Genomic DNA, 62,758 nt, shown 5'->3' on the forward strand with positions numbered 1-62,758 from the left:
TGTATAACAAGGCCTCGGAACGATTCTTACGTTAACAATGTGTGTGTGTTTGTGTGAGTGTGTGTGTGGGGGGAGGGGGGATGATTAGGATTGGTGATATACCTTCGAGAAATTAGGATTGGTGATATACCTTCGAAAAAGATTTACACTCAGTTTTTAACTGATTTACAGCAGTTAACATTGGAAGTACGAGATCAACAGAGTAATTTCGCTTTCTCCCCAAAAGTAACCAAAGATATTTTTCTCCGACCCAGAGTCACAACTCTGATCCCAAAGCTTAGGGAATTTCAGTTTAAACTTCTCCATGGTGCACTTTATACAAAAGTTAATCTGTTGAGATTTGGGTTTGTTTCTGATGATCTATGTTCTTTCTGCAAAAAAAAAAAAAAAAAAAAAAAAAAAAGCACTGAGACATATTCACATTTATTTTGGGAGTGTATTGAAGTGCAGGAATTGTGGCAAATTATTATTCAGAAATTGAATTTAGAAGAATTAGAAAATATAAACTGGTAAGTTGTTTATACAGGTATATCCGGAAACTAGTTAAAAGTTAAAGGATGGAATACAATTATATTTATATTTAGCGAGATCAGAAGGGAAGGTACCGAAGTTTAATGATTAATTTTTATGAAGTATTTTAATATGTGTAAAGAAGAAGAAAATAAGATAGCGAGTAAAAGAGGAACAGTTGGAATGCATCTGTACCGTATATGATGTATACCGAGGATGATACGTGATTTTTTTTTTAAAATCTTGATTTTGCCGTATCCGCGAGTTATTATCACATCGTTGTCGGTTTTTTTCTCTCTATTGCTTCTACCTTTCCGCATCATCTCCATATTATGATTAGGATGTATTTCATTGTATGACAAATAAAATGGCAACTTACACGGCATAGTTATTCAAGTGTATAGATATAAACCTGAAGGCTGAAGGCACGGGGAGGGTGGGGGAGGGGGGGGGGGAGGGCATGTTGGTGTTATGTGGGCGTGTCTGTGTGCATGTGGGTATGTTTTCTCGCAAATGGTCTCTTTCTCTCTCTCTCTCTCTCTCTCTTTCCGAGAAGCAATGAAATATTCTCGTTTGTTTTTTTTAAAAAGCAAATTATCTATTATGTTCCTGTTTTGCGGGATTTTGCGAGAATATGTTTGTTTTTGTTTGTTTGATAGATACTTTATTTTCTGCAAATCAATATATACATAAATTACATAATAATGAACATGGGAAATATACAAAGTATATTTGAAACAGAGTCGTGTGACTTGCATAAACAACGATATAAAAGGAAATTAATGATATGATATTACAGTATGCATGTCTATGCAGCGGGGATTACAATAACGATATTACATTTAAGAAGCGATAATGCAGAGGGCCGCCATTGTAAGCATTGATTATGTGTGAAAAAAAAAGCGGATTTCGTTGTTTTGTTTTGTTTTTATTTTTTTGGTAAAAGAGTTACAATGTAAGTTTGACATTAGTTTGCACAATGTTGGTATTACTGCATTTTGCCCATATCGATGGTGTAAGTTGATGTTATTTTGTATTATGTTTGTGTATAATGCAGTCTGTTTTCGTATGATGTCTTGTTTTTGATTGTGATTCTTGTGATATGAAATTGAACGAAGTTCGAATAAAGAATTATCCCCCCCCCAAAAAAAAAAACAAAAAAAAAACGATATGACTGTCCAAGTCAAGCCCTGGGACACCCCTTCCCCGTCCGCACCGTTCCGAAGAATACGATTGTATGCCCCCTTTCCTCCTCCCCCCCCCCCCCCATCCTTCGTACAATGGTAGAGATTAAATTTCGGGAAGTGTCCTCTTTTTTTAGCTATTCTTATATGGTCATGCTCAACAAAATATCGATATCTCTGTTATGGTCTTAATCTCTCTTTAGCGGTAATGACTTACCATGAAATTGTTAATGAAGAACTTGTTTTCAAACAGTCCAGATAAAACTGCAGATGTCTGTATGGCATCTATAATTGACAAAGCGATGAAGAGATGACGTCATAACCAATGAAGACAGTCATAATGAATAATATTGAATATCATGCCTACAAATAATATACAGTTCATTTGATTAAAAATACCATTGTGTATTATTTTTGTGATACTTTACAAAGGACAAGTTCACCTCATAGGCCTATGCATGTGAAATGAGAGAATGCAGAAATTGTCACTAGAACACATTAGTGAAAGTGTGAAGGAAATCGGACAATCGGTTCAAAACTTATGGAGTTTTGAAGTTCAGTGCCGTCATTGATAGATGAAAAGACAGTCATACTAAAACATGTCATATCATGTGTAGAATAACGATATAGAGAAAATATAAAGGAAATGCAACATATCAGTTTTTCCGCATGATAAAAGAGCACATGACTTGCCTCTTTCAGAAGGCATGGAATAATGTTATCCTTAACAGATTTATGTCAGTGCAAATCAAGGGAACTTGTACTTTTGTCAAAAATGTTTTTTTTTTTTTTTTTTGGGGGGGGGGAATTCTCTTAACATTTTCCTTATGTCGTTTTACGCATGTGACATCATAAACTGTAGTCTTCTCATCCAGCAGTGACTTCACAAAACATAAAAAATCTTAACGTTTGAATAGATAGTCTGATTGTCCTCAAACTTTCACTGATGTGTTCTAAACTATCACTCAATCCACATGTATATGAAGGTGAACTTGTCCTTTAAGTCCGTGGTGTAACGTCATCTGAATAATTCTTCTTCTTCGTAATACGTGAAATGTCACTGACCGTATTTCTTTTTATCGAAAGAAATGTGCAATTGATATGAGTGGGCTCACGATTTGACGTATCTTGAGTTCTTGCATAATATCCCTAAGGCATGAGGACACCAATTCCTTCAAACGCCACCTCTCTCGATACTTGATGGAGTTATCCCTTTAAGCAGTGCTCTTTGGAGGTATTGATGTAGTCCGATGCTTTATCCAAGGAGTATAACAATGCTCCCCGTGAGATATAATACTCGTTCAATCACCATTATATATCACTATGTATTCACGAACGTGACAGAAACGTGTTATTTTTTCCTCTATAGTATAAATAAATTACGCCAATGTCACACGATCAATAATGCTATGGATGCGTCTTAGTCGATGATTATTTTATCGCAATGAATGATAAAGGAGAAGATCTAAATCAAACTGACAAAGAATGTTGGTGAGCTCTAGTGTCTTCCCCTTGGCTCTTCTTCATCAGGTGGCAACTAATTCGTAATTGTGTCAATTTTAGCTATTTTCCGACTTTATGTCCAATAGAGACACAAAGCTCGAAAATGTTTATTTGTCTGACAACACAATGTAAAAGTTTTAAATCAAATATATTGTAATCAGCTGACAAGTTAAAGATAGATATGCCACAGATGGAGGACCATTTAATACCAAGCAATGCGTGTAGGATGTGGATCCTTCAAAGGAAATCTTATTGCTATTATGAAATGGAAAAAATAAATTTTAGCTCTTCTAGGACCCTCTGTAAAGGGTACATTTTGTTTTCATCAAATCTAAATTTATATTCATTCAAATGTATTGCCTCCAGCCACTAAAATAAACATGCAAATACAGTATACACGCTACACCTAAAACAATACCTTGTTATCATTACATAAACGATGTGATGTTCCTATTTTAGGCATGTTTTTCTTTGGGGCTGATGCAGTCACCGACGGAAGTATATTGCGAAAATGAAAATATCTCTGGAATACTTCGTAATTAATTTTATGTTTATTTGTCATGGAGATGTTGATTAATTGGAAGAGAATGATCTGTCTGGTCAGGTACAGCTGCACGCATATAGCAAGCTGTGACTATATCTTGCTGTGCAATAAATAAGTATATCTTATAGAGTAACCTTTGAGCATTCTAGGGACAAAAGGTCGTTCGAACTATACGTGCTGACGAATAATATTTTACAATTTGTAGCATTAAATTGCGACGGGAAAGTCTCGACCACTATGAAATACCATCGGTGATTCTTGATTGTATCCATTCTTGTATGGTGAAGTGTATTATTCGGTATTCGTGTACAGCTCTGCAAAATGCTGTCCGCGGCCTACATTATATAATTCAGCATCGAGTATTTGAATTTCTTTTCATTTTCGTACAAAATGCGCACCTGATAACATGATTGCGAATCATCGAAGCGTGAATATATTGGGAATAATATGTTTTCTCAATATCGATACAACGAAGAGAGCACGACATAGTAAGGGAAACGATGAATGTCCATACTGTTTAAATCTTTTGAAATCTCGTCTTACGTTTCAAGTATCATCTCGTGGTATATGTTGAATGGGAATAAAATAATGATAATTGAATTGCATTGAAATTTTACCGCCGTAATTGCTCAATGTAACAAAACATTAAGATGTAACATGTGCATCACTGTTCACCTTTATCAGATATCAGACACTAATTTTGTCAGAGAGTGATATTTACAGACCTTATTATAATAATATCTTGCAAAAAAAAAATAATAATGTACGAACAGAGACTTTCCGTGCTTGTAACTCGCCTAGTACCTCATTGATAATACAAATTATTACATAAATTTATATTAGGCATAAGCCATTGAAAGGTGGGGGGGGGGGGTGGGGGAGAACTGAATGAATTATCTTTAGGCAAATAATGTGCATGATGACTTGAAGAAAAAAAAAAATCGTCAGGTTTTACCACCTAAGTGTAAACAGCGTCCGGTCTTGCCGATGGACTATACCATGACATGTCTTCCGTCTGTGCAGTAACAGAGATGACGCATTCACGTAACCATAGCAACCGTGCAAGTTCCATCTACTATAATAAGTACATGTATACCAGTTTTGCCTGCAGTGTGAACCACGGCAAAAGAATGGAGTCATCTTAAATTCACGTCTGCATGCGCTCGGTGACTAAAAGCTAGTTGCTTTGTTTGGCGAGAAATTGGCACAATGGGAGCACTGCACATCGCGCATTGTTTCATTTCGCTGCGGTGCTGCATGCGTAATATGATGTCCATTAAGAATTATTATAACCTTGGAAAGAGAAAGACGGAAGCAGCGCTTGCATACTAGGTTGGGCTTACTTCAGACTAATACCTTGAAGTGTCATCAATTACCTATATTCTGTCAGTGAATGGGTGACAGGCCTGTAATTTGTAGCTATGCCATTATAAGCAGAGACTGCTCCGAGTTTTCTATGCAGTATACATTGGGAGATAAAAAAGTAAGAATTTCTTTGGAACACTCTGAAGGCCTTCTGCATCACGTACACGATAGTCACCAAATATCATGATAAACGCCCACGCACATAAGTGTAGACTCGGCAAGTCACACTGAACTATACTTTTCAAGGAAAAAAATCATCATCCATTTGTAACAATAAAATGCTTTAGTACCTCATTATGTTGTACTTCTTTGGTAGGAACATATTTTCAACCCAAACAAAACCGAACACAGTCAAAATAAAAGAGAGTAGGCTTACTCTCCAAACGGATACTAGTACTCCGAATGCTACTAAAAAGAAGTAATTAAATTAACGATCTGCAATGTAGAGGGGTACTTTCATAACATAGCGTAGTTGAATCAAAGTAGTCAACCTGTCTATATGGAGAACGCGAAATAGAATAGACTCTCGTTCATTCATTTATTTTTATTTTCATTTCCAAGCATCTTATAAGACGAGGATAAAGGTACTCGATGTAATAGATATCATATAGAAATACATCTTGTTTCATAGAAGACTGGAAATGAAAATGAAGGAGGTGCTAAGAAGCGAACTACATGCAGCCATCTATACCAGTCGACCTGCTTTACTACGAAATAAACTTACAAAACTAACCAGTGCGAAAAAACACACTTATCAATTATATTACTGATAAAATGAAACACACAAACATACACAGACATATCTCTTCCTAGGCCTCTACATTGCTTTAAAAAAAAAAACCCCGTTATTTGCCTTCTTATTTTGTTTTGAATGTTTTTGCCCTATCATTAAATCATCAACTTTGTGTTTTCATCTTTGGTCTTGGAAATGAGGAATCAGGATGCCTTCTAACTGGATCATAGATGAGGCGCATCCCATAATTACGACGCATTGTCCGCAAGATTATTTTAACTCCAGTCCATGTGCTCTAGTTACTTGATGTATAAGATAATGGTCCAGTTTGGAAAATAACAACAACACTAACAATGCTCTATACTAACTCGTGTTGGTGCGGTCGAGACTTATTAATTATTCATCGCGTTCTATTCTCATTCAGTAATTCCCCAATCGTATCGTACGTACTAGTATAGTGCACTTATCTAAAACTACCTTGCATACTCAAACGTTAGAATATTGATTTTTTTTTTCTCCCAGCGGCCATTCAAACTAGGCTTGCTGTCCTGCCGTCGTCTTTCTATCTTTTACCGTTTCCTTCTTTTGGTTAACAACAACAACAACAACCGAGAGCAACAAATAATGATGACAACGTCCCCATCTGGGCAGATATATCAAAATACAGTAGAGGCGATAATTTCACGACTAGGATCCTATATATACGATCAAGCACAACACCATGTGATTGGGAAATGAGTTGTATCGATCCTAAACAGTTCGCCTGTCAACTGTAAATACGTAGCACCTTGACCGTGGCACGCGGTCATCGGCTGCCCACAGCTAACAGCATCATCTCGTGGATGCAACCTATAGCTGATCCATGTTCCAAAGCCATCCTTCGGGTTCTTCTTTCTTTTTCTCCTCATTGCGAGCGACTCGTGGGGACTGGGGGTCTCCATTCTCCATCTTCATCATCGTACACGGAGCCTGATGTGAACGAAGGAGCAAACGGGCGCCACTGGCTCGCACTCTGTAGATGTGCAAAGAATACACACTCGTGTGTGAGTGAGAAAGGAAGAGAAAGTGCGTGTGTATTGTGTGTTTGCATCCTCTGCCTCGTACACACAAGACTCAACGCACGCGCTCTGCTGCAGCCCTCCATTCATACAATACACGCACTGTGCAACGACGAGGATTGGAAGCTAGGTTAGAAAGCTAGCTTGAGTACGGATGCTAGATACAGCCCCTCGACCGTCCTCTTAAACAGGTCTTTCGCGTGCTCAACCGTGTCGTCGAACTGAACGAACACGGAATACACGACATCGTCAAGGTTATCGATGATATTCAACACCACGACTGGCATTTCTATACATTCCAATTGACGTCTGCCCAGTGAAGCAGCTCTTGCAGGGAAATATCTTTGTCTTATCTGTGGCGTTAATAAGCCGGGATGGATGCCTACGGCTTCTCCTACAAGGCGCCACAGTGGACGGCTAAACTGAAATCATCTTGCAAAGGAGCATTTGACTTATACTCAGCAGTGCAGGATTTCATCGTTCCAAAATACTACTATGACAGATCTAACAGGTTAGTTGTTCTCATTTAGTAGACCCCATGTCTGTCCACCTATTGTAAGTCTCTGACCAGATCGTAGTCTTTGTTTGTTGTGAATGGCCGACAATCGGTTTTTCCTTGAGTTAATGATTACGGGATGTTATCGCATTGACCGCTGTTTGATCAGTGCGCAATTCATGTTATACGTGGTTTCAGCGTTATAGTTCCTTTAACCTCCACCGGCTGACAAACTCGGTCACCAATGTGATTTCAATTCTGCCATGGCCGTTATACGGCAAAACCGAATTCTGCTCGTGATTAACGGGCTTTTGACTGTCGCGAGAAATGTATCCCCCCCCCCCCCCTCTCCTGAACGTCCGAAATTATTGATATTTTGAGTGCCGGTAATTTGTGGCAGACTATACCCGTTAAATGATATTAGCATTACAATGTAGTATTTTTTCTTGTTATACTTACTACGTCGTTTCGTCTTAAAGGGTAACAATATAGAAGATGAAAAAAAAAAAGACCCTACTCCTTAATAATCTAACAATTCATAGCCCTTGTAATGAATATGCAGAATTAGCAAAATGTAATGCAAACGCGTTCTTATCCTTGGTATACCTTTGATCGTTGTCAAGGCATCCTTTTGCAGTGCGAGAAAAAGGCTGCTACGCAGTCCAGTCGTATCAGACCCAGCGGCGAAAATAAGACTCTGTTACACGCAGACACATACTTACATACACACGCACGCACACTCACACACACACACACACACACATACACACACATAGATTACTGCATACACCACATGTAATTACTTAGATTAATGTTCATAATTATAGATGTTTATGATATATACACGTTTAACATACATGAACATACTCTATATAAGCAAGAAAGTTGCAATCAATTGCAACTTGCAACTGATTGTCACTTGCCAATCAAAATCATTGTTGCATGCATGTCTTCTTAATAGGGCAGACACTGAGCCAATCAGAATGGTTGTTTCAAAATTAGCAATTATTTGCAATTGATTGCAACTTTCTTGCAACACCCCACTATGGGGTGTTGCAAGAAAGTTGATATCGCAGTGATTTTCATTCCCACAAAGTTGAAGGATGAATGGTGACACTGCGTTGCTGTAATAATCTCCTGACAGCTTTTCCCATTATGGTAATGTACTATATACGTATATATATATATATATATATATATATATATAAAACATGTATATATATACATGTATATGTATATAATACATGTATATATATATATATATATATATATATATATATATATATATATATATATATAACACATTATAATACATCTACGTTATATAAGAACAAGAATATAAAGATATATAGATTATACATATATAAATAGAGAGAGAGAGAGAATTAGATTTTGAGTGTATGCATCATAATTATAACTGTATTGTGTTTGTTTTATGGTTTGCTAAATATATGCATAATGTACGTGCCATGAAATTAGATGGACGATAAAACATGGAGATATAATATTTATTATCTCTGTAGTACATGACAATATGAGTCGCTGAAATAAACTAACAAAACATTTCATTTCATTTCATTTATGAAATGAAACAAAAACTAACAAAACATTACAAACATAAACAGACAATTACTAATACATTGTAAATTATGCTGAGTAAATCTCATGACTATTGCAATAAGAAAGAGTCTCGATCTATCATGACAACAGATTCAATTCAATTCAAAGCACATTCTATTGCCTATGGCCACATTTTCCCAATGTATAAGAGAGATGTAATACAAATTCATATAAACATATATGAAACCATTCAAAGTCATTGTTGGAAAAGAGAGGCCCACGTAAAAGATGCCTTACTTGGATTATTTAGAAGTGATGACGTCTGCGTACAATTCTGTCAGAAAAAAAAAAAAACCACCAACAAAACGAAACCCGGCAGTCACAATTCATTATGAAGGAGTTGATGAGGAATATAGAGCAGATCACCATGAGTTACTATTTTGTTGATAACACTGATGGAACACGATGTATTATCCATTTCCATTTCACCCCCTCGTACAGAAATGGTAAAACAGGTTGTAAATGCATAATATTTAGACTGCGCACGAGATGATTAACACGTATCGCACATGACATTTTCCTTAAAAAGAATTTTATTATCATCAGTGGGAAATCCTCCCACGGGCAAACGCTCTCACCTGAATGAAAAATTCATCAAACTCCTTGCGCGCGCGAACTCTAACATTTCCAAATCCAAATCTTATCATATCTTATTCTCTCTCTCCCGCTCTCTCCCTCCCCTCCCCCCCCCCCCCCTCTCTCCCTCTCTTTCTCAATGCATGATTATATGGGACATTAAACACAAGCAGCACTAATATTACACCATTTCACCCACTCGCTCATAAAGGTATAGTAAATTGTACACACGGAGATATATTTTTCTGTTTTTATCGTATATTGCGGTATATTTTATACGTAACATAATTATTATACATGTACATCTAGGGCCTATATCCAAATGATATTGTGCACATGCACACAGACCCTTAACGAACACATACACGCATGTTTATCTATTGGGAGGGATAGAGAAGAGAGTCATGTGTAGTAATTGCCCACTTGTCAATAGATCAAAAAAATAAAAAGGTCTATAAACAGATCTTGTCAAGGAGATATTTCTCTGAGGCAAATCTTTAATACCTGTTCTTGTCGGAGTAAAAGTGTAGCATTATCTATAGATTATCGATATATCAAGACAAAAGCAAAAACAAAAACAACTTTTTCCGTTAATCACAATTAGTTAACAGAGCTTATGCTGTCACATGGTTTTAATGGATTTTAGCCCAACGAGACGGGTCTGCCCTGTAATGGAAATTTTTGATTAGAGAGCGATTTCACACCAACCCAAATGAAAATGTTGTCAGAAAAGGAATCTTCTGCACAAAACTTCGAAGTAAATGGGAACCGATCTCATTTTTTTCTTCTTAAACAGATGGAAACCTACACAAATTCAGAATGTATGAAAAGATTCTAGGACGACAGTTTGAGAGAGGGGGGGGGGAGGGAGAGTGAAAACTATATAATAGTCAGAATCTTTCAAGACAACGATCCGATAATCTCTTTCAAGATTTGATACTTACACGCCTGCAGGAATGATCCCTTCTTGATCCGTCTAAATGCGTCCGCGTCATTCAAGTATAGTTCCCATAGACCAAAATCCATCGGTTTCCTCATGGGATGACCCGTGACGTCATCATCTCTGTCATTATACTCACCTGAGATGTCTCAATGACAGGTATCTTTGAGATGATATATGATGCTGGAAATAACCTTTAACGCGATGGAGTAGAAACTATAGAGAGAATATCACAAATCAAGATCTGGCAATCACTTAAAAACATAACCACAGTAATGTCGTTGTTCCCCATTCACCGTCAGGTATAGTGTGCCAAAAACCATTCATCAAAACTCATTTAAGGTTAACTGGATTTCATTTATAACGGAACTCAACGATCGCCGTCGATTATTTTGACGGTTTCACTCTTCGAAAGCGCGATTGTTACTCAAAAAGATGTGTCATAATAAATGGAACATGACGTTGTTTCCATGGTTACTGAAGAGACGTACAATATTCAATCTCTACAATCCAGTAGTGAGGAAACTGTATTGTTGTGATATGGAAGACGTGCGGCATCCAATCACGTCTGATATTTATGGCCACTGATTTAGAGCCATACCATTTGCAGATGAAACAAAATCCAGCTTTAGTGCATCAAAATAGTTCTAAAATGTTAGTTAGGGAGAGAAACACCCGATGTAAATTTGCTAATCAGTATGTCATTATTAAATATACAAGAAGTGAACAATAGTTATAATGAAATTGTTTGTAAACTAAACCGTCTACAGTTATGGTTTAATGAGAAAATAGTGATATCTCCTTTTATTTTAGGTTTCATTGCAATTCTTTATATGGTAGGATGTTTTGTGATACAACTGACCTCCACAAATGCTTCAAATGTGATAACTCGAACATTTTTAAATCACTGCTCCCAATGGTAAACAATATCTTTTAAGTTCAGGAGTAACGGATGAAATTTAATGCACAGGTGGCTTGATTCAGTTCAATTCAATTCAATTCAATTCTATTCGATTCAATTCAATTCAATTCAATTATTTGTTTTATTATTAAAATAGTTTGTTTATTTCCACCGTCAAAAAAGAAAAAAGAAAACATGATTCAAAGTGGTACAAGTTGTCGATTCGTCTTTCATTCATCTGATAAGAACAGTTTGTTTTTTCGAGTACAATATAAAGTATATGCACGAATGATGTCATTAAAAAAAATGAAACAATGCACACTTTATCACGGTAACAAAGTGTAACAAAGGGATCTCGGAACTCAAATCTGGACTTCTGTGAAGACAAGTAACTGTTGTATCTGTGGTAGGAGGAAGTTGAAAAAGGTTGTATCTTCTCATCTTTCTCTCTTTGAAACTCAGTATTTTATCATGATATGTGTTTGCTGACGTGTCATTTTGTGCCTTTTGAAAACATGAATGCAACTAAACAATCGTAAGTGCGGCACGTACTTTATAACACTAAAGATAGAGACAAGAATGCATATGTTTTACAAAGCAGGAATCCCAGGTTACCATAGCACTTTCTGTTATTGATCAAAATGGTGAGTGCCCAGTGTTTCTTTCGTCAACCACATTACCGCTTTACAAGATGGCTGTTTTCTTTATTTTTTCCCTTTCTTTCATAATATCATCACAGTATAATGTACGTGCCAAACGATGGGTTCAAACTTCCCGTGGCATTCTAGCTAGCTAACGTCACCTGAATAATCAATGAATCCTATATTTAACCCCATCCTATTCTTATATAGGCTGAATTTGTTCTCAGCGGCCTAAAAACCAAGTCCGCTAATTTTCGGAAGTCGTTTTCGAGCAGATCAAAGATTGAACGAGAATAAATTTATTCAAGGGCCAATACATACATGGATGATGCAATACAATAACGAGCCAGGACCAACTTCCATTATTACAAAATACAGGGCATATGAATAATACAAATGCGCTTTAATCATTATTCTTAACCTGTCAACAATTTCATACAAATTAGTATTTATTTTGTCTAAATACTACCTACAATTTCATAATTTCATAATTTCATACACCATCACCTCGGATTCTCTGCATGGGAAAGAGTTTGCATTGTTCCCGTTGGTTGAGGAGTTAGCACATTGTGGATTATTATACTTTCGTTTTAAGAAGAAAATGGGTCTTTATTGGGTCTTTATATTCCCGATTCCGTAATACATGTGGTTACAAAAAGCTCTTTATCTCACTCTAATCTTACTCTGTTCCTTATGATAATGGTGTATAGACCTATACTTCAGAAATGCAACGTTGGATGGGTTTGTAACCCTCTTCACAACAAAACTTATAAGATGTAATTTCATTAGGATATAATTTACGTTGCTGCTTTATAATGCAATTAATTATTGTAGGTAAGTTATGATCATGGGGGTGGGTGGGGGATTCAGGAATTCCGTAAAAAGGGGGCGCCTTTACAAAATTAAAGGGGAAGGGGGGGGGGGGGGACGCCCGGCGCGCCCCCGCCTGGATCCGCCAATGATACCGACTGTTTTAAGTCCCCTCCGAAAGCTTCAAATTTCATTACTGAGTATTCATCGACGTCGTAAACTTCATCGTATTTCTCTTTTGACCTGCTCTGCTATCTTCACCTCAATCATAGTAATAACGATAATGATAATAATAATAATAATAATAATAATAATAATAATATACTTGTATTTTTGTGCAATATATTCAATTGTGATTCCTGATATGGATGTTATGTACGACAGTTCAATGTGTTCTATTTAATTTAGAGGTATTTATAATGTCATTGCAATGTATTTTAGCTTTCGGGCTACGAGTTTGCAAGTTTTTTTAACCAAATAAACTATTCTAATAGTAATGATAATAATAATGATAATAATAATAATAATAATAGTGAGTGATCGGGACACTATACTAGCATTGTTAAGCTCCTTGCACGTTAAACCACAACCCACTTAATTGATGTCTATCTATAGCCTTATAAAACGTAAATCGCAACAAATCAAACAAACAAGCATATCAAACAAGCAGAATTGAGAATTTCCGATCGGGCCGTTGCTCAGGCCCGCGTCATTAAGCTCCTTCCATCCATGTAATCCCGATATATGGCACGGCTGAGAGAGAGACCCCACCGCGATGGGCATACGATATTTATTTCTGTCATAAAAAAGCAGGAACTTCTCCTATATATAGCTTAATTCTATGTCCACGTGTACCATATCCCCATAGGAACTAAAAAGTTTAATGAAATAAATATGATAATCTTGTGCGCCATCCTAAACTCAGTAGTGCTCGCGCTTGCCAACCGATAGACGTAATTATGAGTGCAATAATGATCAATGCATGATCGGTAAAACTGGACGCGAAAATAAGAGGCGAGCTCAAATTTTCAAACACTTTGAGCCGATAACTTTTTAAGACCTCCCACGCCGCATTGGAAATTAGATTTACAACTTGATTCTGGGTCGACGCCATCACGGCATGCAGGAGGTTATTTTCAGCAGGGTCACCTCCCTGTTTTCAGCCACCGGTAACTATACGTACTGCAATGAGATGTCGTACTCGCTCGATCACAATTTGCGCGTATCGTGCTATACCTGTTCACAATAATTTTATGTGCACTTGTTCTGAAAGTCAATATGCTGTGTCAGACATACTCGCTTTCTATCTATCTGTTTGCTTCTTCGTCATCTTCGTCATCCCTTGATCATTTCTGTTTACTCTTGGCATGGACGACCAATGTGATGCCGTTTCATTAACTCTTTGGCAACAATTTCATACACATTACTTCAAAATTGAGGATGAGAGGATTAAGCCCATCCTCCCACGCAATCCTCAATGTTACCCTTGCAATGTTCATCGTAATTCTCCTTCCCGCAGCACCTCCATATCACGTGTATTCAAGTTTCCAATACTGTATAGTACAAATAAGGGTCTATAAAACAGGAAATCGACCCCAAAGATAAATAAAATCTAAAAGAAAGAGAGGAAAAAAAATCCCCACAGAACGTTCCAAAAATGACAAAAATCGGATAAGAAAGGAAGATGCGACATTTTGAAATTTCATTCTTTTTTTCTCTGAGAAGATTTCTTCGCCAGCTCTTATGAGTATTCAAATGAGCGAGTTGATGATATCAAGCCTTCACAATTTTTCATGTACGTTTATTCTATGAAATTCGGGATTTTTCTTTCTTTTTCAGCTACATCATTTAGTTTATTACAGGTAAAAGCATATTCCCATACCAAAATGTATCGGAGTTAGCATTTGTTCTTTTTTTTTGGGGGGGGGGGGTGGTGTTAAGGCAAGTTTTGTATAATACAGCTAAAATGTGAGATTTTTGTAATTTCTGTAAAATTAAATGAACAAGAAATTGTGAGAACATGACATCATCAATTTGCTGATTTGAATATTCATAACGACTGGTCAAGAAGTGTTTTCAGAAAAAAAAAAGAAATTTGAGAATGTCATGACTTCCTTTTTTCTTATCCGATTTTATGATAATAATCATAACAATCAACACCACCATCACTGTCATAAGCATCATCATCGTCATCGTCATCATCGACGTCGTCGCCGTCACCATTTCAGGCACAGCAACATACGCGCAAATTAATCTCAACGATCATGAAAATCATTATCATGATGAGACTTACAATCATGATCGATCGCTACCAACACTATTTCTGTCAAATATTTGATTTTTAAAAGCAGAGAACATATAAAAAGTCGCCTTCATAATAATGAAATAACAAAATGATATTTAAGAATGATTATAGATTGGAAGAAATGAAATTTACGTCAATGAGGGGTACTTTAACTATTCAGTTTAGTAAATGGGGACAGTTTGAAGTATAAAGATTAGTTTGGAAGAACACGGAGCCACAGTCATGTCCACAGGGAGGGAGGGTGGGATGGGAGAGGAAGAGAAAATGGTGGGAAGGGTTGGGATGAGAGTGGAGGGGAAGAGAGAATGGTGGGGAGGGGCATTGGTTTTAACCACTGCATGGATGGGAGAGACAAAAGGGAAATAGATTCTATTCAAGTGTTTTATGTATGATGTGTTAAGGTATTTTTTATTGAATGTATTGTTCGCTGAAAGTACAGCTGGATTTGTTTTCATCGATTAAGATTATGTAATGTTGATTTGTGTTGATTTTGGTAAATACGTATTTTGATTGCTCATGTATTTGAATTTAATACGGAAATCAATAAAATATTATGGAAAAAAACAAAAAACAAAAAAACAAAAACACATTGGCCCCTTCACCTTTACACGCGTGGTTTTCAACGATGCGAATAGCATGATGCTCTAATACGGAAATGTGTTGTTTCGTATAGCCGAGGTTGCGTGCGACGCTATCTTATAGCGCAGACGGTGTAATTTCAACATGTTGTTTTCTCATCTTCCTATACAGGGCGGCTCTAATGAGACACCCCTCTAATGATCATTATTGGGGCGAGCATTTACCACGCTAGACCTTGCCTCGTGCCGGCACTTTGAGTGTTATATCAAGCAATAACGATAGGGAGAGAGATAGAGAGACTATAGATGGTGAGAGAAAAAAGAAAGAAAAAGAATCGGATAGGAAGGACCGAGAGCTCGACAAAAACAAAGTAATGAGATAGACAGATGGATATGAAAAGCCTAAATTTTTGAAGATATAAGATGTCAGTAGAGAATGATACAGGGACCAAGTTTAAACATTCAGTAAAGAACAGTCAACAACCTACATCCCAGCATGCACACATCCCCCCACGAAAAACAACGACAGCAAAACACGTCTGCATTGCATGCACGATTCAAGAAAAAAATGACACGTTGAATTAATCACAACCCGTGAAATTAATCAATTCGAATAACATAATTACAGTTCATATATATATATATATATATATATATGTATGTATGGCAATCTCTTTTATCCCGTACTCGCCTTTACGAGAGGACGCATATCAAGATAGTAACACGACGGGATACACGTCTATATACAATACGTCATCATTTTCTATTTTCATGCCATTTTTCGCGCGATGCTATCTTTTCTTTGTTTGTCTTTCTCAAGCCATGCATGATAAACCAAGGAGGTGCTATTAGGCTATATACCTCGTTGGAACGGACTTACTACTGGGTCCATGGTTGGATAAACTGGGCCCTGTCTTATAAAACTTGTGATAGAAATCAATCAATCACAAATCTCTTGAAAGCTGCAATCAATCGCAACCTGTGATTGATTGATAGCAGTTCTCCATCTTAAGTTCTATCATAACTTTTTTATAAGATGGATTTGCATTCAGTCGCAAAGTTGCGATTAATTTGAATCAATCACAAGTCTTTATAAGACGGGGCCCAGACCAATAGCGTTTGCATACAGCCAGCATCCAACTCCAATAAACGCCTCACTCAACGACTACAAGTCAGAAATCCACCTCTCCGTCCATTACTAGTATGTTACATTGTCTTAACTGATTTATACAGCACATTCAACTTTATCATGGAAGTATATATCCGGGTCAAAAGAAATACAATTTCTTATAGGAGTATAGTTCAACATATCAACTTTATATTAGGGCCATACTATACAAAATTATACAATACGAGTAATCCACAACGAATTATTGGTTCATTCATATATAATTATCATGTATATCAAGTATATGAGAGCAGATCATAGAATCGTTTGTAACAGGATAAAATGATGTCCCTTATACAAAATCGTATTATAATACATGTAACTATACAGACGGATAAGAGAGGTACATTGTACATGTACTGTACAGTTGGCGTTCGTGGGTGCAACCTAAAGGCCCGGTCCCACTGGCCGACGGACACAAAGCGTATGCAGAAAGGACACAGCGGACGAGCAAAATTTCGGGGATGGCTTCATCCGCTTTCATCCGCTCCAGAAATTGACAAAATTGGCGAAAATTGGCGGTAACAGAACGGAAATAGAACGGACGTGGGTAGTATGTAGCGGGGATGTTAAATGGATGTTCATCGGAAGCCTAGCGGATGAAAGCGGATGGAAGGGGATGACAGCTCCGAAGGGGTTACCGGAGATAATTGCGAAACGGACGCATAGCAGAAAAAGCGGATGCAGAGTGGATGCAGAGCGGATGCAGAGCGGATGCAGAGGGGATGCTTTCGAAATGCTTTATATACGAGATGCATACGCTTACATCCTTTCTATTAACGTGCTATTAACGATGTAAAGACGTTCCACGTACCATATCTTTCCTCCCTCTTTCCGTTTTTAGCTGCAGCGGATGTGAGTTGCGAGGATGCCCAGAGGATGCAGAGAGGATGCAGCGGACGTTTAAGGGATGCCGCACGGACATATAACGTTTGTTGCTCGTATGTCGCGAATTTATATCGTACACAGCGGAAAGTTCATCCGTTCTAAAAGTTTTAAGCAGCTTAAAACTTTTTGCGCGGATGAAATCACAGTGGACGGATGCTCGATGGATAGAGCGGATGAAACACGTATGCTATGGGTACACAGCGGATTCGTAGCGTTTTCCAACGGATGGCAAGATTTTGTGTACGCTTTACATCCTCTTTGCATCCGTAAGTGCAGTGGATGCGATTAAGGGGAAGGATTAAAAAATCCAACACGAACATTAAGGGATTCAAGTTTCAGTCTGGAAGGTGTAAATATTTGAGCGGCAAATATCAAATTTGCTCAGGGCAATGTGTCGCTGTGTACACCGATGATTGAATTGTTGTATCCTATGTGACGAGTGTGCATGATTGTATCTTAAGAGTGAAAAAGGAAAGAAAACCATTAAGATCAAGCTTCAGTGATAGATGTTAGCATGCAAGAATCATGCTCGCGAATCGCTCAAAATCAGGCACACTCCAATATTTTCTTTTGATAAAGTCTCATTCAATTTATATAATTTTACAACAATGACACAATTCAATACAACTCTATAACACAGAGAGAAAAGTACACTATTTGATAGCAATTATTAAAAATAGATTACTCACACATTGTATACACGCTCAGATTTACAGATTAATCAGCTAAATCATTTTTCATCGTACAATCACAGTTCATGGTCAGATGCATTGGCGTCCGGCAGCTACGTCATGGTCCAATATTTGCGCAAATCTATATGATTTTTTTTCTCTCTCTCTCTCTGTTAATCTGTCTCTACTATAATGTGGTATACATAATTCTGGGTATTTTGTCAAGATATTACTTTCGTATCAATTCATCTTTCTCTCTCCTATCGTATACCTGTATATATTCAGCTCTTTTTTTTCCCTGACTTATCTGTCAATCTACAAATATGCATCTGTCCGTCTTGGGAAAATTGTCTATATAAACACAACTTTCTTTCCCTCTCTCTCCCTCTCTATACAGCATTCAATAGAGCAATAACTCTCCCTGTCTGTTTTTAAATCTATCTAGCAGTTGTTCATCCACATATCTATCTATCTATCTTATATATATATATATATATATATATATATATATATGACTATAATCTATCCATCTACATCTATATGTCTATCTTTCTCTATCTGTCTGTCTGTCTGTCTGTCTGTCTATATCTTTATTTCTTCCTGTATTCTTTCTCTACCTGCCTCATTTAGTTGTCTGCCTATATCAATCATATCAATCATATCTCGTCTGTCGATATTTTGTATGTCTGCACACATGCAACCACGACTTTCTCGGTCTCTCTCTCTCCCTCTACCTCTTAGCAGTATCTTTTCTGTCTCTTTTCTTTCTCTCTTTCTATCTCTTTATAATCATATCTATTTTTATCATTCTATGTATCCATCTACAATCATGTATCTGTCAAGCTGTCGATAGCCCGTCTACGTATAATCACATTCCTCTCAATGTTTTTTTTTTTTTTTTAAATATCCCCTTCCCCTCTATTAACCTCTCTGACTGCTATTCCACAATTTTTTTCTCGTTTCTTGTTTTTTTTTTTTGCTCGCTAAATCTAATCTTTAAAAGGGCACAGAAAATATTTTCAGTCAGCATACGATCATGCAAATGATAGAAAAATCTCATTTATTCAGAGAAGTATAATTATGCTCCTCAAACTGAAATTTCTTTCTATTTTCATGTCTGTTCCACTGTCCAAATTGACCTCTTGACCTCTCTCTTTCTCTCATCATCTATCTCTCCATTTATTCATCTATTACTATCTCTCTATGCATTTTAACACACACACGCACACACGCAACACACAATAATATTCTACAGTTGGGGTATTGCATTATGTGTGTGTTGGTGTGTTTGTGTGTGTGTATGTATACATTTTACAACATGTATATGTTACGTCTAAATTTGGACTGACTGGCTTATTTCTTTTCTTTGGAGATGTGTATGTTATTACATCTATACTTTTATAAATATACGGAACTCTGTAAATGGGGTACATAATAATGTTTGTTTTGATTCGTATGATTCCATGTTCCATGCAGAAGACAGCACTTAAAATACTGTGACAAATTTTTCAAGAAATCTTCCTCGTCAAGTCTATAGAATGCTCTTCAAGTAAATTGGAGACAATATTTTGATCAACAATCAGACGATTTTTTTTTTTTTTTTTTTTTGGAGAGAGAGAGAGATGACTAATAACCTCAGGGTTTAGGTATTTTACCCAAGATTGGCTTAAATCTACGAATAAAAGAGACGGGGTGACTTCGGATTTTGGTTGCTGTGTCTTAAGTGTGCACTATACCGAACCATGTTCATCAATAATGCAATTTCAATTTACCCTATAAAACCAGCAGAAAAGACGCCCTTCCATTGGAGTGTACAGTAAACGTTTACCTATCGAATTACGAGGTGTAAATAATGTCCAATTCGATATCCAGTTCATTTTGAGTTTTAGGGGCATCATCCGGGATGATTCAAGAATCAAATTGACTATAATAGTGAAGCGAGAGAAGGACATTATTGCGCCCGAGCCGTTTTCGTATAACGTTTTAGCCACCCACCAATGCATTAGCTGAGCAGTTCGGGCTCGGTGAACTTTAAAGGGATGGTATAGTTTTGGTTGAGATGATGGGTATTCAGGTCTTCTTTTTTTAAACTTCCCACAGGATGATTAGACACCGCTTATATACATGAAATATAAAACAGCATACAATATTCTAAGAGGAATTAAAAGTTTATTCGATGAAATTGGTTTTGACATGGCTGAGATATCCAACAACAAAGTAAAGCAAAGTGGTACCAATAAAAGGTGGGTCCCACCATTGATTTTGTTTTACTTTGTTTTTAGATAATTATCTTGTCCATTACAAAATTTTCTTGAAATAAACTTTTAATTCGTCTTAGAATTGCATGCTTATTGATATTTCATATAGATGGTTTCTACTTTATCTTACAAAAAGTTAAATCTGAAACCTATCTCAACCAAAACTATACCATCAATGGTTGTGCCATATTACTAACTTGTCTCTAGCTACCTGTCTGCTGCCTTTTACAACCATGCATATTCAATCTCAACTTCATTTCGCCAGACGATTCGATTTTCCTGTAGGAAGCGTATTAAACATATACGTTTGAATTTAAGCTGAAAAGTACCTCCTCATTAAGAGGATAAGAACGACAATAACATTTTTTCCGAGCCCGCTGATTTCTTTTCTGTATTCTTCTCAATATCACGGCGTCTCATTTTCTGCAAAGATGTAATTGCATAAAGATCGCAAGTAAAATCCTCATCGGCGATGAATAATACAAAATGAAGACAACATCAGCGAGAAGTAACTCCAATGTATCTCCAGAAGTCCTTTGCTATGACCTTCGGTGTCAACAAAAGATTGATTCTGAAATGAGTCGATCGTTTTTCCCTTGTAATTTCTGCATTCTTTTCGTCATTGCAGCCAATTTACAAGAGAGTGGAACGTGACACATTCAAATCCCACCTGTTTCTATACGAAAGCCTTCAAACCTCCAAGTATATCCCTTCACCCATCGGCTCCTGTTATTCTCAGAATCGACCTATTAGTATCAATATTATTTATTTCATTACAAGCTTCTCTGATGGTTTATCGTGAATGAATGGCAACATTCAATCTCATAGCACGCCCTCTCTGGTTGCATCAAATTTCATCATGACAGCACGTGTTTCAATATCATTTTGTTATGTAAGACGACCAATAGTTGCCCCAGTCATTAGTACATGTAATGACAAAGTTTAGTTACGGAAAGGTACAGGCCTTTGGACTGGCAAGTAGATGTAGAGTATTATTTTATAGTATTCACTTTGCTTCCCCTCCTATATGGTATTTTCCCGCGGTTTACTGCAGTTGTATAATTTCTATAAACACAGTGTCATGTTGCTTTATGACGAGATGACGTTATACTTACCCACAAACGACCATCTGATGTATGAGAATTGAGGTCTGTAAGAGACATTTTAACTATCTGTGCTAATGAGTCAAACTGCGCACAAAATGTGCATACCAAACCTATGAACATGATGAACAGGACTGTAATGTTGGTATGCAGAGGGTTAAGTGGTATTTTGTGAATAAGCTCTTATACCAAGGAAGTGATCGAGTGTTCTCTCACCCCCGTGGACTATCTTTAAATGTGCTTCAAGTAGCAACAACTTGAGATAACCAGGTACATGATGTCTTGTTTGATTACAGCCTTGAAGAAGGTTCGTCGATAAAATACCTCTGTTACCCCACTCCCCCGCAATGCAACTCGTCAGCTTGTTTGGTTCTATCCTTCAACGTCAAAAGCGCTGCCGTGAGCATTCCTCTATTCAATTATTCCGTTCAATTGTGTTGCTACGTTCTTTCGAACAACTACTAGTACACGGACAGCAGCTCGCGAGGATTACAAGCAGTCTGTCTTGTTAAAACATCTCTTGGAGCCTATCTTCGATGATTAACCAGATCTCTATACCTGTCTAACAATAAATGAATGGAATCGTATATAGAAGGAGTAAAATAGACAAACATAGAAGCACAAAAACCACATGTCAAATGTATGTTTAAGGATTTCAACTCTATATGTTCAGGCTTGCTTTTATAGAAATTGTTGCCTCGGTATTGCATTGGGTTTCATCGAAGAGCTCAAGCAGCCTGCTTGCGCTACTTCATGGGTGACAATATTATGGCTATAAGGCAGAAGGGTTTAATAGCTCTTTCTTGATTAAAGCTTTATACATTGGGCCACGAAAAACCGTGTACGTATAGTACCATCCTGTAACCGGTCCCCTATAAAATATTCGGTGGTATCCTGAAAAAAAAAAAAGTTTTTTAGTACGTATAACGTTATAATAACGTATACGTTGAGTACGTATACGTTATCTATGGACGATTGCTTAGTCACAGCTTTGTCTTTAACTCATCTTTTTCAAACCTTTGTTTTCTTGTTTGTTTGCTTTTTATTAACCTTGCTGCACTGTAAAAACATCGGTGTTAGATTTAACACCACGGGTGTTAAATCTAACACCGATCAAACTTCAATAAAGGACCACACCCACAGGTGTTAAAAATGCACTGTGGTGGTGTTGAAAAGTGTTCACCTGACACTTCGTGGTGTTAATTTGACACTGTACCTGGTGTTATTTTGACACTGTACTGGTGTTAATTAAAACATGACACCACATGGTGTTGATTTGATATTTGTTGGTGTTAATATCAATGGTTTAACACCCGTCCAGCTTCAATAAGAGACCACACCAGCTGGTGTTACTTTGGTGTAAATTTATTTTCACATTTTTTCAAAAATCTAGTATTTTAATGTAAAATTCTTGATTGTCTTGTTTAAATCAAAAATCAACAAGAAGTGCAGTTACTAAGAAACTCTTCAAAAAACAGTTTAAAATTTGGAAATGACACCCGGAGGTGTTAATTTAACACCTAAATGAGCACCGAAAATTTAACACCAGCTCGGTGTTCACTATTTAACACCGGACTTTTTGCAGTGTGTCAATATGCAATTTTGTTTTTCTCAGCAAACCATTTCATTAGCCTAATTTGGAACTCTTGGGCATAGGCAGGGCCGTCTGAACTAGCTATTGTTCGTTATTGCACACACACACACAAAAAAAAAAAATCATCTGTGTACCAATAGTAAAAAGAGTTATTATTCATCGTCAGTTGACTATGGTGGTATTAAGAAACGTAAAATATTGCTAGTTTATATTCAAAACATTTGTCTTCTTTTCGACGAGACCTATAGTAACAATATACCCTGGCAAAAACTATGACTGTGTGCATAAAATAATACAGTGTACCTATTGATATAAGAGCAAATAAAGATTCACTTTCAGAAAACAACACCACTAATTATCCATGAGGCCGGGCGCCACCTATCGGTCGACTATCAGCTGCTCAGAATACATGGTCTCCTTTGGCACAGGTGCTTGTTTAAATTGACACTTGCTAGTGGCTAATTGCCTGAAGAATAGGCCAACATTACATCCATATACCGATCCCCTGACATGTGGTAAAGTTTATTTTGTTGAGACATCACGCGCCATAAGATCCCACGGACTTTTGCTTGGTTTTTCTATCAATTTTGTGGTCGACATAGCACAGTGTGTTGCGTGTTTGACATTATTTCTCGTATTCACGTTCATTGCGTGATTATAAGACATTAATGAACTTACAATAGTGAATATATACGCATTTCTTTCAAAATGCACTGATTATCTGACTCAGAAAAAGAAATAGCTCTTGAAGCATCGATATAAGGGTTTTACTACACGATTGTACAAAACATGTTTGTGCAAACACACACAACTCGTCAACCTTACGTGTAAAATATACATGTAGTAGTTTATACTCGCTTTGAAATGACAAGAAATGATGTCCTGAAATAAAAGTTGTTCTAAAAATGCATCGAGAGTTAAAACACGTATATCGTCAGGCACGGCTGACGGCAGCTCCATCATTCACCACGCACGCATAGAGCTTGTCGAGGGGCGGCGTAGATACAGTACTTATTTCCCCTACCCTTTTCACCCGTTCCTTAGTCTCGTAAATGTCACATAGCTAAATCACTGTAAATGGTAGATCCGATTCGCCGTCCATATGGTAGCAATTCTTGCCCTTCTTGAAATCGCACTGAAAAGGATGAATTTCCCTGCGTTCGAAACCAACGAAATTATTGTAATTCTATGCGTTTTTATAAAAACGCTATAGACGTGTGAGGCAAAAGAATCTTCAAAATGCACTCACACGAATAATTTCAAGTGATTTTTTTTTCTTTTTCTTTTGCTGAACGACCCTGGTGAATACTTGTTGAAAACGAGATAAGATTGACGTCATATCTCTGGTTACCATGGCAACGAGAGAATTCCGTCATCTCCCCGTGGCTATATAGTCCCTTTAAAAGGACAATACGGTGCGTGGTGGTGATTCGCCTCGAATGCAAACACACTCACGAACATACAGACCACAGAGACAGAGAGACTGGGAGTTTAGTTTGTGTTTTTCCCCCTGAAATGATAAAAATACGAGGATCATTTTGCCGCGTGAAGATGACTTTTTCTTGCATGTCAGTTTTAACTTGGTCTGAATTGGCACTCAGCCAATTAAGTGCTTTTTATGGGTTTTTTTTTCTCTGTCTTGTTTGACAGGTGATGTGGTTTTAGTGTCCCTGTCACGTGGACATCTTCACCTACGAACAATCTTGAAACAGCAATTATCACAAAGTAATGTAATGATAGTAATGACAGGAAAAGAATAATGTTAATCAGCAATGCATTTGCCATTGGGTACAATCCTTAAAAGTACAATCAAATATCTATACTCACACTCAAATGATATAAAGAATGCACTGTGAAGGTAAACGTATGCTGAGGGCTAAGGCCCTTATGATGGGACATTGGAATAAGTATAATGCTAGCATTACATTGATTTTAGGAAATATAATAAGTGCCACATTAACAATGATTCCAAACAAACGCCCAAGTAAGTTGAGCTTTAAGCTTTAATTTTCGATTTCAGTGCACTCTATAATGGAGGATTGAAGCTCTCAATATAAAACATCGGCAAATAAGAAGTGAATGAATTACTGAATATAATAATTGTTATAGATAATGAACTGCGTGAGCAAATTAAATATACATACCTGCTGATGTATATAAAGGGCCTGATACTGGCATGATAGTAGGGCGTACATACATACATATAATACATACATACATACATACATACATACATATATACATACATACATGCATACATACATACATGTTATTGTATACACACATGCATACATATACATACATACATACATACATACATCCATGATATATTTTGAGATGATGACGTAACACTCCTTCGATTGTTAATGGTTCATCTCTTTTCATAGCACTTCGATTGCAGCTCTCATCACCGAGTCTGTCTTCCGTCAGTTTTGCTTTCAAATGAACAGTTCGCCAACAAAATAAATGTTGATCTAAACTTGCCACTGTCACTGACCGTATTATTTTATTTATTTATTTATTATCATTATTTTTTTTTTTGTTGCAAAGTAGCCTGGTATAGCATTGATGTATATAGGAGCTTTCATTTTCTGTTGCTTTTTAACAATTCATATTTCCCACAGAGTTACAGAAGCCCACAAAAATATTAGATTATAATGTCTATCCTACTACCGCACACATTCTGATATTTGAACATTAAAAGCTATTTTTTTCACAATATTGTGTGATTTGCCCTTTATGATAACCTGTATACCCCCCCCCCCCCTTGGAAAAACGCAGTGTAACAATAGCATTTTTCCAAAACCGAGATATTTACCATTTTATTTTATTTTTTGCCAAATCCACTAGAAAATGTTTTCTTTTTACAAATTCCTTCATTATAGAATTATAGTCTATCTAGCTATCAATTTTCCTGATTCCATATCATTACTTTTAGCATAAAAAAAAACAAAAAACCATGATTATCATCTTTCGGGTTTGAAAAGGCGCGGCGTTTCATGTCTGGTCTTTATTAACACAAATCATTATTGCGTTTGATTTAATTAGGTTGTGGATACTAGTGATACGCCACACCAGGCGCCCACGACGTGCTGTGCTCAATTTTATATAGCACTCCCACGTTTTTGTGTAAATAACATTTCGAGTGGAGTCAATTCAACGTGCACAGGAGTGGAAGGAAAAGGAAGTCCGATGAAAGGAGTTGAACTTTAGAATAAGTGCTTTCTAGCAAGGTCTTTCATCATGCGAATTCCGGCCATTTTAGATTCGTAAGTAGATAAACTGACGAATATTACACATTCATAGGCATACTCGTGAAATAGGCCCCACCACTGCGTGTCCGTACAAATACTACGGCGGCTCGCCTGTTTATACTCGTGAATTCAGCCCCACCGTGTGGCGTTCATCGGTAGATAAGCACGGCGGTGGGGCTTTCTTCCACAGTATAATACTCGTGAATGCGGCCCCATCAAACGGCGTTTACGCGAGATGCATACGGCGGTGGGGCCGATTTCCACAGCATAGCATCTTTCGTCCTCCCTTTCTCCCGTTTTTTTCTTTGGTCTTCTACTTTTTATTCTGGGAAGGACTCCCTAATGTCCCTTGACTAATTTAATGGCCAATTTAACCATAAATACAACCCTACCTAACCCTAAACCCTAACCCTAACCTAACCTTGCTTGCTAACGCACGGGTGCACGCGCACTGCGGTGGGGCCTATTTCACGATTTTGCCCATTCATATCAGATTATTTGTTCGAAAGAATGTTTGCAAACACCCCTACATACCAGTTCGTTGTACGTTCGCGCGGTCGCGTTCGATACAGGCCTGGCGTCAGCGAAACTTTTTACGTAGCACCAACCTACGTGTACCGGGGACCGCGGGGCTCGCTACCGCTGGTCTAGCGGGGAGCTCCGTTGGAGGTGGAGTCAGGCTGGCTCGGCTCGGCGGCAGAGAGCTTTTATGCTAGAGTCACACACGGCCGGATTTCGTACCGGGTCCATAAGAAATTAAAATCGTATCGACCCGCATTGACCCGCATCGTAACCCGTGTCAATTCCTGATGGATTCTGGAATCTGGGGCCTACGTCTTCAATACGGCGGTGAAAATTTTTGGTCATGTTCAAAATTTTCTCGTGGATTTCAATTCCGTATCGACTAACCCGTTAGATGTCTATTGATATCCAAATTGATCAGGTTCGAACTTCATTGACTCGCATCGACCCACTGAAACCTGCAGCGTAAAACCGTATGGACCCTTGCTGTATACCGCATGTCGCATTGCCTTCTAGCCCGACCAGACGCTGTTACGCTATCGCGACGTACCATGTACAGCGACTGGGCTGTGTATAGTATATAATCGCCTTCATGCAACGGATGATGACAAGGGTCAAGGTTTACCTAGGTAACATCTGGGTCGGTACGGGACGAAGCGGGTTGACACGGCCCGGATCGATAGGGGTCGAAAAGGATCCAATTACCGCTACTGTAAAACGAGGAATGTTCGTGTGCATTTTAATTTCGCGAATTTCGCGAGCGCCAAGATTCGTGAAATTAAAATGCACGCGAAAGTTCTTGTCTACACTATGCACTGAATGCCAGTGGCTGTTCGCGAAAATTTCATGCCGCAAAAAAGGCCGTCGGCTCCGATTCGCGAAAAATTCATGCCGAGAATATATCGTGTTTTACAGTAAGGGTTTTAAAGCGGATTTTTATACGGTTCGATTCGTGTCAATGCGGGTCTCTACGGCTCGAACCGGGACGATACGGTTTTAGTTCCTTATGGACCTGGTTCGAAATCCGGCCGTGTCTGACTGTAGCATAAAGTGCCCTCCATTCCGGGACTAATCTGGCTCATTTTCACCCGGAACAAATCCCTTTTGTGACCCGGCCGCATGTGACTCTAGCATTAGCAGCTGCTGACCGATATGATATGTGGATGGGTTCCTGTGGGTGATACTGTAAACTGCATGCAACAGCGAAGCGTTTTTAAATAGACGCAAGCAACAATGCAATACTGCCAATACAACATGTAGATATTGTACTGTGTAGTTGTAAACTTTTAATGACCAGACGGAACGCTATGTGTTAAGTTGCTATTGCAATGTTGTGTTTCTGTGATACAGCCGCTGTAATTGCGGTCCAGTTTATGGTAGTCTCTTGGCATGGGAGGTTGAACCTTTGCTTTGTGCAGGGCAGGTGCCGATATCTCTCATGTCAAACTTTCAGCTTCTTTGATGTCATTGCCATGCAACTTTGGCTATGAATTGTGAAATTATTGCAGTAAACATTGTCAAGTGCATGTGATGCAGAAATAACAAATACACTGTAGAATCTAGAACCTAGAGTAAAATACCCAATATGCGGCAGGGTGCCTATTTCTGGCATGGGCACTTTCGTTCCTCAATAAAACAGCTAATGAACATCATGTGTGCTTAGTCCAACTTTAGAACACAAGCAGGAGTTACTCGCAAGTGTTATAGATGGGAAGTGACCCCTGATTGGGCCTTTTCATCAGTGAATGAAATGGCCCTTGTCGCAGATAGGCACCCTGTACTAAGCCTGCCGCAAACGGGTTATTTTACTCTAGGACTACTACATGTAATTCTTTTGAGATATGCTCACTATTTACTCATCATATGCATCTATAGGTGTGTAGGCTCAGGAGGCTAGGCTCAGGAGCACCCCTGCCTGAAGCGCTCTAAACACTGTATACTAAATGTCACCAAGATGTTGAGAACACTCGGAATAAGGAATGCGGTGCGCACTGTGCAAACATGATACAGTTTGTAGAATGTTCGAAGTTACTGTTTAGGCACTCGAAGGTCACCATGACAGTTCACTTATGCCCCTCTCAGCCACTTCGTTTGTGGTCTCAGCGAGCGGTGATTCTCTGTGTGAACAGACTCGGAGGGGCACGTAAGTTGGGGCACTTCAGGAGCGCTCCTGGGCCCGACTTTGTGTATAAATGGGGTATGAAATACTTGTAATTATTTTGTAGAGGTCTTACTTATTAGCAAGTACAGTTGTACAACATCATTAGATTTGTACAGTTTTTACGTACACAGAATTAAACTCTGAGCAACTGAAATAATCATTCAGTGTATTCCACCTATAATACTCTACATACACATAAACAGACGTGTATCATGAAAATAGTTTCTTTTATTGTGTAGCTGAAAGGAACCATTTTTATTGGATATTGAAATGCAAGATTACAAAACGTTGGAATGATACTAAGCTGCTAAGCATCCACCGGAATTGCAGAAGGGAGTGGATGAACATATTTTACAAATACAATGTATTTCTTGAAATCTATCAAACACAATCTTCCCAAGTCATACACAATAGCAAAGGTCTTGACCATTTCTTAAAGTTCCCAACGTGGGTATATTCTATAATTTGTTGTAGTTATCGACACTGAGCACTGCTTGCTCTTACACTCAGACAGTAGAAGTCCAAATTCGTCTCCTGAAGATACCACACAGTTCTATACAAGTAGATAATCAATATGGAGACAATAGGCTATAAAGGTCAGCAGTTAACCTCTGGCATTCATTCACAACTGATTTCACACCAACGCTTTTTCACACATGCCAAAGACATGAACCCCAAGCATCTCAAAAAGCAGAGATTCTCCTGCCTTGTACCGTGGCAAACTGGAAACTTGGATCACACACACACGGCGCATATCAAGTGTGAATGCGATGTCCCTTGCGGATGGGTCGAGAGCCTCCCCAGGAACCCTGGAAGCTCGAGAGTTATGTTCTGTAGTGTTTACATCTAAGTTGTTGTTTTTTTTTCCTTTCTTTTTAATCACATGATAAAACTAAAGTTACATTGTAGGTGGGAGAAAGCTAAATTTTAAGCAGGGGAATATACATCTTAAAGCAGGAAACGACCAGCTACAAGTAGAATGAGAGGAATTCTAACTCAAGCAGGAGAACAGGAGATTTTGCAAAAATAGCCTCAAAGCAGGAGATGGATCTCCAAGTAAAGTTGGAGATTTTGAGTCTTCTGATACGCCTACTTGACTTTCTGAACTTTAATTCTCAGATCTCCGCTATCCTGTGTTGTGTACCACAGTGCTGGGACAACGCTAAGGCATTATTCATGTGTCATGCACCATGCAACTCCAAGCATCGCTTTGGGGGCATGCACTGTGTTCGGCCTTGCAAAACTAAGCTCTTGATAGTTCTTGTACATTCTGTAGCCAGCTGCCAATCTGGTACTAAGGCTACAAGTTGTATGTGAAGATAGCACTTGTTTGATTTCAAAGGACACTCAAGTTTTGTTTTGTTTGTTTGTTTGTTTTTTTGTTTTGTTTTACCAAATGCAAAGGAATATATTTTGCAGAGACCTGAAAATGATTTTCACATTTAATTGTACAGTTGTATTGATACAGTACTAATATGTTTCAAAGTCAGTTTACAACAAATTACTTGAAAAAAGATATGTTATCAGTGTGAAACTGCTTTTGACCCGACAGATTCCTGCAAGCCAGAAATAACAAAGAAAACTTTTGTTTACAAAAATAAGCGTTCACATGCCTGAAAAGTGTTACTGAAAAGAATTTCAAAATGATAAGAGCCATATTGTATTCATCATTGAGATGGAAACAACCTTCAAAGGTGAAAATTTAAGACGAGTATCGAAAAGGCATGTACACGTACATGTACTTGTAGTCAAGCAATATTGTAAACACTTCTAAACTAAGTCTGCAATTGTACAGAATTCTGTGGTATTGTCCACAAATCAAAGGAAAACCATATGGTTGCTATGAATTGAAGACTGCTAAACTTCACCACTTGACCATTATTAGAATATATATGGGCCGTGACGCGAGAAAAGGGCCCTTAGCCTCGCTGCGCGCAAACGCCAGAAAATGGCGCGGAAGTTTAACAAAGCAATTACGCGCAAAATAGATCAACTAGCTAAACTACGCGCACATGCATAGACGCATCAAAAAGGGTGACAAGATTTGGACAAAACGTACTGTTTTTAAGGTGGTAATTAGGGCATTTAGGAGTGGAATTTCAGACAAAGATTTGCATATCCAAATACGTTGGAGTTTCTTCTACAATATAGAGGTGAAAACTTATTTTCGGTATATAATGCCCTAAGGGCCCTTTTCTCGCGTCACGGCCCATATATGTAACACCCCCCACCCCCCATTCATAGTATGTGTGCTGAAGGGCAATCTTAGCAACATTTCGTTTCTGTCTGCATGATATCTGTAAAAAATATCTCATAATACATGCATGCATTCATTTAGGTATGTTTTTCTCAACTTCCTGCTGCAGGTCGGTACAGATGAGACTGTACACGCTGAGTAAGCGGCAGTTTGTCCTGGTCTTCATCTGTTTCTTCATGGCGTTCGGTATCTCAGTGCTCATTGGAATTGCAGGTTGGTGTCTTTTCAACTTGTTTTAAAGCACAGTTCAGAGCCAATAATCCAATAATCCCCACCAGCACCATGCGCCTCAATTCATTACGTGAAGAGTGCTACTTAAGGGTAGGCCCTGTCGCGTTAAAAAGATTTACATTGAAAGTACACCTTGTAAGAATGTAATGAAACACGGTTCTGCATTTAAAATATCATTTGATGTACACATTGTATGCGTGTGCAAGGTACGACTCACATTAAAAGAATTAGATATGCACTAAGTGAGACAAAACTATCTACATTGTACCTGATTTTAAGAATATCTAGGCCTATATTGTAGATGTCAATACACTTTATATACTCCAACATCCCCCTCCCCCAAAAGCAAAACAACTTTTAAAAGCAAACTAAAATGTGACTAGGGTTATGGCTGAAGTAATTCTTGCATTTTGATGAAAAAAAAGACATTGTATGCATTTTTCATGAAAACCTCTATTTTTTCCATGAATATATTTGGATAAGATCCGCTTGTATCAGACCAGCTATAGTTATCTGACCTACATTCTTTGATTTGTCATTGCTCTTGCAGCTTGTAGGTTTCCTTTTCTTCCTTTTTAAAGCTATTGAGAACATACCTACCAATACTGGGGACAGGAGTACAAGTTGTACCTGATATCCCTTACACAGTGCCACCAAGGCTCAAGCACAATTTGCAGAGATTTTTCTGTCTCCACAAGAAGTAAATCTGCATTGTTTTTTTGCCGCCACATCAATTTTTTTTTTGAATAAAAAGAAAAAAAGACAAAACTTACGGTGAGAAACTAATAATTTTATTTTCTTTAACTTGCAAGGCCTTAAACTCGTAAGTGAGCAAGCACTCAGAAACCCGCATTATGTTTAAAAAAAAATGAATTCATAAGTTTCTCATGGAAGTTCTTATCCGAGGCAAAATTGTGCCTTGGCTTTATTTTTGGGTGCTGTTTGTTATTTCGAAGGTTCGATATTCCGAAGGTTCATTATTCCGAAGGTTCGTTAATCCGAAACACGCAAATTCCCTATACCTAGAGGTTCGTTAATCCGAAAATGAAAAAGGGTTCGTTAATCCGAACATTTGTGGCATTATTCAGAAGGTTCGTTATTCCGAAGATTTGTTCATCCGAAAATGAAATTCGGAAAAACGAACCTTCGGAATCAGGAATCTTCGGACTGAAGACCCTTCAGAATAATGAACCTTCGGAATAACGAGCTGTAACCTTTTTTTTTTTACACTGTAAAGGGAAGGTTCAATCTACACTGTAAATGATGTGTAGATGTTGTGAAATATATGTATGGTAATAATGGAGTTTGGTTGAAGCAGGGAGGTGGCTTCCACCTCCCTGGTTGAGGTACCCTACATGTACACAAACAGGCATTATTGATTTGACACTCATGTGTGATGCACTGACTTGGAAAAAATGAAGCTTAAAGGGTGTGTACAGTTTTGGTCGAGGTGAGGATTTAGCTTTTAACGTTTTGCAAGATATTCAGAAACCACTCTATGAGATGTCAAAGAGCATGCAATTCTAGGGGTATCAAATGTTTATTTGATGAAAATCGGTTTTGAAATGGCTGAGATATCCAAAAACAAGGTGAAAGAAAGAGATCCTAATAAAAGGCGTGGCCTGTCGCCTTTTATTATTATCACTTTTTTTTGTTGTTGATATCTCAGCTATTTGAAAACCAATGTCCATCAAATAAATGTTGAATCCTTCTTAAAATTACATGCTCTTTCATATTTCATAAGAGGTTTCTCATTATCTTACTTAGGAATGTTCAAAACATGAATCCCCACCTCAACCAGTACTGTACAGTCCCTTTAATGTGTAGCAGTGCAGCAGTACTAAAATGGTGTGTCTGAATTGCCTATCTAGAGTGATTGCTCGTGTAATGCTGGAATTTTGTGAGCTATAGCTGTACATTGTACATACACTGTACCTCAAGAACTGCCCCTTTTTCATAATGTGATGATATGGCCTCCATTTGTGAATGTGAATTCAATATAAAGAGAAGATGTTTACAGTGTATCACTCATTATTCAAATGTTGTTTGTGCTTGGAAGGTCACATTGCTGCATAGGGAAGATTTTAAACCCTTCAGTACCACCAGCTCTGAAGGGCTTTTTACACTTGCAAATTTTTGCTTAGTCCCGTACCAAGGGTGGGGCTAAGGGGGGGGGGGGGGGGGCGCCTTAGCCCCACCGTTGGTACTGGACTTTCCGTAGCCCACTTTCTGTTTACACTTGTTTTTGCTAAAGTGGGCTAGCCCCACCGATAATCCTGTACTATCTGGCCCTACAAAATAGCAGGGTTAGCACCGCAATTGCGATGCCAAGCAAGCGAGTGTAAAAAGAACAAAAAAATAATCCGGGGCTAAGCGACGGAGACGAAGTCTGACCCCCACTGACCAATTGATCAGAAACGAGGTAGTCAAGTGCTGCCAGTGCGTGCTTGTACTTGTACAGTGCACAGCGTAATCATGAATATTCATGTGGTTTGGAAAGTACGGGGCTAAAAAATACAAGTGTAAAAAGGTCAGTTTTCTCCTTAGCCCTGGACAAGAGCTTTATAGTACGGGATTTATTGGCAGTGTAAAAAGCTGAAAAAATTGGTACGGGACTAATGATAGTCCTGGGTCAGAGAAAGTACGGGGTTAAGAAACACAAGTGTAAAAAGGGCTTAAGTACCATTAATATTGCATACAGAGAGGTTGCCTATAACAGTGATGGAATTAATGCAGTCAGAAGTTTACAGTGTGCAACATGAAAATGCATGCGTGTGCACTCCGTACTTGCTCCCTACAAGCTCTGCTTTTGTGCCGTGTGATGATTTAAAAGTGTAAATCATGGCCAGTGTAAACAATGCTACAGCTGACGCACCAGCTCTGTTTACACTGGAGGCTGACTTCCGATCGAATCAGTTTGCTGGCGTCCCTAGCTATTTTCCTTGTCTCACCAGGGCTGTGAAGAGTGCGCTTGTTCCTTGTTTTTGCAGGCATCACACACGCACTGCGCCTAATTGTACCTGGTGACTTTTGAAGTACAATAACTGTATGCCAACACAACATGCTTGCTGAAAATTGATTTGTATGAATTAAATGCCTGCCAGTGTACAGTACATGTACAGTACATGGGTCAAAAACATCATAATTGTGAGTATTTGTTCATGATCAAGATGGGGATTGTGTTGTTAAAATAAGACAACAATTTCACAATTGCCTTAAAAGTTCAAAAACTATTAACTATCATTAGAGGTTTAGGTTCTCTGTACATTTTGGAGATGTATGCCTAACTCATACTCAGTGTAGTGTGTACTGTACACGTGAAATAGCACAAAGACTGTGTAATGATGATTGTTCTTTTCTTGTCACTTACACTAGAAAATAATTTTACAATTGGTCTCATATTTTACACTGAAAGCTTCAAAATTTTCAATTTACATGCACATATAAAATCTAAGTGTATGATGGATGATTTTGTCTTGAAAGTCTTTTTTTGTCATTTTATCGTATACTGGTATTTTAAATGCCATTTTATCACTGTGCATTGTGTGTGTGTTTGAGTGCGTGCTTTAGTTGTATATATAGCATGTGCTCATAGTACTTGTAATTCTCAGGTACTGTATACTTTAATTATAGTATGCTTTGTTATTTATTTGGACTACAGGGTACATGTGTGAATTGCAGTTGCATATTAAAAAGTGACAACATGTAATGTTAAATCTCTCGCATTCTGTTTCATTTCCAGGGCCAAATATACAGATTGAAGATACGCGGACCACGACAGAAAATTTACCTGTGAGTAACTATGCTTGTAAAGGAATTCTGTCAATGTGCATGTGATGTACACATTATACACTTGTACCTGCAACTTTTAGAATTATACCATATGCTCAACCTTCTCTCTCTCTCTCTCTCGCTCGTTTGGGGAGGGGATGGGGAGGGCGTACGGGATGAAGTGAATGGAATTGGCATGAATTATTAATGAGTCAATGTTCATCACATATTGTTTTGTAGTGGTAGTTGACACGTTTATGTGTACAAATGTACATTGTATAATGTGGATATATTTTGCTTCTCGTGTGCTTGTTCATTTTTATACAGCAAGTGTAGGAAATGCAAATGGAATTTCGATAAACATGTAGAGCATTAACATCTTAAAACGGGTTTACAATTACATGCAGACACTGTAAAATGAAGTGGTTCATCAAACAGGTGTACTTTTGTGCCGGTGTTTGAGTCTTGACACAGTAAATCCTAATTTGTTTAGCAGCAGCAACACAGCTGCAGTACTGGGATGGATTGTTGCAGTGACAGTATGTGGTGGTGCATGTGTGATACCAAAATATATAATCAAAACGTGATGCATTGCTCTTGATCAATCAATTATCTTTCATAGATACAGTAGCTGTATAGAATGAAACTGGTAGAGTGGGACAGAGCTATGTCCCGGACAGTTTATCAATGATTGGTTGGATTGATAAATGAATGAATGGACGAATAAATCAATTTCAAAACTATGAAGCCAAAAAAAGAGATAGATGAGATAGACAAAACCACAAAAAGAGAGTAGATTAGATAAAAAGATACAAAATGTACAAGTTGTAGATGGAAAGAAGGATGAAAGGGAAAAGGGCAGATACAACTTTTAGGTAGAGACAAGTTGATGAAATATGACAGATATTGACAGCTTGAATTGGCATTTGCAGTAGTGGAGGCTAGCTCTCTACAATCATGTATGAAAAGTACAAGTGAGCAGTGTTGCAAAACATGAACTACCTTTTTTTTATTTCATTGCTGTTTTTTTCTATCGGGAAGGTTACACATGTACAAGTTTGTTGTTCTTAAGTAGAAGGGCATATAAAAGTAGAGTACGGATTCTTAATATTTAGTTATTTAAGTATTGGTGTTTTTGCACAAAGAATGATGATGATTAATGAATTGCCTGTAGCAGATCATTAATCCAAAATAGAATTTTGAACTTGAGATAATGAAGTGTGGAGTGTTAGGAGTGCTGTCGGAGACAGACCTCTGTAGGATCGCGCTTGTAGCTGTAGTCACGTAGGGCAGTATTAAGTGTTTGATTAACAATAAGTTTGAAGAATGTCAATTTGTTGACATTGTCCTTGTTAGATGAAAGAGTAATTTTTATGCCTCTGCCACGAAGTGGTGCCGGAGGCATTATGTTTTCGGGTTGTCCGTCTGAAAAAATGTTATGGGTAATATTATTCCCATTGCCTTTAGAAAGAGGCAAGTCAAGTGCTCTTTTATTATGCGAAAAAGGTGAAAATATGTTGAATTTTCTTTCAATTTTCTTTATACTGTTGTACTCATATGACATCACGAGCCTTAGTAGTCTCCTCATCCAGCGGTTCCAACACAAAAGTTTTAAAAATTCATAACTTTTGCATCGATTGTCCAATTTTCCTCAAACTTTCACTGATGTGTTCTACTAATATTGCTGCATTCTCTAAATCCTTATGTTAATGAAGGTGAACTTGTCCTTTAAGGGTAGTAATTACATTGTATTCTCCATGCTTTTTGAAAGTTGTTAGTCAAGTGCTCTTTCATTATGCTAGAAAAGTGAAAGCACGTTGCATTTTCTTTATATTTTCTTTATAATTGTTGTCCACATATGATGTCATAAACTCAAGTAGTCTCCTCATCCAGCGGTTCCAACACCTAAACTTTAAAAATTCATAACTTTTGCTAATAATGTTGTTGCTTTCACTCAATCCGCATTTCTCTTTGGGTTTTGGTTTCCTTTAAAAGTCATGATGCGATACGCTATGTATACATGCATTGATAATTCTTAGTATTAAAGCTTCTAAAGCTACGCTTAGTAACAGTGGACCAGAAACATGTTAGACATAATATTGATTTGCAGTCAGGAAGTCATAGACCTTGTTCTCTGCTTGTCTGCTGAAATCAATGCACAATGAACTTGTACTTAAATAAATGCCTAGCCGGGACTTTCAAAAAAGAAGAAAAGGAAAAGAAAGAACAGCCAGAGTGGGCACACAAATTTATGCTTTCACATTTGATCATAAAGATATTTAAATGATGTTGCTACATTGTAGATATTAAGTCAGTTTATTGCATTCTTCATTTTGTCCCCCTATGCCTAGTGAACCTGTAGCACCAGAATTACATTATACATGTATAGTAGGCCAATTTTTTCATCATCATTTTTTTTTCTCTTTTTTTTGTGACATCTGGTGTCATATGTTTGCTTACAATTACTTTGGCTTGCACTGATTGTGCACAGTGAATTTCAGTTCAGTGCACTGGTATATGTGTTCTAATGTGTGCCAGACTACACCATCTTGCTCAAAAGTTAAAGATGAGTGTTTTAATAACAAACATGTTGGAATTATGAGTATGTTTTTTTTTTTTTTTAACTCAAAATGTGGGATGAAATATTTGTGTTCTACAGAAATTATGCCTAACTGTGTGCAGAAGATGAAACACTCAGCCAAATGTGAAAAATTCTATGAAAAGAAAATCCACTTTTGCAGCAGTTGAATTGTCATTGAGTAGAAATATGCATTGTAGTGTCATCAATGTCACTCTATTCAAGTGTGAATGGCTGTTTAATGAAGAGTCATTGAACCTTTTCAGGAGTCGTGTGGGCTACACAAAGATGTGTGGTGTTTAATCGAAGCAATCATACTGTATGGGTAATGAGTATTTCAGAATATTGTATTATGTGATTTCTGTTCATAAATTGATGCCAGTAGTGATGTCATATTCTGTGGAGCTATGTACAGTAGTATCAGAGCACAATGTATGCCATGCAAATCCCATGTTTGAATAACTTCTAAAACTTGTCAATAAAACTGCATGGCATCAAATTGTTTGTCGATACCTACACTACTGTACATCATGTAACACATTTGATGGTGCCCTGGAAAGCTCTGATGCTAGGGTTGGGGGGGGGGGGAGGTGTATTGTTGCTCTGAACTTTTAACCAGATAGCCACATTTTGGAACTTGGCAATTAGAGGAAGGAATGGCAGAAAGAAGGAAAGGGTTTTGTAAAATTTGCAGATAATAATTGCTTATACTGTGATAGCAGAACCAAAGAGGGCACAAATGTGAGAATGAAATGGAGAATTTGATGCGCACGATGGTGATGACTGGGGTAGGGGAGGATGTGGTGAGAATGCGCGACACTCTGCCACCTGCCACAGGTCCGCGCTTCAGTGTCCACCTGCTGCTGGGCTACTACCAGCAGTGTAAACCAAATCACGTGGTAGTGAGTAATCAATAGGAGGATTTATATGTAATCCCCTGTCCGCCTGTGTATGAGGTTGCTCTGCTATACAAAGTGTACTATACTTGCTTTTACAATGTGTAAATACTACTGGTACCATACACCCTCTATGAAATACACTCCATATACAGTGTACATGTATAATGAACCATTCAAGTAATTGCTGAATGCTACCTTACACGTGTACTTCAGTGTTAGTACAAGTGTATACCATACTTACAATGTAAGCTGTGCCACCTACATTTGTAGTAGCATACCCATATTGTACACGTACACCACATTTTAAATCAAAGCTACATGTACACTGTACTCAAACAATGCCATACCTTTACTTGAACAGCCTTCCTTGTACTACAGGTACATACTGTATTGTATACCAATGTAGAGCTCTGATCTGTACCATACATACCAGCACATATTACGTAGAAATGTAGAAACAAATATAAATACTACAAAGTCTGTCTTTCAAGGCATTATTTACCATTTGCAGATGAAACAAAAACCAAGCTTTAGTGCTGTAAAATAGTTCTAAAATGTGCATTTGGCATAAAAATACCAATGTAAAAATTTTAATCAGTATTTAATGTTTAAGTATTGTAAAATACAGTATTTTAATACAAAATGTGAACAATAGTTATAATAAAATTGTTTGTAGAATAAACCTTCTGTACTGTTATGGTCTATGGAGAATAATAGGGATATCTCCTAGTAATATTTTAGGCTTTATTGCAAAGTTTTTATATGGTAGGATGTTTCGTTATATACTACTGACATACACATGCACATACAACCTTGTATTTTTATTTGATAAATCAAACATTTTTTAAGTCACAGCTCCCAATGGTAAACAGTGCCTTTAAATGAAGCTGGCTTTGTGTTAAACCTGAGTCCTTGTGTGTAGAAAGATGATGTTGATACATTCAAAATCAATACATTTCTTCGAAAAAAAAAAAAAGAAATATGAAAACCCATCTTGTACATGTAGAGTAGTCAGACCCATTTGGTCTGACCACTCATCTACAGGAACCACCTGTTTCATGTTGTCATTACAATCTGCCCCAGAGAAGAATACATACTATAAAGCATGATATTTTCGCGGCGTGAATTTTCCGCGAATTGGAGCCGACGACCTTTTTTGCAGCATGAAATTTTCACGATCTGCCACTGGCATTTAATGCACATAGTGTAGACAAGAACTTTCGCGTCCATTTTATTTTCGCGAATCTTGGCGCTCGCGAAATTCGCGAAAATTAAAATGCATGCGAACATTCCTCGTTTTACAGTACCTTTATTTGTCACCTGGAGGCAGTATTTCTCTATTGATGGTACATACACCATTGTATAGCAGCCACATACTCCATCTCAAATCCTATTTAGAATTTGAGGACATATCACTTCTGCAGCTAATCTGCCAGAGTGATCTACTGTAGCATAACAGCATTTATTTTTGTATGAAAGACAAACTCATTAAGCAACATATGTAACTTGTTTAAAGAAAATGGAAAGAAAAAAAAAATCTTAGGACTGAAATATTTCTGAAATACATTGTCAGACACTAATATGGTGTAGAAGCTCTTTACATTTCATATATTTTATGTATTAGAAATACAAATTTCGAAATGTATTCGAGATATTCGTATCAGACATACAACACACTACTACAATTGTACATCTACACATGTTTTGCAACCATGTACGTACAGTATTAATGAAATAAAAACAGCTTCCAACTTGTAGAGTGTTCATATCTTGAATGGTTGAGTAACATGGTACTCAACCATTCAAGATATGTACACTCTACAATGTTGTATACAAGTTGGAAGCTGTTCATATCTTGAATGGTTGAGTACTATATAGTACGCAACCATTCAAGATATGTACATTTGTACACTCTACAATGTTGTATACAAGTAGGAAGCTGTTTACAGTTGAACCTGCACATACAATATATATATATTGTAGATGTGCACGTTCAACTGTATATTGCCAACACCAGCTTTTGGAAATAAATTACTGCTTGATACAATGTGCCATTCACTGCCAATGATTATGGGTGTTAAAGGCAGTAACATGTAGAATCTGCAGTGCATAATACTGTACCAGGTATTGAAATGCATTGTGATATCCATTCCAGTTTTTAATTCCACATACAGGTGTCTTTAACAGAGACTAGCAAGCTGAAATTGGGTAGCCCAGTCCAGAAACAGTAAAAGGTCAAGTGTGAGTGATGGTCGTCCCACTGCAAGTGCATGTACGCTGCATTTACAATTGTACAGAGAGTATTTTGATGACTTAAAGGGATAGCTTTGGTCTGTCTTATTTCAGCAGCTGTAAAGTCTAATTGTACTCATGACAACAAAAAAAAAAAAAAAAAAAAATGAATGAGTGTTCTGGAACTACACTTGAAGTTGATTTAAATTTGTTTTTCAAATTCATAAAATTCTTCTGTCGAGAGGCTTTTACGCAGCTGATTGTCAAATTCCCTATATTTACATAAATAAGCACTGACTTGATCAGTGTTTTAGTAGTAGCCATGATAAGATTTTTGCTGCGTGCTATAAGGATTAGAAACAACACTTGCTGTCGGGCGGAAGCTCAGTGGGGTAGTAGAGATGACGCCTGTCGGGAGATCAGGGGGTCGTAGGTTCGAATCCTGCTCGAGTACATACGCCCATGATTTTTTATCATGGCTACTACTAAAAATACTGATCAATTCAGTGCTTATTTACATCAATGTAGGGCAATTTGTCGATCAGCTGCATAAATTTGTTTGTTGTTACATATAACATGTATGTTTGAGCTAATGTTTGTCACAGGATGCAGGATTGTTCAATTTTTTAACTTCTTATTTCATTCTTAGGGAATTCATTTTGCTTCGCGTGCAGAATATGAATCGGTCGTTTGTCATTTTTGTCCCCCTGTTGCAGAATGGCCCATTTGAGTTGACGTCACCCATGCTAACAAAATTCAACAAGTCCTTATGGCTAACCACAGTCATAGAGGCTGGAGACAAGTCAGGTTTGTATCTCTTGTGTTTGTGTGTGTGTGTGTGTGTGTGTGTGTGTGCGTGTGTGTGTGCGTGTTGTGTGTCTGAGCTAAGCAGGCTATTTCTTAGTCTGATCCTTGGAAGGTATCTTCACAAATTTTCAATATTTTTTTTTGGGGGGGTGCTTATGCATTTTTTTTTTTCATTCCATATGAGGAATACACTTTTAAAAAAAAAAAAGAGACTGTAATGATTTGTTAAAAATTGTTGGAAATTTGACTTCTACATTATTCTCCCGTATTTATGCTTTCCTCAGAAGATGTATTTCTTTAATGTCCATCTGTATGTTTGTTTGTTTGTTTAAAGTTAGCACTATAGCCATGTTTAGCATCAAAACTAATTCCTTCTTTAGGTCATGTAACACTTAATAGGATTTTTGACTGAATGGAGTGATCATTTTTTTTTTTTTTTTTTTTTTAAGAGGGAGGGAGGTCAGGTTGGGGGGGTGATTTTGCTTAAGCAATAATGAATATGGATGGTGGTTTCGACTCTCGTGTATGGCCCATTGATTGTAGATAGGGAATGCCATGTACAGCACATGTTTTACCAATACCCATCTTTACACCTCCACTCCAAAAATATTGGTAGAAAGATTAGTGTTGAGTAATCTGTCTATATCAATAAATACATGAATACCTGACTTCATATCATGTTGAATTGGTGAACTGGTTTTATTTTTTTAATCTGCTGATGACTTTCTTGGGTATAGTCTCATGTGCAATTATGTTAAATATGCTGCCCTCTATATATATATATATATATATGACCCTGAAAATATTTGTGACCCGCTACAACAAAATGATCCTAAAGTCGGGCGAGGTCGATTATTTGAAAATTGCATGACACAATTCCCTAATCTTTCTGCTTTAAATTGATATATAACACGTCTTATAAAAATAATCGGCTGCGAAGATATCGATGTTTAAAAGAGAGCATGTCAAGACATCTGGGAAATCACTGTTTCGAGAAAAGCGCCCTAAAAGTTCTCCTTGCGACGCAATCACAATCAAGAGACACGCAAGTCAGTATTCACCTCTGGACAATAGAAGTTAAGCCCTAGCAACCCCCGAAATGCTCATTCAAACGCAGCGTCGGCGGTCTCCTCACCGACCAATCAGTGACCAGGATGTCAGGAGAAGCGGCTAGGCATAGCGCCACCCGCCCGCACGCACCAGTCGACTGGGCAGTGTGCGAGCTTCACGCTTCGGTTAGCGGCAAGCAGCAAACTGACCAATGAGATCACTCTGGTCGTTGTTAGGGGCGGAGCCTATGTGTGGCGCTCAATCCAAATGTTCGAACCAGTTTCTGCTTCGTTGAAACGCCAAAAAAACATGGCCTAGAAAAACGCTATTTTTTGGTCTTTCCTTTCATCATTTTGCTTCAAAATTTCGACAGATGATAGAAGACATGTCAGACTCTAATAATATGTCAAATTCAGAAAATCGTAAGTTTTTACCAATTTTGATGCTCTAACTTCAAACTCGATTTTCACGGCTTCGACTGTGCACGACTTTAGGACCATTTTGTTGTAGCGGGTCACATTTATCCAGTTCTTCATGTTGATTCATTTTGAATAGTGAGATAATCAGGTTTCATTGTTCTTTTTTCTTAATATGTATACATGTAGGCCTATTAGTGTCTTGATGCATCCATTATCAAATATCAGACTGTTATGTACACCACTTTGCTATGTTGCCTCTTTGTGCAGCTGAAAACTTCCAAAAGCCGTTCAACGTTAGCATCATGCTGAGGGGCGTGGCCCAGGATTCCAGCCAAGTGATAGTCAATGCCGTCCCTTACAACAGGACCAGAAAGCTCGTTTGTGAGAAGGTGGGTTCAGGTCTAGTTTTGTTTCATGGGCCAGAGCTGGCTTGAAATGAGGAGACAATTCTTTGTTTCTGTGAACTTGGCCAGAAGTTTGGAAGAAGAACAAAAATGAAAAGTGTATAATTTGCTTTAGCAGACTAGCATTAAACAAAGTTCTCGGTACCAGCAGTTTTCTTTCGTTATAGACAAAATTTCATTATAGCCAAACAGTTTCGTGTATAAAGATAATTATATAGATGATAATTTTTGGACCTGAATTTCAGTTTCATTGTAGCAAGAAATTTCGTTATAACCATGTTTGTTGTAACAGGAGTACACTGAAGCATTATGTGAAACATTTGATCGTGCAATTTTACCGTACATAAGCAATGCAAACAAGCAACAGATGAAAGAATTAAAGAATCAACCAATCTAATCAGCAAGTCAATACAGGCTGACATAAATGATTTTTTTGTTTCAATGCACACTGTATCCAGGATATTTGTCACTTTTTGTTCTTCATTATTGTCTTCTTGTTCTTCTTATTATAATTGTCATCTATTGTGATGATTGTTATAGTAATGATTATGATATTGATAATGATTGCTTTATCATTGATATCATTGTTGCTGTTATCATTGATTTTCATCGTTACCATCACCATCAACATTATTGGCAGTGTAATAATGATGATAGTAATGATAATGATATACTATCTAGTAGTAGTTGTAGTAGATGCAATGCTATTAATAGACATATTCTCGAATGATTTATCTTGCACTTCAAGGGGAAGGGTAAGGGAAGATAGAGCGCAGAAAGGCTACAAAATGAAGGCTTGGTGCACCAGACATGCTCTTTTGTCCATGGTCAGAAGCAATTTATTCAACATACTGTGGAAGAATTACGTGACTGGGCAGGATAATATGTGCTTGACTACACTGTGCCACATTTTACAGCTGAATAAAAAAACAAACAAACAAACAAACAAACAAACAAACAACAACAACAACAACAAAAACAACAACAACAACAACAACAACAACAACAACCAAACAAACAAACAACAACAACAACAACCAAACAAACAACAAACAGGAATGATACCCACTATCTGTCGTCCAGTGGCAGATCTTGATGGGTAGGAAACAGAATAGGAGAAAACCATGAGAATGTGATGCATGCTTGTTTGAGGCAATCCTACCTGCATATCCATACGGATATAGCAGTTTTGCAATGTACATGTATCTTATCTGTCAAATTTTACATACCTACCTCCCAACATACATACATCAGGGGTCGCACTTACCTTTTTTTTTTTAACTAGCCAGGCGGACTACTTAGAATCAATTTTGACACTGAAGCAATATTTTGGCTAGCCAGACGGACTAGTAACTTCAGAATTTTATGATTTTTAGCTAGTCCGACGTGATTTTGGGTGGCCAATGGCCAGCGGACCATCGCCAATTTCGAACCTTGATACATACAATGTACATACAAATATATGTACATACAAATAATGTATGTACATAAGAGAAATATATCCTATGCATCCTAGACATTCATACATAGATATATCCCCAGCGCTGTCAAGATTCAGCAGTTTGTAGTGGCATCACCCAGGAGTAATAAATGAAGAATGCTTCTGTTCAGTTTCTGGCATTCCACGGTCTTACAGTGACCATCAAAATTTATCTTTCTGTCAGCAAATTTCCATATAGTGTTTTTAGCCAACTCACAGGATGACTTTTGATTTATTACTCATAAATGTTATAGATGTGGCTTCTAAAATCATCAGCCATACAGCTGAGAAACCTGGCGGGTATGTATGCCTTTTGCATTGCAGAGATTTCCTTTTTTTTCCTTCTCCACTAATAACCCACCCCTACTCCTTTGTTCCCTCTCTCTATCTCGTCCCCAGGGGAAGGCTTGCGACGAGCTCTTACTGCTTCATCTCACCACCTTGCACTACTCCACCTACATCATCACGGTGAAATTCGAGGGGCTGGAAACCCTCCACGCCCCCGTCTCGGCCGTCAATTTCTATGTGAGTGTCTGAAAGGGGGCGACAAATAGAATTTATATAGATCTGTGCAGTGGTAAAACGTAGCATGTATCTCTCTGCAAATTCAAATTTAGTCTTTGTTAATGCAGTATTAAAAAACAAAATAAAGTTTTATTCAGTCATTGTTTTTATGACCAGAATTTATTCCAGCACAATTTGATCGAGAACATGAATTGTTGTTTTCATTATGCTGATAAAGGCAATGATATGTGTGTTTTTTTTTTTTGTTGTTGTTGTTTGCTCTCTTTATATTCTTTGTCTTCCTCTCCTTCTTTGACTTTCTTATTGTCAGTGATTTGATATTTAAAATTTTTCATGGCAGCAGCTGCTCAGAATAGAACCATGTATCATAAAATCGTCTTTAATGCAGTGTTGCATTCCTCACCACTTAAACATTGCACGCTGCCCTGCTGAAATGTGAATTGGGCCTTAAATTTGTAGCAGATCAACATATTGAGATGCCAGCTGCTTTTCATGCTAGAGAAAATCAGTAGGATATTCACAGGAGCTTGCTGTGCAGCTAGTTCTACAGGCATACAGAATGCAACCGGCCTAGATTTTATCTGTTTGACCCAAAGACTGCGGGCAGCATTGTCATACATTAATTGTGCTGCTGTTAGGTTTTGTTTAACTCAACTTCATCAACATACTTTTGCTTCTCAGATATTACTTACCTACTTTACAAATAAAGCTTAAATGTAAAATGGGGAGAAATACATAAACCTCATATGATGGTGACTTTTGCTGATGCTAGCTGTATTTTCCATAATTTTGGCTTGCAAAATCGTGTGGGAAATATTATCTTTTGATTACCTCTACTTGTGATGTTAATTAGGCTTGTGATAGACAGCTCATTATCTTGTGTGTAAAACCTTTTTGGTTTGTATTTTCTCACTTTTTTCTTTCAGTTCCGTACCTATAATCCAGCCTTTTCAAATATGGTCATCTGGTTCAGATTCGTGTTTCTTGTCACTACATTCATTGTCACGGTGAGTGCAGAAAATATTTTCAATTTTCCTTTCTCAGCTGTGTCTGATAGCAGTAATCATTGTTAAAGGAGACATCCAGATGATTTTCAGACTTTCGCATTTGAACATCTATAACCTGGTTATACTGGGTACAGAGCTGCAAAATTTATAGTGAATGGAATAAAGGATTAAGAATGTTTCCAAAGTTCATAACAAATCACAATGAACAAGGATGATCACATAGCAGCTTCACCATATGAATGGATGATTCAGTATTCAAGGAAACTGAACAAAAGAAAGAAGTGAAGTTGTTAATTAAAGTGAAAACATGGTTCTGATTAGGGTTTGAGAACCCATCCTGCACCTTATCATGTTTGCTTATTTTGAGATAATAAATTTGCGTATTTTGAGATAATAAAAGTTAGTATACCGAGAAGAACAGAGTTATAACAGATGACCTTGTTGTTTAATGTATACATAAAGTGTGTGATTTTCATGTATTGTGTAGATTACTCAAGAAAAGGCAAATATTTGTGCACATCTCAAAGACAAAGTACAAATATATGTGTAATGTTAAAGTCACTAGTATATCAGTCTGGTTTCCATTTTGCACAATTCAGTGCAAATAACAAATCACTCATTACTTAAGTGATGCCCCAATAGCTGTTACTGTAACTTAATTGTAAGGGACCTGTCATCAATCTCAGCTCATCCATTGCAGACATGTCTCCATTTCTAGTTTAGTCCAATTTGTGGATGATAGTCCTGTTCTTGCTCAAAGACGACTTCGTAAATGAGCGTGATTCAGTTGCATTTTAATCTGGAGGCAGATGTCTGATTTATTTCAATGATGTCCTGCATACCAGGGTCAGCTGATTCTGTGACCCAAGCAGTCAGAGTGGTCATCAATCTTAATTTGATTCTGCTCATTATATAATTTCACAGACCACCGAGCAAGCCAAGATAGAAATACCGACAAGGACAAACTCATGATACAGTGATTTTTAGGGGGAGGGGGAGGCCAATAGACATGCCACAGTATTTAATGCTCAAGTAGAATCCATTTGAATTCATGATTCAAAGCAAAGTCTTCATCAGTTGTCTATAAACAATACCGAATACAACTATACATGCATGTGTACAAATGTCTATGAAAGGATGTGCTTGGGATGGGATGTTTTGGGGAGAAAATTTGCCCATGTCCAGTATTTATACATGCATGTAGCCTTTTTGAACTATTTTGGTGTATGTTTGTATAGCATTTGTTGTAGTCTTGTAGCAAATGCTCTATTGCATTTTTTTTTTTTTTTTATCTGCTGTCATGCTATCTTAACACGAGAATCATTCATGGGCAAGAATTGATGTTAAACTTGGGTGAATGGAATAGCACATATGCATGCAAAACTTGAAATGTTTGAATTCCATTGCACAAAAGCATTCTCTGATCGAGCTCCTGTCTTATATTTTTTTTTTTGTTCCAGTGTTTATTTGCCCACTCGTTGCGGAAATTCTCGATGCGGGACTGGTCGATTGAGCAGAAATGGCTCTCTGTCTTACTGCCCCTGCTTCTGCTCTATAACGGTGAGAGACTTGATGATGAAATATGATGTTTTCACAAAAAAAAAAACTTGATATATAAGTCAACTTGGGTTTATAGTAGATTCTTTCTTTATTCCATTTTTTGGGTGTTCATTGCTGAGCCTCATTTCTACGACAAGCATTGCATGAAACCCTCTCAGCCATGACCTTGGCATGGTGCTATCAAGGACATTAGAATATTTCTCTTTCTAAATGAAAGCCTGATCAGATGTATTTAGTTTCATTAAAGGAGAAGTGTCATGTGTGCTTGGAGGCAACATTAAAGCGACATTGTCATAAAAACAGAAACAAATTTATTGAAAATATACTTAAGTCCTTGGATAAGAAATCATATTTGACAAATTGTGTTTATCTAATGAACCTCAAGATATATTATAGATTTTTCAGTTTAATTGAGGATAAAGATGCTTTTGACTTTTAAGTGACACTGTCTGTCAGTAACTGAATGTGATGACGACATTGAATGACTCCCACACAGATCCTGACATTGCCATAGAAACGGAAATAGATTGAATAAATGTATTTCAGCTCTTTGAAAAGAGATCATGTTAGATAAAATGGGATTGTCTAAGCAATATCATGATATGTGCCCCTTGATTATAGAATTTTAGTTTACTTGAGGGTAAAGGTTTTAAGATGAAGATGCTTTTTAACGTATAAAGATGTTGTCTATCATAATAACTAAATGTGATGCCAACATTGAATGTCCCTTGCACAGATCCTATCTATCCGCTGACGCTGCTGGTAAATAGCTCCATACCGATGCTCATCGACAACATCACACAGGCCACCTTCCTCTGTGCGCTGCTCCTGTTCTGGCTGTGTGCATACCATGGCATCCGACAGGTAACCATGACGACGGGGTACCCTCTATACCTCCTCTATTCCCATCAATCAGTTTTTTCCATGTCCGTGCCATCATTCTGAAACATAAGGCATCCCAGATGTTTTTTTGTTTGTTTGTTTTTTCTTTTCTTTTTATCCTACGTGGTCAACATGCTCCCTGGTCATTGCTCTATTAAGATAAAGAGTGTGTTGTGAGGATACTTTTGTTTCATGTAACTATTATGTACTATTATTATTCATACAAGGCATTTTGCGGTGCCTAAAAAATGCCTATTTTGGCCACTTGATTTTCAATGTGCAATATCAAAGCATATTTAATGAAACATAGAAGCTTATGTATTAATTCCCCATAGGCTACTGTAGTAAAGTGGATTTGCAATAATACACTGTATTTTGTCTTGTATGTTACGTGGAGGGTTGCTGAGTGCATGAACTCTTGCTTTAAGTGCAAGTTCCTTTTTTCTTTTCTTTTTAATGCAGGGTATACTTCAAATTCTAGTAAAAGTAGGAACTATTTTTACAGTTATGCCTTCTCTTGATTCATTATGATTACAGATATGATGGAATTATTATTATACATGATATTAGAATATGATTTCATATGTAGAAATATTCTGTCATGGAGTACCAGGGAATATTGCACTCATTTTGACCAATGGCTCCTGGTATCCCATTACCATCCAGTATAGTATAATTTTTACCATGATATATTAATCACATCTGTAGACTCCCTACATTAGCTAATGCAAATATATACACAGTATGGGCAAACAGTTTTAGCCCAAGGATAGGATTGATTCTAAAATAAATGGGGGGGGGGGGAGGGGGGCAGGGAGCTGGTTGAGATGGAACAGGGACAAACAAAACCAAATCATGTATATTCAATATAATGAAATTATTTTATTTCCAATAGAACACCAGATAGAGAGCTTGCCACCTCCAGCTGACGTTGTTGGACTGAAATTTGATTTGACTGCTGTTTAGTGATGTCATTATAATCACTGTGTAGTGATTAGACTCTGAATCAATGGCGATAGGTGTCAACACCCATTAATCTTGTACCTACTGTCTCTCATTGTCTCTCGGCTGTGTGTGCAGAGTGACAGGAAGTGGGTGAAATTCTACCTTGCCAAGCTATTAATAGTCGGCGTCCTGTGGGTGTCGACGCTCGTCTTGTCGTCGTGGCAACTCTACTGCAGTCTCTACGACCCCACGTTCAACTACAAGGTCGATTCGGGAGACTTCATTGTGAGTACGGTATTTTCTGTCGGGCGGCTGTTAGAAAGTTTTCCGCTCGCTTTTTGACCTCTAAACAATCACATGTTCTTTGCCAACACCCTCTTACTACTTTGTCACATGTCATTAGTACATCTTTTTGAGTGATTATGGCCATTTATGGCTAATTATTGCTCGATCAAGAGGATGTGGAAAATCCTTTTGGAAACAGACACACGAAACCTAGGTCATTTTTTCTGCGTCCAGATTACTGCCAGTGCATTCTCTGCCAGCTTTATGACAAAGAGTACTATCATGTGTGCATGAGATGTAACGTCTTTGTGACGTCAGGATACTTTGTCTGTCAATGTCCCAAGTGTAAAAATGGAAGTTGCTTTGTGTACTACTGAAGAGAGCATACAAACAAAAAATTAGGAAACTAAAAAGCCACTTTGTGTTAAAGTACATCTTCCATACCAAAATTAATAAAGAGTTACAAATTAAATCTTTTAAAAACTAGAAGATTTCATACTTCAAATTTAGATTTCATGATATTTCACAACTGCTGGTATATCTTCACAAATTCAATCTCAATGAGGATTTTTCAAAAGTAAATATAAATGTAATTTCATGAATTTGAACAAGGAAGATTTGATGATAATTTACAATTCAGTTTAAACATGAGTATGTGATCTCACAGACATTACAGATGCTTGAAAAAATGATGAAATAAAACAAAACTCAGACCATTTTTCAATGACTGAATTTTAAGGAAGCCAACTTGACCCTTGAACTTTGACCCCTCTGCAGGGCATGGTCATCTTCTTCCTGGTGGTCGGTGGGTTCTACATCCTCTATCTGCTCTTCCTCGTCATCCGGGCCTTCACAGAGCTCAGATCGCTTCCATACATGAGTGAGTACCATGGCAACGCATCGTCGTTACGTCACAGCTCTCCTGATGATGATGATGATCCACTTGTGACTTCAGGAGTAGTGATGATAAATGCCTGCACCAGTGGTTTGTGCACTGTGCTTTGAATAGCAAGGTTTAGGGTTCTTAGCGCTGCTGTCACGCTTTTGATCATCAAACGGGATAGTTCATTGGCAATACCTGTCTCGACCCTTCTATGATTGTGTGGTTAATAGTCTTACCATGCTGAGGTTTCCCTTGGTGACAATTATTATCATTAGTGGCTCTCAGCATTAGAAGCCTTCTTGCAAAGTCTTGACTATTGCATCAATTTTTGTATAGATTTAGTATCTGCTTTTACAAGTGATTGTGCATTTCATTAGTTTAAATGGCTTAATTTGTGTGTGTGTATGTGTGTTTTTGAAAATCAGCAGCAAACTTCAATTAAGATAAAACACCCCAATGGTAGGCCTCTATTCATGATTGTTTTTTTTTTTTTTCTGAATCAACAGTTTGTTTTGAAAATATTCATTAATATAAATATGAATTTCCTGTCATTCAAAATAATAACAAACCTGTCCATGTGCTCAGAAGGATTGTTATGGAGTTTGTTAGAATGTAATATAATTGTGTCTTTTTTCTTTCTGACAAGCATTTTGTGTGATTTGTCTCTCACTTTCAGATTTGAGACTCAAAGTCATGACGATTCTAATGCTGGCGGTCGTAGCAGCAACGTAAGTTTGTGCAGAAGGCTACGACATTGCAACTCTGCGTGAAGTTAACCCTTTCTGTACCAAGGGGTTTAGCTTAAAGGGATCGTATAGTTTTGGTTGAGACCTAATTTCAGGTTTCTAAAATTTTTTGGTGAAATAATGAGAAACCTCTTATGAAATATGAAAGAGCATGTAATTCTATGAGGAATTCAACATTTATTTGATGAAAATTGGTTTTGAAATGGCTGAGATATCCAAAAAAGAGCGATTCTAATAGAGTGTGGGACCCACACTTTATTATGATTGCTTTGTTTTACTTTGTTTTTGGATGCTTCAGTCATTCCAAACCTGATTTTCATCAAATAAACTTTGAAGTCCTCTTAAAATGGTATGCTCTGTACTATATCATAAGTGTTTTCTTGGTATCTCGCAAAAAGTTAGAAGCCCAATTCTCATCTCCACCAATACTGTACCATCCCTTTAACTTGCCCAGGCTTTTTTCATCACCATTTAGTAATACAGCGAGATTGACTTTATTGTAAAGTTAGGAAGCCCACTCAGGTGTGCCTTGTTGTGCCTCAGTCCAGGGGGCTGGCCATGGTGACACAAAAGTGATTAGAGGGATTAGCTAATCTCTATTCACTGACAATTAGCTTCCAGACATCTGTGCCATTTGCTGAAGAAAGCATTCTGGCGTACGTGCTAATCGGCAAATACCAGGTATTGTGTGGTAAGGATTAGGTGATCAGAAGTGGTATTTTGTGATGCACTTTTGAGTCGGGGATGGGCGGGCAAATTCTCTATTAAACTGTAATAGAGTGTTTGCCAAAACGATGTTACGCTGAAGTATCAGATGTTTCAGATTTGAAGCTGTTGTACACTAAATGATTTTTTTTTTTTTTTTTTTTTTTAATGTGTAAGCTAAGAAAAAGGGCGTGAAATAATCCGTTTTGTGTCTTCTGTGTGTTCTTGTACATGTATGAGGTACTCCTGGGCTCTGTTTCATGAAAGTTGTCAACCTTGACAAGTTGTCAGTCTCTGACAATTTCAGTAATATCCTTGGTTTTGACTGGCTGAAAAGATCTGGTCACTGACTGTTACTATGGTAATTGTCAGAGACTTACAACTTGTCGGGGCTGACAACTTTCATGAAACGGTGCCCTGTACTCCTATATTTCTTTGAAATATGCATTACTTGCTCACAGCAGTTACAGGAACGTTCTTGGAGAACATAGTAAACACAGTCTATTGCAGTCAGTTTACTAAGTCTGTTCAGTTTGCATTTTGCTTTCTATTGCTTCTTCATACATTGTACAGGACCACAATCACAGTAATGAGGTACGGCGTCAACATTCTCAACGAGAACTTTGTGACGGAGCTCTCGACGTACTACAACAACTATATCCTTTTCACTGCGTTCAAATCTGATTATTATATTCATCATAGTCTCATTGTATAGCTGTTGCCATAGTAACCTGTGACATTTTGGCTCAGAATGAGCTTGCATTTCTATGGAGGAGCATTCTCCAGCTCAGCTGGTTTGGATGGTAATGGATATTTGTGCTGAATTCTGAACAATGAGAAAAGGCAGTAGATAGGTTGGTAATAAATATATTTATTCATCATTTTTAATTTTGTATTGCCAAATCAAGCTTGATGTTGAAGGTAATGATAAATTTCACAATTTAACTTTTAACGTGAAGAACCTTCTGTTGCCTAATATCTTGTGCTCATCCAAAAATTAGACTGCAAAGCACTTTTTTGTGTGTGAGGGCAATCAATATGAATTATATAGTATATAATAAGACAGATGGGAGTGCTCTTGCTTTTTAATAATTGTATTAACCCATTTCTCCCACAATTCTTGGAGAGCCTTCATTGCCCCCAAATGAAATCCTTTTTGCCTCTTGTCAAAGAACAGACAGGTTGGCAATCTGCCTGTGTGAAAGCAGTCAAGCAGTAAATGTGCCATTGAACAATGCAAAATAACAATCGGACATGAGATTTGAATAGAGAATGCGCTGGACTCTCAAACTCTTTTGTTATACACTATAAAAAGGGCACCTGAATGCGGTCAGCGAAAGTCAAAATCTAGTGACCTTAACCTTGATTGCTCCTTACCTTTTTTGTGTGTTTTATTACAAAACAAGTACACTATAATGTTTGAAAAGGTAAATTAGACAATTCAAAAACATGCAGTTTTGTTACAAAAAGAAGAGATATGATAGAAGAAACTCTTATTTTTCAATCATAGTCATTTTTCTGGTGAGCATAACACAAATAACCAAGAATTTAGATCACAAAATAAATGCAGACACTCTGGTCCACATTTTGGAATCTGGTTTACCAGGTTCCAATATATGAGTTGACTCGATAGGAATGTGGTATAACAGATTCCTGTAAAGAACAGGTTAAAAAAAAAGGAAGATCGGGCCCATGCGATCATTGATAGATTTTGTCATATGGGAGAGTTGCTTCACTAGGATCTATTAAGATGAGTTTGGCCATTGTATGGTATCGTCAGTTTTGTTGTTCTGGTCAAACCTGTGACCTTTCCTTGACCTTCTGACCTCACGTGCTGAGTTTTTAGCCTTCTACAGTCTGCTAAACTGTTATCTCTACACCATGGCGTTTGTCTACTCTCCCTCCAAGAATGCACATAAAGGTGAGTCTCAGCAGTGAGCTTTGCATGTATACATATAATATACTCATAAAAATAATGCAAATGAGTCAAAAACACTTGAGAAATCTCTGCCCAGTTCATGCTTTGCCACTAAACATTCATTGATCAAATTATTTTAATATTCTATGTACTGTAAAAGTGGATATTTTCGCGCGACTGATTTTTCGCGCTTGGCCGGGTAAGAAGAGTTTCACGCGTTTTTAATTCCGCGGAATCAAGACAGGAACATATGGCTAGCAAAAATATTCGCGTGCTTTTATTTTCGCGGTAGTTTCTGGTTGCGCGAAATGCGCGAAAATTTCAACACCGCAAAAATTTCCACTTTTACAGTAAGTATTCCCTGGTTTTGTTTTTGTTTGTTTGTTTGTTTTTTTGTTGTAAACACAATTTGTGTAATTGCTTCTTTTGAGCTATTTCATCGTGTGGTGAAATCTTCAAGCTCAGCTCTCTTTAGTAATCATTTGGTTTGTCATTGTCATTTAAGCAGTTTTAAATTATACATACGTGTAATTAATCTATTACCCTCCATTCCACTTGCGTGTATTAAATGCTTTTTTGTGTCTTTTTGAATTCATTATTATCTGATGTCTTATTGAACTTTTCATTCAGACGCCATGAATATGTGAAAAGGCAGGGAGACCCACTTCAGGACCAGTGTGACTCTAGTTCTTTTTAACTGTGTCTTTCTTCCCCAAAACAGATACATATTTCAAAGACAACCCGACTTTCTCCATGCTGAATGAATCAGAGGATGAACTGATTTATGGGTGAGTGAAAACAAATGGTATACGACATGTATTTCACCAGTATGATAGTTGATGAAAGCTGCCCTGTAAGACAATTTTGCGAATGGTTGAACTCCTGATTGCAAACAACATTGACAGAATTCAAAAAAAGTATAAGCACTTTTTAAAGCTCTAGGCAAGTTGTGATTTCCTTCCTTCGAGACGATATAAAATGCATTATGTGTAATCATAATGTGAAGCAGTGCTTTATTGAGTTGTTAATTATGCAAGTATCAGACAACTTAGAATAATAAAGAGACATTAATTTTGAAAATAAAGAGAGTGCTGAATATACCATGGTGTATAATACTTGTTGCCCAGGAGCAGCTGATCAACAGGGCATGAAGTGGAAATGTTGCCACTCCCTTGAATCTTGCAGTATATAGTGTCAAGAAATCTGCACAGATAATTGGATAAGGGAAGATCTTGCCATACTGTGACTTTTTTGTTATCATTAGTTGATGGTTTTTTTTTAATTACCCAAGACAGATTTGCCCCATTTTGTCTAATTTTGCCCATTTTTGTCCAATCCTCCCCTAAAGCTTTTTTTTTTTCTGTAAAGTTTGAAGGATTGATTCTTGACGACAAACCTGCTTCAATGCAAAATTCAGTATGATCATATTTGGTCGTTGAGTTTTTCCAGAGTCAAAAGCAGTCAGTGATCAAAATAATTGCTCAGAAGGAAAATATAATGATGAAAATAGCCAACTTATTCTATCATAATCAATGATGTCATTGATGTTTATTCATGAAGAATGGAAGAAATATGAAAAATTGTTATTGATTGTGATTGATTTACGTTATTTTCTTCATGGGAAATTCTTTGTACATTGGATATTACAACAAATAGTGCATAAAATATATTACAAGTATATACAGTGTCACTGCGCAAACTGGAACTGAAGCTGAAATAGATTGACATACAATATCACATACGCCATCACAGTGTGATATATTGATCAAATATGTCCTTAATTTGTTATCTTCCTGTCTAAATTGCTTATTTTCCTTCTAGAAGTGACAGCGATGACAATGTACACACCTCCCTGACGGGTAATAACAGACATCTGTCCAATGAGGAGGAGTAAGGGGGTGCAGAGTCGCACCCCGTTTCACCAAGCCACACCCTACACATGGGCTGCAACCCACTCAGACCAACGCCCTGCCCAGACCACGCCCTACTCCAGCAACGCCCTTATCAGCCACACCCTTCCACTCTCCGTACCGGTCTATTTATCAGCAGTGATGTCATCCTGTGCAAGATGAGACCATTTAGATAATTTACCTATACTTCTGGTTTTGAATAGAGTTTGAAAGCCTACTGGTGTCATTTTTTTTTCAAATATTTTTGTCAAATTCACATATAGTCAACATGATGTTCGTCTTTTATACACAGTGGTTTGGCTGGCTGTACATTCAGTGATGAGTGGCATTTTGGCATTTTGTATTCTGAGAAGATTTTTCAGGTCTTTTACTCTATGTCTCGGTCGAGTTGATGAAACCCAAGTCTAATGGGTAAGCTCCCATGATGCATTTTCCCCAAGAGCTCATGCAACATAAAGCAAAGGCACCTCTCGCATGATTACATGGGATGGTATAGTTCTGGTTTAGATGGGGATTCAGGTTTTAACATTCTATGAGATAATGAGAAACCACTCATATGGTGTATGAAAGAGCATGCAATTCTATAAAGACAAATTCAAAGTTTATTTGATGAAAATCGGTTTTGAAATGGCCGAGATATCCACGAACCAAGAGGTCCTAAGAAAAGGTGGGCCCCATCTTTCATTGGGGCCGACCCACCTTTTATTAGAACCACTTTGTTTTACTTTGCTTTATGAGGAAACCAAGCAGGGTCACATTCTCAATTTTGACTTGTGCACTTCCGGTAATGCAGAGGTATGGTGCAGTGTGTGTACACTGTGCACTGGCACTGTGTAAGTCGAGACATTCAGTAATAGAAATTGAATAGCGCCGCTGCTGTTGGAGCTTTTACATTGGTATGCGATAGTGAGAATTGGGGGTGTGATTTGACTAGATGTGACAAGATTTGACAATTTGTCACGATATTTCAGTCATCTTTACCTCTCTCTATATGAATTAACATCTCCTTAGATATAATTATTGTTTTGGGGTTGGCATTTATCCTAATTTCCTTTTTTCCATTCTCTTCTCTTTTTTTTTAAACATTTCAAGGAGTTTAATGTTTGCATTTGTGTTTATATCTTTAGTTTTGCATAGTTTTGGCAGCACACTAAAATTTAAAGAAATTTGATATATAGGAGTTGTGTTTCTTCTTTTCCATCAAATGTACCAAGGTGTAGTACATTGTCATCACATACAGAGCAGACTCATCAGTTTCCTGTTATTGCAGAATGTGGATGAAGTCATGTTGTTTTGTGTGTACAACCTCTAAATATCTCAGAGAGTGTACAGCGGCACAGTGAGTAGTCTTCCACAACTTTTTTACAGAGCGGAAACAAAGATTTAACTGTAGAGGGCAGCATCACTTTTGCATTCAAAAAGCAAGCTCCTCTTGTTTCAAATACCACAAAAAAAGGCCAACTATTTTTTTGCACAGGTTTTTCTTTTGTAACGAAGGTGCGGTCAGCTTGACTAGTCCCAGCTGCAGAAATTCCAGGTATTTCTACCAGTTTTCTAAGTGTCATTCCACCCAAGCAGGTGTACAGTGGATTCCTGTTACGATGAAGTCCTTGGGACGGGCAATTTTCTTTCTTTATATCAAAATTTTGTTATAGCTGAATAAAGAAAAAAACATAGAGCGGATAATGTTTCGGCCTGAATTTTTACTTCATTGTAACCATAATTTTGTTATAATGGTGTTTGTCATAATGGGAGTGCACTGTACATGAATCAATTTCAACTTTTGCTCAACTGTGTCCCTACTCTTGCAATGAGAAATGTATTTTGACTTTGCTTTCATGTCCCAGTTTATTTCTCTGCAACATTTGTGCATGCCCCATGTTGGGTTTTAATCAGAAGCTTATAGGGAGGCTGAAAGGATGGCTTATGGAATTTTACTTACTTGTGGTATTTTTTGGTTCCATTGGCAGTCGAACACTCTTTTGATACCCATTTAGAATGAGTGTCTTTTTGTTTTATCTCCTTGTATATCAACGCAGTCTCAACCAGCAAAAAGATATTACCGTATGGGGGGTATGATAAGTTTTAAATAAAATTTCAACACAGATATCTTGTGTGTAAACTCTATTCCGTGTTAAAAGAGAAAAGTGACCCCTCAGAAAATCAGGCAATATTCCTGAGGTGCATTCAGTTGGAAAATAGTACACTCTATCAACCAGTATTGATGTATGCCATTCAAGACTGTAAAGCAAACAAGATATGAAAGGGGTAGGACTGCAGAATGTGCTTTGTAGTGAAAAGCTGTATTTCTTGTGACACGTGTGAAGTAAAAAAAAAAAACAGGGCCTTGTGGACTTTTGTTAGACCAGAAATTACGTATCGATTACATTTCGGTGGAAGAGATGGATGGTAGTGAGAGACAGAAATGTCAGTTGAAAAATAACGACAGATATTTGAGAAAGATTTATGATGAAATTAATTCTGTTACAAAGCTCAAAACATCAGATGTGAATTAAGTAAGTACAGTGAATCAGATTTGTAAATTATTTGCCTTGATGTCCAATCTCTTACACTTACGTTCTTCTTCTTTCTTTTTTTTCTTGTGCATAATTTTACTCAAAATTGATGTTCATTAATTTGGCAAGGTCTAGAACACAACACTGTGTTCAGTCAAAGTCATGCTTTCTCACAGAATAGTTCAGTGTTGTGTCATATATGATTTGTGTTTGTCAAGTTATTTTGTGTCCTTTACTTTAAATACCATTTCACATTTTGACTTTCAAAAAGAGTTTAAACTCTGAATTTTTGTTATATTTATAGTTGCTTCTTCTTTGCTTTCTTTTCAAACACTTTTTTTTTCAGTTTGTATGATATCATTAGAGACTTTTATTTGATTATCTTCAAGTGCTCATTGGAATAGTGTGGGAATTGTTAAGAGAGGATATATTAACACATGTTCAGTGCAATAGAAAAGACATTCTCTGTGAACCATTTTTTTTTTTGGGGGGGGGGGAGGGGGAGGTGGAGGGGATGTGTCTTTTTTTTTTTTTTGCAGGGTTGATTCAAGGATTTCTGTGTGTTTATGTTTCAAAGTATATTATAGACTTGCCCTTGTATTCATGAATTCGTGTGTAACTATTTGTAATGGGTGCAGTATCTGCGTAACATTGCAGCAACTGACTTGTGGGTGTATCTCAGCCATGACTCCTATGCCTTTGATGCATGTTAAAAGCATCTATTAGAAGTATCTATTCCAGCACTTTGCATCCGTACTGGTTTTTGTATATGGTTCTGCAGTGTATCACGCAGCGCTAAGTTTTTTTTTTTTTCTTGTGCTGTTTCTGCATCTAAGGCATATTTTTGCCCCAAAGCCATGCATCAAATGCAAATATATTTCATTTCAATGGGAGTAATGATCTCAGCAGGATCTCCCCGGCCTTTATTCCTTATTTAATGAGGTAAAGCCCTGCTCTGTTGTTGATTTTGAACCACAACTACCTTATCACAGAGGGAATAGAGGCGACCTGTTTGATATGTTGTAGCAAACAACAACAACAAAACTTACCACAGAAGAATAAAAATATACTGAAGAATGTGATTTGGATTTGATGATGATGATAATAATAAAAATAATAATAATAATAATAATAATAATGGTAATAATAATAATAGTGTTAATATTATTATTATCATTCTTATTATTATTTTCAAAGGTAACACAAATTTTGTCACTGCCAAAGTCATATGGTCTATTTGGTCAACTCAATTTCATTTCTTTCTAGAATGACTTTCAAATATCAGGAGGTTCATTCTGTGTTCATGGCAGACATGAGGTTTTGTTTCACGACTTTTGGGCTCTCATCCGTGTCAAAAAGAAAAAGTGTTTATAAAATTCCAATATTTTGGCTGCACTTTCCTTTGCATTGCCACCTATCAAGAAAATTATTTCCACATTTTGTCTGGATATTAGCCCCTCTTTTTCTTTTACGTTCTATGAACTTTGATGGAGTGTTCTAGACCTAAAGACTTCCTCTGATGCATGGTTATTGAACATGGCAAACCTGCTTCGTCCTCATTCCATGACATATTTCATTCCCTGTACAGTGTATTTTATTGACCTGTCAAGTCCAAGGAAACTAAGTACTTTGGTTTGGTGCTGTTATCTCTTTCAAATATTCATTTATTTATTCAATTACTTTTATTTATCTATTTAATTATTTGTTTTTTTTTTATTTCATTTATTTCTTCTTCTTCTTCTTCTTCTTATTATTATTATTATTTTTTTTTTTTTTTTTTGGGGGGGGGGGTCATTCATATACTAGTATTTCAGGAGGTAGAATTAAAAACTCTACCTTCACTAGAACCTAATTATTTATGTATTTATTTATCTCTTCTTTTTTTTTGGGGGGGGGGTTGATTTACTGTATATTTAGATGGTGAAATTATCAAAGGCTATTCAAATCTAATTAGATTTCATCACTAATTCCCTAATTGGCAACAGTTTTTTTTTTTTTAAGAGAATTGGCAAATTTTGTTAGAGTCTTATCTTAAAAAAAAAAAAACCACACACACAAAAAAGTATGCAGATTTCATGAATGTACAGTGGTAACCGGAGCCATCTGTTCTATCGCCCAGCAGCGGATCCAGGAATTCCGTAAAGAAGGTGCCTATACAAAATGAAAGGGGGGGGGGGGGGGGGCACACGCACCCCTCCCCCATTTTTTCTTTTTATTTCTTTTGTTTTTAACAGAAAAAGGGGCGCTCCCCCTGGATCCACCACTGCTTTTGCCATTTCAGGATGTGCAGTCAGCGCCAAAAAATTCAGAGTTGCCAATTTAATGAGTGGACAGAATTATAATATCTGCAGTAAGATTACCCCCTCCCCCCTTTCCCCCGGACTTGATGGGGAAAGGTATCTTCCATGGCCCTGTAAAGTGCTTGATTTTTTTTCCCTCCTTTGTTGCAATATAAGTTAGCGGTGAGTGTGCACATGAAGGCTTATGTGCATGTATCTAAAGGTACCCAAATTGAGGTGTTCTTGCACAAGACTTGTGTTTGTATTATCGCAGCGTATAAAAGGTATGTACATATCTATAGTCCATAGTTACGTTGACAGCTGCACTGATTAATTGTGAGAGGTAAATTATGTGTATATATTTTTGATTCCTGAAGGTGATTTTAGATTTTTCTAGAATATTATTTACGAGAGATAAAACCCATACTGTGTGGTATATTTTGTCAGAGTTTATGTTTTATCAACCTGGTGTGTATTTCCTGAAAGTCTGTACAGACAGTGTGTATAGAATTTGATTGGATCAGAAATGTGGGGTTATGTAACAAGGATCTGCCTTATTTTTTTTTCGTCCAGACAGGTTCAATCTTTTTCTGCCAAGAAAACTGAAAAAAGACAACATTGCTGCGTCGCGTTATGTCACAATTCTGGTGTTGCTTTTTTTTTTTCTTGAACATCTCTCGTCACTTAGCTTTGACGATCAAACAATAGAAGTAGGATATTTGCTAGAAAATGGAGAGTCTGAAAATACATCATTGAAGGTGTTAATTTGTCCATAGAAGTTGTTTTTCAGGTACACACAATATTTCTAAAGCAAGGTAAACAACCCAGAGTCACAGAAATTGAATTCTCTAACATCAAACGCTGGAAGGTTCTTTCTTTCCCCCTGATGAAATGCCATGGAAATGTAAACATTGTCTTTGCCATCAAACCAGCGAAGCTCGATGATACGTTATTTTTGTCTACACCAATACATTGTGACTGTCCGTTGTGTAACTGTCTGACGTCCATACACACCTGTGTGCTGTTTTATTTGTTTAAGGTAGATTTCATATTTTCATGTCAAAATTATTGATTTTGAGTACACAT

The 62,758-nt window shown here is 37.4% G+C and overlaps 1 protein-coding gene across 1 annotated transcript; it reads left to right on the plus strand.

Moving 5' to 3' along the window:
• The first annotated feature begins 7,271 nt into the window (after positions 1 to 7,271).
• On the plus strand, positions 7,272 to 57,090 carry LOC140242621 (transmembrane protein 181-like). The gene is made up of 16 exons (XM_072322373.1): positions 7,272 to 7,408; positions 31,750 to 31,853; positions 35,614 to 35,663; positions 42,068 to 42,158; positions 43,895 to 44,016; positions 45,911 to 46,036; positions 46,963 to 47,043; positions 48,504 to 48,603; positions 49,340 to 49,467; positions 50,566 to 50,715; positions 51,493 to 51,595; positions 52,275 to 52,326; positions 53,623 to 53,705; positions 54,881 to 54,970; positions 55,689 to 55,755; positions 56,789 to 57,090. Exons 1-16 carry the CDS (start codon positions 7,272 to 7,274, stop codon positions 56,859 to 56,861), a joined length of 1,557 nt encoding a protein of 518 aa, XP_072178474.1. The 3' UTR covers positions 56,862 to 57,090.
• The last annotated feature ends 5,668 nt before the right edge of the window (positions 57,091 to 62,758 follow it).

This window comes from Diadema setosum, chromosome 19 (genome assembly GCF_964275005.1).
Source record: "Diadema setosum chromosome 19, eeDiaSeto1, whole genome shotgun sequence".
In the NCBI taxonomy this organism is placed as follows: Eukaryota; Metazoa; Echinodermata; class Echinoidea; order Diadematoida; family Diadematidae; genus Diadema; species Diadema setosum.

What these genes read in the sequence shown, in the direction of transcription:
- LOC140242621 (XM_072322373.1), top strand. Translation starts at nt 7,272, where the DNA reads ATGGATGCCTACGGCTTCTCCTACAAGGCGCCACAGTGGACGGCTAAA. An exon ending in TCTCGGCCGTCAATTTCTAT is followed by an intron (nt 46,037 to 46,962) that starts GTGAGTGTCTGA and finishes TTTTTCTTTCAG; the next exon opens with TTCCGTACCTATAATCCAGC. An exon ending in CATACCATGGCATCCGACAG is followed by an intron (nt 49,468 to 50,565) that starts GTAACCATGACG and finishes CTGTGTGTGCAG; the next exon opens with AGTGACAGGAAGTGGGTGAA.